At 34.1% G+C, this 72,089-nt stretch overlaps 6 protein-coding genes and 2 long non-coding RNA genes across 8 annotated transcripts; 4 read left to right on the top strand and 4 right to left on the bottom strand.

The window, feature by feature from the left end:
* The first annotated feature begins 7,662 nt into the window (after positions 1-7,662).
* On the top strand, positions 7,663-8,532 carry LOC120119262 (uncharacterized mitochondrial protein AtMg00310-like). The gene has a single exon (XM_039139098.1). It carries the CDS (start codon positions 7,663-7,665, stop codon positions 8,530-8,532), a length of 870 nt encoding a protein of 289 aa, XP_038995029.1.
* A 7,545-nt stretch (positions 8,533-16,077) lies between these two features.
* LOC120119301 (CBL-interacting serine/threonine-protein kinase 12-like) lies at positions 16,078-17,738 on the bottom strand. The gene has a single exon (XM_039139121.1). The coding sequence runs from the start codon at positions 17,678-17,680 to the stop codon at positions 16,250-16,252; it is 1,431 nt and encodes a 476-aa protein (XP_038995052.1). The 5' UTR covers positions 17,681-17,738; the 3' UTR covers positions 16,078-16,249.
* A 3,313-nt stretch (positions 17,739-21,051) lies between these two features.
* LOC120119835 lies at positions 21,052-21,576 on the top strand. The gene is made up of 2 exons (XR_005515865.1): positions 21,052-21,269; positions 21,541-21,576. It is a non-coding gene; the product is annotated as an uncharacterized LOC120119835 (long non-coding RNA).
* A 19,496-nt stretch (positions 21,577-41,072) lies between these two features.
* LOC120119910 (calmodulin-binding receptor kinase CaMRLK-like) lies at positions 41,073-43,464 on the top strand. The gene is made up of 2 exons (XM_039139701.1): positions 41,073-42,519; positions 42,712-43,464. The coding sequence occupies exons 1-2, from the start codon at positions 41,166-41,168 to the stop codon at positions 43,338-43,340; spliced, it is 1,983 nt and encodes a 660-aa protein (XP_038995632.1). The 5' UTR covers positions 41,073-41,165; the 3' UTR covers positions 43,341-43,464.
* Positions 43,465-51,066: 7,602 nt separating this feature from the next.
* On the bottom strand, positions 51,067-66,059 carry LOC120119415. The gene is made up of 3 exons (XR_005515828.1): positions 66,049-66,059; positions 61,849-61,859; positions 51,067-51,271 (listed from the first exon to the last, which is right to left on the bottom strand). It is a non-coding gene; the product is annotated as an uncharacterized LOC120119415 (long non-coding RNA).
* LOC120119413 (ras-related protein RABA1c-like) lies at positions 51,196-53,751 on the bottom strand. The gene is made up of 2 exons (XM_039139225.1): positions 53,437-53,751; positions 51,196-51,744 (listed from the first exon to the last, which is right to left on the bottom strand). The coding sequence occupies exons 1-2, from the start codon at positions 53,655-53,657 to the stop codon at positions 51,309-51,311; spliced, it is 657 nt and encodes a 218-aa protein (XP_038995156.1). The 5' UTR covers positions 53,658-53,751; the 3' UTR covers positions 51,196-51,308.
* Positions 66,055-66,721, top strand: LOC120119414. The gene is made up of 2 exons (XM_039139227.1): positions 66,055-66,573; positions 66,682-66,721. Exons 1-2 carry the CDS (start codon positions 66,274-66,276, stop codon positions 66,697-66,699), a joined length of 318 nt encoding a protein of 105 aa, XP_038995158.1. The 5' UTR covers positions 66,055-66,273; the 3' UTR covers positions 66,700-66,721.
* Positions 66,722-68,038: 1,317 nt separating this feature from the next.
* Positions 68,039-69,843, bottom strand: LOC120119260. The gene is made up of 6 exons (XM_039139096.1): positions 69,686-69,843; positions 69,477-69,592; positions 69,258-69,381; positions 68,829-68,942; positions 68,486-68,566; positions 68,039-68,113 (listed from the first exon to the last, which is right to left on the bottom strand). The coding sequence occupies exons 2-6, from the start codon at positions 69,587-69,589 to the stop codon at positions 68,039-68,041; spliced, it is 507 nt and encodes a 168-aa protein (XP_038995027.1). The 5' UTR covers positions 69,590-69,592; positions 69,686-69,843.
* Between the last annotated feature and the right edge of the window lie 2,246 nt (positions 69,844-72,089).

Genomic DNA, 72,089 nt, shown 5'->3' with positions numbered 1-72,089 from the left:
AATACGACAGTCAAATGAAGACGAACTTGGAAATAATCGAGTATACCCTAAATAAAAATGGAAGAATTACTTTCCTTTTTTAACCAAGTATTTATTTATTCATAATATATTGCTTTTATTTTCATTTTTATTATATTCATGCCTAACTCGAGATTCGAAATAAAATAACGGGGAAATATTCTTTTATAGGGAAGAGGGAGATGGGAAAGCCTTCCCGTTGAAGGACATATAAATCCCGTGACCTCTTCTCAAAATAGCGAATTAATTAATGAGAAATAAAATAAGTCGTGAAATAATGTTTGGATTTAGTATTTTAATTCCACCACCAAGATGATGTATAAGCGATTAGGTACCAATTTTAGGGGTTGTGGGGTGCTTACATTGTGTAACCGACTTTCAATCCCTTAAAAATGAATTCTTGGTAAACGCGTATAAATTTTGTTTGAAAAATGATTTTTTAAAAATGATTTTTAAGATGTTTCATTTACTCGACCTACCTAACCCAAAGGTCGATGACGACTCCGATTTTAAAATTGATTTGATTTCTCAAAAATATAATTTATTTTTTTACTTTTAAAAATAAAAATCATTTTCGTTTTTGAAAAAAAAAACGTTACGACACATGGCATTAAAAAATTCATAGAAGTACTAACTTGACTTTTTTAATTTTTTCAATGATGATACGGTATTACCTTATGTTAACATGTCAACATCACCATTAATTTTTTTAACGATGAATGATCAAAATGAAAATAAAACATAACATTGGTGATGATTTTAAAAATAGTTGAATGGCCAAAATCGAACCACACAAATAATTAAATGACTAAATATGTAGTCTATCCATATTTCCATTACTATTCAAAAGATATATTCGTGTATAAAAGCTAAAAACTTCATCCATCTAGACTTATTGGTTTTTTATTCTTGAGTTCATTTCATTGTTCTCTTTTATAGTTAGATTATATAAATTCAAAGAAAACTAACCATTGCTAAAGAGAGTTGGGGGGGGGGGGGAAATGGAATTCCGTCACTAATTACATGAATTGATAGGTCAAGTTAAGAACTTGGTTCCTTTAAAGAATTTTTCTTTTTTACTTTATTTTGTTTCACTATGAGTTGGCTACGGGCTACCATTGTGCTAAAGTTCGATTCTAAGAAAATAATGGTAATTACAATTTTCCCCTTTAACAAACGTTTATAATTTTTGTAAACTTATTAATAAATTCAGCGATCCTTTTTATCCACCAACATTACGATTTTCAATTAAAAAAACCTTTATATTTTAGTGATATTAAAAACATGAAAAAGGAAAGCTACTTTTAGTTGCTTTATTAAAATAATTACTCTCATATACAATCAGATTCCACCGGTGTCATTAAAATAAAATTTATTTATCTTTTTGGTATATGAATTATATCTAATTCCTCAATGTCATACAATTACCATTTTCTATTCTTATTTGCATACATAAATTTCTTCATTGTTGACGAAATTATCCATTTTTGTTACAAAATTTGATATGGACTTTTGATCCAGTCATAAGTCGGCACGTAATATTATTTTCTTAAAAGAAATTTATTTATTTAAGGTATAATAACTAGATTAATCCTCATTGATTCATTATTTTTCAATTCCACTTACCTCTCTTATTTTCATTTTTATTTAGGGTTATTTTTTGAATAGTCTGAGGTAATTTTAACATAGTATCCATTCGGAATTTTTCTTAATCTATTAATAATACATACACACCTTACAGGCAGTGGTGGATGCACTAAGCCCCCTAGGGGGTCAAGTGCATCCCCATATTTTTAAAAAATTGGAAAAAATAGTCTAATATGCTAAGGGAAGGAGAAAAAAATAAGAAAGTTTGCATACTCAATTTTGTTTTAAAATAAGTGTATTAAAATTTTGGACCCCGCTTTTTAACTTTTAGATTTAACACTATCAACAGACGTAGTTGCTCAAACTCAAATCATATAGGGAAAATAACATTCCTTATAACTACTACGGTAACTCAAAATAATTTGAGTTTAGTTTGATTTAATTCAATGCTTCTATTCTTTTTACATTTCCTTTTTCTTTTAATTAAAATTGTATATGCTTTCTCATGACCAAGACCCAATGAAGCGGACAACCGAAATTCAAATATATTTTAATATGAAAAAAATGTAAGAGTGAAATTGAAAAATCAATGAAATATTGAGGAACAATTATGTTATTATATCTGAAGTAAATATGTTTTTAAAAAATAAAATATTTTTAACACGTGTCATTCACTTATTGGTTTATTTATGTTAAATGAAAAAAAATTTATTTTTAAAAAAATCATGTTTGTGATTCTTCACAAACAACAACATTAGTTTGACATGAAAGTCAATTTTGTAAAAGGATAAAATAGAGAATATAAAGAATAATAAGGGTTTATTTGAAAAGTTTTGAAATAATATGGCTGAGATTGTTTAACAAGTTAAGGGTGAATTAAAAATAGAAAATCTTAAGGACTAATTTTGTTATTAAATGTTAAGTAAATGGATAATTTTTTAATATTGAATTACGTGTCAATAATTGATTGGTTTGAATAATATGTATATTTAAAATAAATATTTATTTAAAAAATTAAGGATGGAATTAAAAATAGTAAATCTTTGAGGATTAATCTTACTATTATGTATTAAGTAAATATTTTGTTTAAATACCATGTGTCAAATTCTGACTGATCTAAGAGGTACACGTAAGATTTCGTATGAAATAGACGAACTTGTTAACAATTAAAAAATTAATTTATAAAACTGAATAAAAAAAATTCGATATAATTCATATATCGAAGGGTATTTAACCTTCAAATAAATTAAGAAAACTTCACAGAAAGACGGAAGGGTTGATTATTAGAATTTATTTCATATCAGGAATGCGTTTCTCGTATTAATTTTTAAAATATTATTATTTTATACTTTAAAATAAAATTAAAAAATAGGTTAATTAAATAATAGATTGGAATTCCTTTTTGCTTTTCATGGAGGCTATTATTTTTTTAGGTTCCAATGGATTTTGATGATACAATTTATTTTCTCATGAATATTTGACGATATGGTTTATTTATTTATTTGATAAAGGAATCTTTAGTTAAATTAAAATAATGTAAAAGCTGCTGCCTCATTTATGTCGCCTTCTGGAATAAATAATTTAGACAAAAAAGTCTTTCGTTCCCTTTTAGCTGGAAAAAGGTTCACTTTTCCTTTTAGATGTTTGGAACTTTCTTTTCAAATAAAAATAAAGAAATCATAAACATTAAAGAGAAACGATATATTTGTGTGGTATCATTCATGATCTCATTGCTTCTTTTTTTTTTTTTTATCATTGTTTGATTTGAGTTAATCCAAAAGAGAGATGCCCAGTTAAGTTTCCTAAGATTATCTATAGGGGAAAAGAGAGGAAGTATTCAAAGGGAAGGAAGAGGATGCATCTAGTAGATCTACTAGCCATGACTAATAGAGATCGTTAAAAAGCCCAAATCTGATGGGTCTCGACCCGACCTAATTTTATAAGAATTTTTTTTAAAATTTTGAGGTTAAGGGTGTGTTATATGATAAATAATTTTGGGGCGGGGTAGGGTTAGGTGGAAAAAAATCGACCTTATCCTACTCGGTTTAAATTATTAAATTTCTTTATTTTTATTAAATATATTTAATATTTTAAGGATTTTTATTTTTATATTATTAAAATATATTATTTAATTATAAAAATATAAAAATCATTATATAATATATTATTTTAATAATTTAAAATATAATAAATAATTATAAATATATTATTATAAAATATAGTATTTTAAAATATTAATATATTCAAAGAAATAATAGAGTAATTAGTTAAAACAAAAAAGCAAAAACAACCCTAAAAAAAGTCTAACCTCTATGCTCCCGTCACCCGAAAATTTAGATGAGTCGCCGGGTATGGAAATTAACAACAACCATGTAGGCCGACAGCCGGATCCGACACCATCGGTTCCGATGGTCCCATCTAGAGAACGTTCGGCTTCTCCTGTTTTGCCAGATGATATGAGGGAGTCCAAAAAAAGGGAGAAACGCTAATCCCGATGGTGAAAACGAGTGGACCATGCGATGGACACTGAAGAAGTGAATATAGCTAACGTGACGTGCTTGGAAGGAGACAAGCAAGGCCACGTAATCCAAGAGAATGGGAGTATCAATCCACCAATGGTGGAAAAAGCCTCTTATGCCGGTAAGGTGGCTGCGACTGTGGATATGACTAACGAAGCAAATAGGGTCCCTGATTTTTTTATTGAGGATGTGACGATTAAGGTCGAGGATATCATTTTGGACCGGTCTATAACTATTCCATCCGTTTAGATCTTGGATAGGATCCACGACTAAATCGATGATAACTTTCGGAATGCAATCACCGTGAGACTTCTTGGAAGAACAATAGGGTACAAGGCCATTACCAATCGCTCTTAAGCCTTATGGAAACTTGTTGGCCAATTGCACTTCATAGATCTCGATAACAATTATTTCCTGGTTCGATTCTCGAACGCCACTGACTATACAAGAGTCTTGACGGAAAGGTCGTGCACGATATACGAAAATTATTTGACTGTGTAACCCTGGAGTAGGGGCTTTACAACGTCGGAAAAACACCCGTCCCAGGTAATTGTTTGGGTAAGATTGTCGGAGCTCCCGTACAGGTATTAAACGAAGTCTGTCTTCAGGCACATAGCTGCTTTTATTGGTAGAATTATTAGCATCGATTACAATACGATTATTCTGTATCCGAAATGATGACTTGTTGCAAAAGCTTTAGTATGAAGGTTTGCAACAAGTTTGCTTTGGATGTGGTGTTTACGACCATGAAAAGAGTTCACGTGAGTGTGGGAAAAAGAAAACTGCTATTGGGAATGATTCTGTTGAAAACCAAGTTAAAAACAACACGCAGTCGAAGCCCAAGGATGACACATCAAAATCGAACTTGTTTGGTCCGTGGATGGTCGTGTCGGATAAACGGTGTCGAGGTGGAACGAGTAATTCTAATGGAAAACAACTACTAAGTCGAGAAATCACCTGGCCGTTATTATCAAGGAACAGGAAATGACGAGGTCATCTAGCAAGGGTAAGGGAATTGGTGGACAACATACTAAGCTGGAGTTGAGCCAAGGAAAAGGATCAGTGGGGGAAAATAAAAATGTAATCCAGCTCAAACCCGACAATCGGGTTAATATTAATATATCACCTGCAGAAGTTGCTCGACAAATCTCGGATAGTCTGGACCAACAATTGTTGGGAGTGAAAAAGGCTCGAATGGTACAGCACTCGGGTACTAGTGGGGAAGCTCCTATGATTCATGCATCGGATGACGAGTGTGACTACCTATCGGAACATCCTAGTGGGGAGGATACTGTGGTCGAACTATAAGGTTCATTTTTCCGTTTATTTTTTTCAATGAAGATAATGCTTTGGAATTGTCAAGGTGCAGCGAGTAGTGCGTTCCGAGGCTATTTTTGTTCCTTTGTGGGAGAGCATAGGTCGTCGATTGTTGTGTTGTTAGAGTCGCGGATCAGTTGGTTTCATGTTGATGGGATTATTTCGAGAATAGGGTACTCAAATTTGTTTCGGGTTGAAGCTCATGGGTTTAGCAGTGGCATTTGGTTGCTTTGGAAGGATAGTTTAGGAATTGATATACGACACATAGTGAATCAATTTATCAACGTCATGGTTTGTTCAGAGGATGGTAAGCTTAATTTTTAGCTAACTACGGTGTATGCCATCCTTTCAAAAGCTGGTAGAAGGAACCTTTGGCATCAGCTTACAGCTGTTAATCTTGGAAATAAATATCCCGTGGTTAATTGGAGGCGATTTGAATGTCATGCTCTATGCTGAAGAGAGAAGTGGGTGGGGGGGTTTCTTCTAATAATCGTGGGAATCAACAGTTTTCTGATTTTCTCTTTGATAATGAACTCTCGGATCTTAGCTTTCGTGGTCCACCATTCACGTGGGCAAGGGACAATTTGTACCAAAGATTAGACAGATGTGTTGTCAATTCAGTGTGGACAACTTTCTTTGTTGATTCGCATGTCCTTCATTTGGATAGAGTGGGTTCGGATCATCGGTCCTTATTGATTAGTCTCGGAGAGAAGAGTGTTTGTCCGCATAATAGACCTTTCAGATTTATCGAAGCATGATAAACACACCCGCATTTTTCCTATTTTCTGAAGTCTGCCTGGAAATCGGATTATCCTATGATGGAGAACATTAATTTTGAGAAAATGTGACTAATTGGAATAGGGATACCTTTGGTCATATCGGAAAAACGGAACGAAGACTTCAGGCAAGGATTCGAGGAATTGACAGGTGTCTTGCGATACGTAATTCGGCTTCTTTGACTTCGTTGTTGAATAAACTCAAGTGTGATTTGGACTTAGTGATAGATTAAAAGAAGTTCTTTCGGCGGCAAAAAGCGTGTGCGCAGTGGATTCTTCAAGGAGATAGTAATAGAAAGTTTTTCCATACTCCGGTTATTACTCGTAGACGGGCTAATCACATCACGGCACTGAAAAAAATAAGATGGTAGTTGGTGTACGAACAGTGTGGAATTAGTTGATTTGGTTTCCAACTTTTACAAAAGCTTATTCACAAGTACTCCCGTGGTTTGGATGAATTCTCTTATTTGTGGCCAATTTAAAGCACTTTTGAGTAGTATCCGAGAGAGAATAGTCTTTCCTGTGTTGAATGATGAAGTTCATACGGCTTTGTTTGACATGGGGGCATCTAAAGCTACGAGTATTGATGGATTAAATGCGAGTTTTTTTTCCAAAATAATTGGCGTGTTGTGGGTTCATCGACTTGTGATTTTGTGAAGCGAATATTTGAATCTAGAACTATTCCTGAACACATTAATCAGACACTGATTGTTCTTTTACCGAAGTTGCCTATGCCAGATTTAATGAGTCAATTTAGGCCCATCAGTTTGTGTACGATTGTTTACAAAATTATTTTAAAGATTGTGGTTAACTGCTTAAAATCGTACCTTCCTTCTTGGGTCTTGGAGAATCAGTCTAGTTTTGTGCCTGACAAATCTACTATTGCCAACATTATAATTACGTAAGAAATAATTCACTCGATGAGCAGGAAAACAGGGAAGAAGGGGTGGATGACCCTTAAAATCGACCTGGAAAAAGCGTATGACAGACTCGAGTAGGGTTTCATCTATGATACTCTAGTGGATATTGGCCTTCTGGGTTTTTAAAGGAATTTAATAATGCAATGTGTTTCTACGGTTTCGTCGAGTATTCTTTGGAATGGGGATATAACGGAGTCCTTTAAACCTTCGTGGGGCATCCGCCAAAGATATCCGTTGTCCCCATATCTCTTTGTTCTGTGTATGGAGCTTCTTTCCCAATCAATTCAGGAGGCTACAAGGTAAAGGAGATGGAAACCTTTCCGTACATTGACTCGTGGGCGTGAGATATCCCATTTACTATTTACGGATGATATGATCCTTTCTGCTGAAGCTTCGGTTGATCAACTTCATGTTATCTAAGAGGTATTGGAATTTTTATTTTTATTTTTGTATCTGGACATAAAGTTAGTGCTGAGAAAACAACGATTTACTTTTCCAAAAAATGTGTCGAATGATACTTGTATGATGATTAGTAATGGTTTTGGTTTTGTGGAGGTATCTGATCTTGGCAAGTATCTTGGGGTTCCTGTTTTACATCGTTGGGTCACCACGGCCTCGTACCAATATCTTATTCGGAGTGTAGAACAGAAATTAAGCGGATGGAAAGCAAGAACACCTTTGTTAGCTGGTAGAATTGTTCTGGCTAAAAGTGCACTTGCAGCGATTCCCACTTACACCCTTCAAACTGCTGTTCTTTTGGAATCAACATGTCTAGCTATTGAGAGAATCATTCACCGTTTTATTTGGGGGAGTACATCTAGCCGTGGAGGAATTCATTTAGTTAAATGGCAAGATGTGTGTAAACCTATTTCGGATGGAGGATTAGGCTTCCGTAAGATTGACAAGCTTAACAATATTTTTCTCATTAAATTAGCGTTTCATATTATTACTAAGAGGGAGTCCCTTTGGGTTCGCTTCATTAGAACGAAATATAAATGCGATCAAGGAGTGCCTCTAGAGTTGTGTAATTTTACCTGCTCGAGGTTGTGGAAGGGTTTGAGCATAGTCTGGAACGATGTTCGATCAACGTTGATTTATTCTATTGGGTCGAGCACGGATACGGATTTTTGGTTTGATCTATGGATAGTTGACATAGGACCGCTGGTTGAGCACGTGAATACTGAGTATATATCGTCGATACAACATATGTCAGTGGCGTCGATGGCTGCTTCTAATGGAGATTGGCGATGGCAGGAGTTTGATCACCTTCTACCCCTGGATGTTATCCTTCGAATTGCAAGAATTAAAACTCTGGATAACAGACTGTCGTCTGACACAATTGGATGGAGAGGTGACAAAAATATAATATTTTCAGTTAAATTCGCTTACAACTGAATGTAGGAAGTGAGTCAGAGATTCGCAATCCTCTGTGAAATGCTATTCAACGGTTCAGAGGTATTCGCAATCCTCTCTGATTGAACCACTTACGATGGTCGAAGCACACTAACTACCCGAAAACGCTCGTCTATCCAAACCAAACCTAGATCCACCAACCAAACGACCTAAAAACCTCCCCCACGGCGTAGATTTGCGCCAAGAACCCCACGGGTTTTTACCTTTCCGACGGTGATGAAGGTGACTTCTAGGTGTCTCGACGGTCTCTCCTTCCCTCTCTCCCTTCTCGATTTTTAGTACTTGAATGCTTGGTTCCTGATCCTTTCCCTTTTGATTTTATAGGGTTTATATAGGGACATTTAGGAATATTCGTTTCCTCGTTCGGTCCTGAAATCATTGGGATTCGATTGGCATGAAATATGATTGTTTTTTTATCCTTTCGAGTTGGCAGAAGGACTTGTTCCCTTTCGTGTTTTGATTCCGATTTATGTTTCCTTGTTACTTGGATATGTTTCATTTATATTTGAATGACATTTTCTTGGTGTTGATGATTGTTGTGGTTTCCTTTGGTTCGGTTAATGCCTTTGGAAATAAAAGATTTCCATGTTTTTTCTTTTTCAAAATTGTTCGAAAGGAATCTGTAAACACTCTTTGGTCCGTGGCGTTTGGGGTTATTTTCGCTGACGTGTGAAGGCCACACATTGGTCATTGGACAATTGTGACTTATTGGTACCCAGGGTATAATTGTGGTCGTTGGATCACGAGACTTGATCCAACGGTTGAGGATGGGTTACGCCCTTGATACACCTTCTAAGGTTTCCTAACCCTATCTTGTCACTCATCGTGGGCCATTGATATATTATCTGATCCCACGATTGTGATGACGCAACGTTAGAAACCCTAACTCCTAATAACATGGGCCTTTATGTCATTAGGCCTAGCAGATCGGCTTGCTAGATCAAGCATGTTTGTCTGCTGGGTTACCCGATTTGGATCTTCGGCCTTCCACCTTTGCTGAATCAGGCAAATAAGTGCTTCTGTTTTGGACCCTAACCGGGCCTTCTTGCTGGGTCAGACCTACAGGCTCGGATGGGCTTGGACTTGGACCTTTGTTGTGTTGTGACTTAGACTTGGACCCTAAACTCAGACCTGAACTTGGACATGACATGGACTGAACCTACAAATTAAAACAACAATAATATTAATAATAACAATAATAACATATAACATATATACTATACATTTTTTAAAAGTTATATATATATATATTCAAAAATTATATATTTTTTCAAATATATATATTAATATACTATATTATAATATTATAAAATGATTAAAACTTGAAATAAAATCCTAGACGAAATCAGGTGACTACATTTTTTTATTACACCAGACAAGATGAATTCAGTTCTAAAGTAATCGATTATTACGACGCAGCAACATCTTCTACTTATTTTTTTTTTATTTTGTACTTTATCAATGTTAATTTATCTATTTTATAGTACTTATTTGTTATACATAATATGCTAACATGCTTATTTTTATGAAATTTATAAAATAAGTATAGTAAATGTGTGTGACTACGCTTTATTAGCTCACCATTTGAATTTTTCTTTTCACAAGTTTCATGTTTCACAACAATATTACTAGAGAAGTCTTGTTAGAGTATTAAAGTACATTTATGAAGATTTGATTGTTGAAAGTATTGTTAATTTTAAAGTTTGGTAACCAACTTTGAAAAAATGATTTTCAAAGTTTGGTAAATGTTTTTTTGAAAATGGTTTTCAAAGTTTGGTAAATGTTTCTTTAAAAAATAGTTTTTCAAAGTTTGGTAGATGTTTGTTGAAAAATGATAATGGGATAATCATAATTAATCCTTAGACTTTAGGGTATTTACAAGATTAAGTCCTTAAGCTTCAACTATAAATAACCTAGCTCATTTAGCTTCAAAATCATCCCAAAATCATTTTCTTTCTCCCAATACTAGAGAGTTTTCTTGTGAGTAGTGAGTGTTTTGTAAACACCTGTAAATTTTCTCTTTAGTAAAAGATCTGCAGCAGTCCGGAGAGGTAAGTAAAATTGGCTGAACTCCGTTATCAATTTCGGGTATTATTTTTCCGCTTTTATTTTGCATTCTCACTAATCTGGTTATAGGGAAATTACTCGTACGCTGTTTATTTCCCAACAACTGGTAATCAGAGCTTTTGGTTGTGAATTTTTTCAATTTTTGAGAGGTTACTATTCATTACTATTTACGTGAATAATGAATTTTGTGAATAGTGAAATTTTGTCGGCGATGCGAATTTGTCGACGGAGGTGTTCCAATACACGACAGTTCGCGAAAATTGTCAGAACAATCCAAAGAAGCCAGATTCGAGTGGGAGCGCTAGTTGCAGAAGAAGGGAATGTGAAAATTGAAAAGTTTGATGGTGTAGACTTTGGCTTTTGGAAGATGCAGATTGAAGATTTTTTGTACCAAAAAAATCTATATCAACCTCTCTCAGGAAAGCAACCAGAGGGCATGAAGAATGAAGATTGGGTTCTTCTCGACAGACAAGCCCTCGGAGTTATTCGACTGACGTTATCCCGCAATATTGCTTTCAACATAGCAAAGGAAAAGACCACTGCGGGTCTTATGGCAGCTCTCTCCAGTATGTATGAGAAGTCATCGACCTCAAACAAAGTTCATTTGATGAGGCGATTGTTCAATTTGCGGATGGCGGAGGGGGCATCAGTGGTTCAACACCTAAATGAACTCAACACAATCACAACCCAGTTGAGTTCCGTGGAAATTGAATTCGATGATGAAGTTCGAACTTTAATTCTCTTATCATTTCTACCAGATAGTTGGAATGCTACTGTTACACCAGTTAGCAGCTCGTTGGGAAATAGTAAATTAAAATTCGACGATGTTCAGGATCTGATACTAAGCGAAGAAATTCGACGGAGAGAATCGGGTGAAGCATCAACCTCCTCAGCCTTGAATACGGAGTCTAGAGGGAGAACTTCAGAAAGAAATTCAAATCGTGACAGATCCAAATCCAAAATGGGAAAATCAAGAACAGGAAATAAAGATTTTTAAAAAAGATTATCGAGCACCGAAGAAAAATATCGGCGCATAGGAATCTGCCAACGTGACAGATTATACAGGTGATGCCATGATTCTAAGCGTCAACAGTCCGATTGAATCATGGATCTTGGATTTATGAGCATCTTTCCACTCCACCCCTTGCCGAGAAATCATAGAGAACTATGTCAGTGGTGATTTTGGGAAGGTTCATCTAGCTGATGATGAAACCTTGAAGATCGTCAGAAAATGAGACATCCGATTAAAGTTGTCAAACCAGACCACCTGGACGCTAAAAGGAGTAAGACATATTCCTGACCTCAAAAGAAATTTGATTTCTGTATGATAGCTTGATGGAGAATGATATAACACAACTTTTTCAGGTTGTGAATGGAAGATTACCAAAGGATCACTCGTCATTGCTCGTGGTAAGAAGACTGGTACTCTCTATGTAACCTCAAATTTAGAGAATATCATTGCAGTAGCATATGCTGATGGAAAAGCAAACCTATGACACCAAAGGCTTGGTCATATGAGCGAGAAAGGGATGAAGATACTTTTGTCAAAAGGGAAGTTGTCGGATCTAAAGAGTGTAGATGTCGGACTATGCGAGGATTGCATCTTTGGAAAACAAAAGAAAGTCAGTTTTGCAAAGATTGGCAAGACACCCAAGGCACAAAAGTTAGAGTTGGTTCATACTGATGTATGAGACCATCTCCAGTTCCATCTCTTGCAGACTCATTATATTATGTCACCTTCATCGATGATTCTACAAGGAATGTGTGGGTTTATTTTCTGAAGAAGAAATCAGAAGTCTTTGATACCTTCAGAAAATGGAAGGCCATGGTGGAAAATGAGACTGCTTTGAAAGTTAAGCGGTTGAGGTCTGACAATGGAGGAGAGTATAAAAATAGAAGATTTAGAGATTTCTGCGCAAATAATGAGATCAAGATGGAGACAACAGTTCCCATGACACCGCAACAGAATGGTGTAGCAGAGCGCATGAATAGAACTCTGAATGAATGTGCCAGAAGCATGAGGATACATGTCGGATTACCCAAATTTCTATGGGCTTAAGCTATCAACACTGCAGCTTACCTAATCAACTGTGGGCCCTCAGTTCCCTTGGATGGTGGAATACCAGAGGATGTTTGGAGCAAGAAAGAAATAAACCTTTCATACTTAAGAGTGTTTGGTTGTATTTCTTATGTACACATAGACTCTGCTGAAAGAAGTATACTTGATGCTAAGTCCAACAAATGTGCCTTTGTTGGTTATGGTGGTGATGAGTTCGGTTACCGATTTTGGGACTACGAAAATCGGAAGATCATCAGAAGTAGAGATGTCATTTTCAATGAGAATGTGATATACAAAGACAGGTCAACCATAGAATCAAGTAGCTCAAATATCGAAGCTGAAACAAAGAAATTTGCTGAGTTCGAGGAGATTTCTGGAAATGATGTTCAGATCAGTCCTGAAGCAGTTCAAGAATAACCAGGCACACCAGAACTAAGACGCTCCTCCAGAATTCCTAAACCAACCCAGCGTTATTCGCCTTCTTTGCACTACTTTTTGCTGACTGACAATGGTGAACTAGAGTGTTATGATGAAGCAATGCAGGTAGAGGATTTAGTCAAGTGGGAGTCTTCCATGAAAGATGAGATGGACTCGTTTATGTCAAATCAGACGTGGGAATTAGCTGAATTGCCACCAGGCAAGAAAACGCTGAATAACAAGTGGATTTACAGGATCAAAGAAGAGCACGATGGGAGTAAACGCTACAAAGCAAGATTGGTTGTCAAAGGCTTTCAGCAAAAAGAAGGTATTGACTACAATGAAATTTTCTCTTCAGTCGTAAAATTGTCTACAATCAGACTGGTGTTGAAAATTGTAGCTGCAGAGAATTTACATCTTGAGCTGTTAGATGTAAAGACAACTTTCCTTCATGGTGATTTGGAGGAAGAAATCTATATGAGGCAGCCAGAAGGCTTCATAGAGGCAGGCAAGAAAAACCTGGTATGTAGGTTGAAGAATAGCTTGTATGGTTTAAAACAAGCTCCTAGACAGTGGTACAAGAAGTTCGATAACTTCATGAGTAGCAGTGGTTTTACCAGATGCCAAGCAGATCGTTGTTGCTACATCAAGAGGTTCGATAACAACTTCATTATTTTATTGTTGTATGTTGATGACATGCTCGTTGTAGGCTCACACATGCAAGAGATTATAAACTTGAAGCAAAAATTATCGAAGCAGTTTGCTATGAAAGATATGGGTGCTGCAAAGCAGATTCTTGGGATGAGGATCAAGAGAGACGCAAAGTCGGGGACTTTGATGTTATCACAGGATGAGTACATCAACAAAGTACTCTTCAGGTTCAACATGCAAGATGCTAAACCAGTAAGTACAACTTTAGGTGTTCATTTTAGACTCTCCAAAGAACAATCACCAAAGACGGAGGAAGAACGTGCACAAATGGTGAAGGTGCCATATGCCTCAGCAATTGGAAGTCTGATGTATGTCATGGTTTGTACCAGACCATATATTGCTCAAGCAGTGGGAGCTGTTAACAAGTACATGAATAATCCGGGAAAAGTACAATAGGAAGCTGTCAAATGGATCCTTAGATATCTGCGGGGTACTACAAACAAAGCACTTTGTTTCAAAGGTGGAGATACAATACTGACAGGCTTTGTAGATGCTGACTTAGCTAGAAATGTTGACATCAGAAGGTACTGCAGTGAGTTGAGTTTCTCAACTACAGAAGATAGTTTCTCTCTCCACAATTGAAGTAGAATATGTCGCTGTTACGGAAGCCAACAAAGAGATGGTTTGGCTCAAAAGTTTCTTGGAAGAGTTAGGCAAGAAACAAGAAACCAATGTCTTGTATTGCGACTGTCAAAGTACTATTCATCTAGCAAAGAATCTGTCTTTTCATTCCATGACAAAGCACATACAATTGAGATATCATTTTATTCGATCTCTTCTGGAAGATGGGATTTTGAAGCTTGAAAAGATTAGTGGAGTTCAAAATCCGGCAGACATGTTGACAAAGACGGTGACCACTGACAAATTGAAGTTGTGTTCAACTTCAGTTGGCATGCTAGAATAACAGGACCAGAAATGATGTTGCATTGATCGAGGTATGAAGACAGATTAAAATCAGTCTTCAAGTGGGAGATTGTTGAAAGTATTGTTAAGTTCAAAGTTTGACAACCAACTTTGAAAAAATGATTTTCAAAGTTTAGTAAATGTTTTTTTTGAAAATGGTTTTCAAAGTTTGGTAAATGTTTCTTTGAAAAATAGTTTTTCAAAGTTTGGTAGATGTTTGTTGAAAAATGATAATGGGATAATCATAATTAATCCCTAGACTTTAGGGTATTTACAAGATTAAGTCCTTAAACTTCAACTATAAATACCCTAGCTCATTTAGCTTCAAAACCATCCAAAAATCATTTTCTTTCTCCTAATACTAGAGAGCTTTCTTGTGAGTAGTGAGTGTTTTGTAAATACCTGTAAATTTTATCTCTAAGTAAAAGATCTGCAGCAGTCCGGAGACGTAAGTAAAATTGGCTGAACTCCATTATCAATTTCAGGTATTATTTTTCCGCTTTTATTTTGCATTTTCACTAATCTGGTTATAAGGAAATTACTCGTACTCTGTTTATTTCCCAACATTGATTAGACATATAAACTTGTAAAAGTTATGATTTTATTGAGTAATTTTGTACCTATTTTATTTATGAATTGGTTTTCGAATAAAAGAGATTTACATTTGTATTTTTTATATTCTAATATCTTGTACGATTTGTTTTAAAAATTTTAAGTCATTTTTCAAGTCGTAAAGTAGGAAATCTCTTTCGTTGTATGTAAAGATGGAGTTTTAGAGTGTTACAACGACAATAACAAGAGTTGCATGAAATAGGACATGGACAACATCACAACAATAACAACCTCTGCCATAACACCTTAATATTGTTAGAAATATTGCACCGAATCAACGAATCAAGATATGGGATAACTTGAGACACGCACAACAACGAATCATATGACAGTCAGTAGGTTAACGTTTAGTTGAGAATAATATCAATTTTTTAATAGAAAAAGACGAGTTTAAAACATAATAAATAATCGGTGACCATTTTATAAATTTTAATAGTCGAGGTACTCAACAAAGCAACACTCTATAGTCGAAGAATCATTTTGTAACTTTTAATAGTTAAATGACTTAATAAAATAATACCTTATAGTTAGGGACCAGTTTTGTAATTAACCCTTAATTTTATTCGATTCTTTCAAAAATTATAAGACTACATATACGGACTTTTTATGTCAAATTCTTGTGCATGAGAATCTAACAATTCAACTTTGGGCTTACAAATCCGATTTATCTAAGTTTTTACAATAATATTGGACAGTCAAAATTTTAAATTTAATTAATTCATTTATGAATAAAGATGGAGGAATATACAAGAAACCCAGAAATCAAAAAGCCAAAGATCAATAGAGATTTGTATTCAAATTGTGGTAATGGAATCTATCCTTCTCCATGCAAGAATAGATCATACACATACATCCAGTTATCTAAACAAAACAAAAAGAATACTGACCTTTTTTTATGATACAAACAGAGACAAAAGTTTACCCTTATCTCTATTTCGAATCCGGAGGTAAACTTGAACCACCCGTAGCGGCGGCGGCGGTTGAAGCTGATAGTGCTTCCTCCGCCATCAAATTCTCTAACGCTGGTTTTAGTTCCCTGGTGTAAAACTCCTCGAACTCGCCTCGATCGCCTCCTTTCTTCTTTATTTCCACGACAACCAATGATGGCGTTAGCTCGAATATCTCAGCCGCGATCGTCAATGGCCCTTTAACACCTTCCCTTGAACCCTCCAAACTCAATCTACAATCCTTCTTCCTCACCGTAAAACAAACCACCTTCGCTATCTCTTCCAGTTTCGATATAATCTTCGATACCTTCACCTCGGTCACGAACCTAGAACCTTCACCTCCTTCCTCGAACAACCCGGATAAATTGAAACCCGGGGAGAATGAAATGATATCAAATGCGTTTAAACTCGCCGGCCTCGGCAATGGACCGACTCTCGGCCTGGTTTCGACCTCGGTTTCGGACTCGGACATCGATGACTGATCCGTTGAATATGCTCCGATGTCTTCGTCGGTTTCTTCAACGCTGCAAAATTTATCATCTTCAATGTAGAATTTGATGTGTTTGAAACCCTTTCTAAACCAACGATTCTCCATGATTTCTGGGATTGTTATACGGGTTTCCGGGTTAGTATCGAGTAGCTTCATGAGTAGCCGGACTAACTCAGATGAAAACCATCTCGGACACCTGAACTCACCTCTGTAAATTTTCTTATACATGGCCATGACGTTTTGATCGTTGAATGGTAAATAACCCGCCATCAAAACAAATAGAATTACTCCACAGGACCAGATATCGACTTTGACCGCATCGTATCCTTTCCGGCCTAAAACTTCCGGCGCCACGTAAGCTGGGGTACCGCAAAACGTGTGGAACAAACCATCGGGTCGGATCTGATCCGATACGGCGCTCAACCCGAAATCGGAGACTTTCAAATCTCCGTTATCGTCGAGGAGGAGATTCTCGGGCTTCAAGTCGCGGTGGTAAACGCCGCGGGCGTGGCAAAAATTGACGGCGGAGATTAATTGCTGGAAGTATTTTCTGGCGACGGATTCTTTTAACCGGCCTTTGGAAACTTTGTTGAAAAGCTCACCGCCACGTACGTATTCCATGACGAAGTAAATCTTGGTTTTGGTGGCCATTACTTCAAAGAGTTGCACGATGTTAGGGTGGCGGACACGTCGGAGGATGGCGATTTCGCGCTTGATGTGAGCAATCATGCCGCCTTTGAGGATCTTCTCCTTGTCGAGCACTTTGATGGCGACGCTTTGGCTTGTTTTAACGTTGCAGGCTTGGTAAACTTTAGCGAATGCGCCATGGCCGAGGAGTCTTCCGACCTCGTAGCGTCCTAAGATGAGACCTTGGCCACCGTTGGAGTCGTTCTTGCTGACGGGGGCGACGGAGGTGAATGCCATTACGGTGGTCGTGGTTGGAAACTGGAAATCGAATGGTTAATTATTCGCCATTTGAAGGTGGAACTTTTTTGGTTGAGACTAAATTTGTAGTTTAAAGAAAGGAGAAGCTTTTAAATAGGAAGGCAATTCTCCAACTATTTCTTCTTTTTTTAATTATTTATTTTCATATTATTATTAGACTTGTAAGGCTGTTTTCAATAACTTTCTCAACAACCTAAATTTTATTATATAAAAACTAGGATAAAGTATATCAATGGTTGCTCCATTACAGGGAATTGCTTTATTGAGTCCCCCAATATAAAAAGTTACAAAATGATTCCCACTTATAGTATGTTCCTTTGTCGAGTCATCGACTAATAAAAGTTACAAAATGATCATCGATTATTCATTATGTTTTAAATTTGCCTTTTTTCGTTAAAAAATATCGACAATCTGAGTTGAATGTTAATTTATTGTCTAATATATAATAAAATATAATCATGAAATCTCAAACAACTATAATATCTTAGACAACAAACAAACATCCAACTTAGACTGTCATTAATTTTTTAATAGAAAATGACAAGTTTGGAACATAATGAATAATTGAGTGATCATTTTGTAACTTCTAATGATAAAAGGAATCAACAAAGCAACATCTTATAGTTAGAGGACCATTTTGTAACATTTTATAGTCGAGAGACTCAATAAAATAGTGTCTTGTAGTTGAAGGATCATTTGTGTACTTACCCTCTAAACTAAACAGACTTATTACATCTCTCTTAAATATAAAATTATATAAATTGACCCTTCAAAAATTAAAATATTTTAATCATTATTAATTATAAAAATAAACAATTAAAGGTAATTAATCATGGTGTTAATATTTTTTATTAAGTATATATAATTTTGGTTGATAAAATAAATTCAGTGTTCAATATAAGCATAATGTATAAATATATTAAATCTTATAAATTAATATAATAATTTGGTTCATTGACCATTCCTAATAATGGTTTTTATAAATTAAGACTAAGTTTGGGAAGTGATTTTGCATGTAATTTTAAGGCTTAAATCTTATTCTATTTTGAGTTAAATTAACAAAGGTTAATAAATAGAAAAGAAGAGGAAGGAGGGGAAAGAAAAGCAAGGAACAGCCAAAAACCTGTTGGTCACAATGTAGAAGTTCTTATGTTCCATATAGGGATGGGCATGATTCGGGTCAAATTTTCGGTTCATCCGATTCAACCCGAAAATTTTAAATTCTTTATCGACCCAAAAACTATAACTCTTTCATCCGCCTCGAATCTAATCTAATTTTTAGATAAAATCTAAACCCGATCCAACCTGAAATAATATATTTATTAAAAAATATTATTTTTTATTCAATAAAAATAAGAATTTAATTGAAAGAAAATAATATATAGAGGGTATTATTGTAATTATTCTCAAATATATAAGGTTAAATTATAATTTTTTCAGGTCGGGTTGGGTATTTTTCACCCTAAACTTGAACCCGACCCGACTTGAACATAACTTTAAAAAACCCGACTCGATCTGAACCCGATTTTTTTTAAAAAAAAATCTAACTCGATCAAATCAAAACCATACAGATTCAAATCTCATACCCATCTCTAATTCCATGTGATGCATATCAAGACATGACAAGGACAAACAAACACTGCATGTTTCATATCAGCTTTGTTCTTGTGATCTTGGGGAATCCAAATTTGGCCACTTTTCAAATTTTCTTCTCTCCACATTCCAACAGCCAAGAAAACTTCTATAATTCTTTTAGGGTAAGTCACACTCTTAGTCACTGAACTAATGACAGCTAATGTGATAAACCCACATTTTAAAATATAATATAATGCATACAAGATCTAATTATATGAAATTTAACGATCAATATTATGTGAAAGGATCTCATTAGTATAGACGGACAACTCCACCATCTAAGTAACAAAAATAAAAGAGTCAGAAGTAGGCATATTTGTATAAAATCACAATTTAATAATAGCATAACATTATAGATATTTATTTATGTAAATATCTATTATGAGTATAGTTTTATGTATAAAATAAAATTTTGGTGTACTTTATTAGTTGATCTTTAATATTTATTAGTATTAAAATCATATTCACATTGTATTTTCTACTTATATAAAGATTAAAGAAATCTCTCAACATACTTCATATTGAAAAAACATTACAAAATTGTCTCTTTTACATACATTTTGTTGTTATTTTTTATTTACTTTCTTTATTTTACAATATTATCAACAGGGATTTAATTAGATAATTTTACTTAAAAGATCAGATTTTATTTTTATTTAATTTAAGTCATTCATCTCTCGTTGATCCTTTTTCTTTTTAAATTATTCTTTCATTGAAATATAAAAATAATGAATATATATAATATATACATATAGAAATCTATTGCACTTTATTTCAATTGAGAGAAAGGGGAATTAGGTTTTCGTTCTTGCTAAAGCTGATTGATTGGGCTTAACCAGAAAGATTTTTGCCTTGCCCTTGGGTGCCTTTTCTCAGCCCATTTTCATTAGTTTTAGACCTTTGGAAATTGAATAGTAATCAATAATCATTTCGGGCAGAATGGTGAAAGCAGGTAAAAGTCTGACTAAATATGATCAAAATACTTGAATATAACGGTAAATTCTACGAGATAATGTTCTCAAAATAATTAATTCTCGAGATAATGCTATGGTTGGATTAATTATTGATATAGGGTGAATTCTACTAAGAACATAGGTCGACGTAGGAGGTCGTCAAGGCATCCCTAACCTCTTGGTCGCCATGCAAGCCCCGCGACCAAGCAGGTTAGGTCGCCATGGAGAAGGTCACCATGCGTTCTTCACGGCAGAAGTTGTTGTCATGTGTGTGCTGGCCCCCTCACGTCACTCACTATAAAGGGCAGCTTGTTGTTTACTTCCCTGAGTGCTGGCCCCCTCACTTTGTCACTTTGTCACAATCCCATGCATGCATGCATGATTTGCGCTTTAATAGCTGCATTGTCACAATTCCTACGTGACGAATAGTTCCGGTCCAAGATGTCATTGACGCTTCTTTTAAACAGCCTGAGATAAGAGCACAAATATTTGTTTTCCCAAGTGTAAACTACCCTATTAGTTACCCACTTATTATTATTGTTTATTTTGATCACCATCCTTTTGGAAAAATCCTCATTAAGTAATTTTTTTATTTTTTCACCAAAGAAAATAATGTGGAAATTAAAAAATGAGAAAAAATTATATCATAATTATCATTAATTTTTAAACATCGGATGATCAAAATAAAAAAAAAAGCATAATATTAGTGATGATCTTTTTAAAAAAAGTTTGATGACCAAAATAGTTTTTTAAATGTCATAATAATTAATTTTTTGTTTGATAATTTATTTTAAATATATATAAATAAGTGACAATGAAAACTATTATATGTTTATATAAAATTATAGTTTATTAATTTAAAATTTTAATTTAATTTACAGGTCAGAGCAAATCCTTATTACTACAAAGGACGTCCTCGTTTGAACACTGCCAATGAACTTCTAAACACTAGCTTGGAGCTTGAGCAAAGACTTCATGAGGTTCGTTTATTCTTACCCTTTTCGGGTTAATTTCGCAAAACATCCCCAAACTCATCTTTAATTGCAATTCAATCTCTAAACTACTGATATAGTATCAATCTAGCCTTTCTATTATCGGGTTACTTTGGTCATAATTTGAGTATGTACGATGAATTAATACTTCCTTTTTTTCTTAATTAAATAAAAAAAGATGTTTGATAAAACTTTAAGATGTTAATTCAATGGGTTGGAGATTCAAATCTTAAAATTTTTGGTTGCTAATTTAGAATAGGTTTCATTACCATTTATGGTACTACACGGAGGAGATTACAGAGTAACAGATAAAGCAGTGAGCCAACTATTGTATGATGTTGCAGCAAGCTCGGACAAGAGTTTCAAGTTGTATCCCGAGATGTGGCACGAATTGTTGTAAGGTGAGATGCCGGAAAATATCGAGATTGTATTTACGAATATCATCAACTGGTTGAATCGAAGAACCAAATTTGGAAATTCGAGGTTGGAGAGGGAATTGAAGCTTTAAAATGATGAGATTTTGATCTCAAAACATATGTGAACTTTCGGGTGATTAGGGTTTCTTAACAAACAAAAATTAACTGGGTGATATTGAGAAAATTATAGAAGAAAATTATCAAAAAGTTGTAACAAATTATATTATTTATGTGAGGACATGTGTATCAATTTGCATTTTCAATTTAATTTTTGAGTAGTACATTTTCAATTTATATGAGTTAACTGCACCATGTCCCTAAACTATTATCTTTACTTTAAATTGATCCTTATACTTTTGAACATTCTAATTTCATCCCCAAACTATGACACTCTTATTCTATATTAGTCCTTAAACTTGTGAATATTATAGTTTCATCCTCAAACTATGACTATCTTTCTAAATTGATCCCTAAACTTTGGATGAAGAGTCTATTGGGGTCGATTGAAGATCATGAACATGGTCCTATCCTCTCTTTTGTCTCTATCTCAACCTAATTCACTTATATTCTTTGACCATCATAATCCCTTAAAAAATAACATTTAGGTGTAAATAAGATATAGTATACACAAATTGTTTGAGTTTGATTAAAAAAAATCGATTCAATTCATTAATAAAAGTATCAAATTCGAGCACCATAATATCCAATTCAAACAACTCATGTATCTTATCGAGTTTTTCATTAACGCATGTTTTAAATTTTTTTATATTATTAGATACCCTAATTTTACATAAAAAAAGATAATTCAAGTTTGAACTTCAACTTATACAAACAAGTTATCCACAGCCCATTGATTTGTACATCTAACCGAATGGATTGTAACCTAATTTGAATTGTTACATCTAACCGAATGGATTACGTGACGTAGCATGTTCATGGCACGTTTCTTTGTGAAACCTAATTATTAGGTTACAATTCCATGGTGAAGAAGACGAAGTGTCAGTCCCACAAGTTAGCAAACAACTTTTCAAGGTAGCTTCAACCGCAGACAAGTCCAGCAAATGTGGCACGCTTTGACGAGCCCTCGGAAAACATTGAAACTGTGTTTGCCGACATTATCAAGTGGTTAGACGAACGAACAAAATACAGAAATCCGAGGCCAGAGATGATGAAGAACGTCGAAACTGATCATTTGTCTTTGAACAAGAAGAAATGAAAATAAAAACACCAAAGCTCTGGTTTGCTTATGAGAAAACACAACCTGGAAATTCGACTCAGTAGTTCGTTCGTGATTGTTTACTCGAAAGAGCAATGTTTGAATCCATTCTAGAAAAAATAGCGGGTGATACACATGATTACCTATTTTCAAGGAAAATCCAATCCGGAAAGAAGGCAAAAACCGAAACATAAAACCCTAATCGAACAAAACTTATCGAACCCTAATAGAACGTTGGATGGGATGCATGCATGGGATTGAGACAAAGTGAAAAAGTGAGGGGCCAGCACGCAGGGAAGTAAACAACAAGCTGCCCTTTTTGGTGAGTGAAGTGGAGGGGCCAGCACACGCATGCCAACAGCTTCTGGCGTGAAGAACGCATGGCGACCTTCATGGCGACCTGCTTGGTTGCGGGGCTTGCATGGCGACCAAGAGGTTGCTGCCCACCAGCTCGCAGGGATGCCTTGGCGACCTTTTACGTCGCTCGCGACCTACGTTAATTCACCTTATATCAGCAATTAATCCGGCCATATCATTATCTCGTTAATTAATTATTTTGAGAACATTATCACGTGGAATTTGCCTGAATCTAACGGCTTCTGACTTGACTTTATAAGGATAGTTTTTATTTTTAATTTCAGAAATTGGAGCGGGGTAGGAGTGGATTTAAGATGAAAAAATTCGACTCGTCTTGATTTGGTATAAATTATTATTATTATTATTTAAAAATATAGTGATTTTTATATTATTAAAATATATTTTTAATTATTAAAAATATAAAATATTTTATTTTAATAATTTAAAATATAATAAATAATTATAAATATATTAGTATAAAACATATTATTTTAATTATTTTAAAATATTAATATATTTGAATTATATCATAATTTTAATCTAAAATTCGAAATGAAATTAAAACGAAAAATCTAAAATTTATTTGAACGAGACAATCAAATTTAGAAAATATATTTTCGAGTCAAAGTTAGGTGGCAAAAGGAACCGGTCCGTCCTACCGCACCAGTGCCCATCCCTAAGCACGACCATGTTCGTAGCAATAGCAATTGCAAAGTGTGTCCCAAAATTGATTCTTGTGTTGTACTGCCAAGTAATGATTAATTTAATTATTGCTATCTTTTTGGTCAAATTATTAATATTTTTTCTTGAATTAAATTTTATACTTCACTTTTCGTACTAATAATAATGTATGTAAATACAATATCATGAAAATAATTTTAAAAAATATCATTAATCAATATCCTATTTTTTGTGGCCGAAAAGCTAATGAATTAATAATAAAAAACTTATCATGATTATGGTAATAAATGTGATTATAGTCATAGTCTCGATCGGAGGTGGTCATTTGAAAAAAACTTACACCCATTAGAAGTGACTCTCCTTTATCGTATCTTTTCTTTACCGAAGATCTGATTCTGTTTGCCAAAGTCAATATGCAACAAGCTAAATGTATTTAGGACTTCAAGTGCTTGGCAACTTCTCTGGTCACTGGGTTAATAAACGAAAAACTCATATTTATTTTTCGCTGAATACTAATGACCTTTTTAAGCACGCTATTGGCGCCTTTTTTGGATTTCAAATTGTGAGTACTCTTGGAAAATATTTGGGGGTTCCGATTTTTCATGGTCAAACTCAAATGCTCCGACTATAAATTCTTTCTTGACAAAATGCGAAACCGTCTTTTTGGAGGGGCTGCTAGATCTCTTTCTTGTTGCTATTCTGGTCTATTTTATGCAGACCTGAATCTTACCCCGTAGTGCTTGTAATAAAATTGAACGATTGTTAGGCAATTTATTTGGGGTTCTTTTGCTGCCTCTTCTAAAGTCTCCCTTATCAACTGAGAAGCCCTTTGCCAACCGATTGAAAACAGGGGTCTTGGGATTCGTCGAGTGTACGATTTCAATGTTGCCTTTGATTTGAAATTAGGATTCTCTATTGTCACTAAGAAAGACGTCTTATTGGTTCGGATGCTGAGACAAAAATACAAAAATGGTTCCTCTACTACGGCAAAATGGGGGGTATCACGGCATATTTAGCGGAGTTTTGAAAGCAAACGCCACAAAGTTTGAACATAACATGGCGTTTATTATTAAAACGCCACAAAATAAAAAATTAGCGGCATTTACAGGTTAGTCCCGTGACAGTTATGTACCTTTCGTGGCGTTTCTAGGGAAAATGCCGCTATTGACGAATATAAGGCGGCATTTATTAGTAAAACGCCACAAAACAGTACAAGTTAAGTATTTAATGGTGTTTTCGGTAGAGCGCCGCAATAAACATTTACTTTTTATGGCGTTGTTGGTAAAAACGTCGTTATAGAATGATAAAAGGTGGCATTTTTCTAAAAACGTTGCAATAGACTCATAAATTTGTGACCTTTTATAATAAAACATTGCCATAGGGTCATATATCCCCAAGCTTCCTTTTGCCTCGAACCCTAATTACTTTTGAACATCTTCTATTTTCTAAAGTTCCTCCATCCTGATTTCTTTTGTGGCGAGGAAGTGAGCGGTGACGTCTTAAAGGGAGATGGGTTGCTGCTAGGTTTTTTAAATAAAAGGGGAGAGCTGTGCAGAGTTATAAATAGGGAGGGGAGAGTTTGATATCGAATAAAAATTGGTATAATTGCAAGGTAAGCCATTGAACTTTCTAGTGCTTTGCGAAAATGGCTCATATTGTCCAATTTTGCAATTTAGTCACTAATTTCAAATTAGGAGTTCAGGTTAAAATTTCCCAATTTCTAGGGTTTCAAGATTGGGGGAAAATTGGGGTGTTAGAAATTATCCACTCTTTAACGAAAATTTCATCCTTAAAATTTAACAAATAGAAATAAAATGACTTAAGAAAATTCCTTCAATATTGTCTGGCTTATTTCGATCCTCATACCTTCGAGTAGCATATACTAACTCAAGTTATCTTACTACAAATCTATTAGAACCTCTACTCTGAACCGATCTAATTTTACTAGTCGAACCAGAATTAGTCTATCTAGCTTGATTCCTAACTCGAGTAGATGCTTGAACTGAAGCCTGAGACTGAGTAGGAGCATAAGAACCATTAGGTGAAAGAGGACACTCGTTGAAATGGTGCTCTAGAGACCCACAATGAAAAGATCCCTCAGTCTTCCTCCAACACTCTCTGGAATGTCATTTCTTATAGTAAGGGCATAAAAGTGACCTAGGAGTACCATTTGAACCACCAACACTCCCAATTGAAGCAATAGATGTCACTGATTTCATTATAGAATAACCCTAAGAATCCACATAATCCCTCGATCTCTTCCCAAACTGATTTACATAACCGCAATGAATGTGCACCTAAACACCTTACACTATCTGAACTCTTACTCTTTAAAAGTAGGAGAAAGGAAAGAAAAGAAAAATAACTTTATTTCATAAATCTTGATTTTACCCGAAAATATTAATATGTATCTAAAAATCATTTTTGATTAAAAATTTTGTGATCATGCTCCACAGTCTGAGGGTTAAACTGGGCTCTAATACAATTAAATATAATCTCCTAAATCCAATCTAAAAGAAATTAGGTCAAATCTAGAGAGTCACGAAAAATGTGCTCGATTTAAAACTTAAAAATTAATACTATTGTAACCGAAATATTCCTCAAATTCAAACTTCAAAAATTTTATTAAAGCAAATATCCGTGAAAATCTGATAAAAACAATAATTATTTAGAAACATGCATAAATAGTTCCAAAATTAATTGTAATGTCTAAGTCCAATTACAAATAATAAAAATAAATCTGAAAATAAATTAATATCGGATAAACTAAAAGTAGAATAAAAAATCATACTGAAATAATAATTTATCTGAAAATAAATATGATTCTCCAAGTACCAAATCTCCTAAGTCCAAGTATATGAAATAGAGAAACTAAGGGGGTGTACGCTAATAAGCTTAGCGTGCCTTTAAAAAGCAAACAAACACAAGTTATAGCATAATCCGATTTAACCACAATTAATCATAGTCCGAATCAATAATGATAATCATATATTTGAATGATATGCAAATGCTAATGCACCCACCCATATTCTAACACTCCATCCGAAGAGTAGGTTCCCTAGAACCACTCTAACTACTAACACCATCCGAAGTAGGATCCGCCACAAAAGAAGAAGCCACTAAATCCGAAATGAAATTCACCCCGTTGGGTGAAAAACATTGAAGTTCCCCTATCAAAATTCATCCCAATATGTTATACAAATGGCACACATATCCGATATCCAATCCAATCTGAATAACTCATATCTGAATAACACATACTCGAATATCATATATCCAAATTTTGATCTGAACGAAATATAATAGTTACATATACAAATAATCTGAGTCCTATAAATAACACATATCAGATATCATACTTTTCTGAATTTCAACCGATACATCAATGTCACATAACCATCATACTCGAAAACAACTTTCAATAAACATACTATTCGAAATATAATCAATAATAATCATGCTTTCACTCAAATTCCGACAATCAAATAATTATCACAAGCAAGATTTAGCACCAGATAGAAATACATATCAACAAAAATAGTTAATGATGATAACTACAACTTCCACTGTCAACTCGAGCAGGAGGTCGATTTGAATCAATACCTACGACAAATAATTTAATCAACTAACTTATTCTAAAATTTAGCCACTATTGACAAGAGATAAACGGTTCGGTTCGAAGTTCGTGGGTAACGGTAGCGGAGGCGGCAACTCGATTCCCAGCTCAGAGTTTTTTGCAACATTACAAGTCTGAATCAATATCTAATTAACCTAAATATTTTAGATTGAATTTAACAACGACAACGACGATCTCCAATTCAAAATAAAATTTAGTAGCGGTATTTGGTTTGAATAACGCAATATGCCAGAACGAAAATAAGGGCTGAAGACGACAAGGGTGCGCCTATGGTAGTCCCATAGGCCAGCGAATTCACGGCCACGCTAGCCGTGAGCTTAAATGATAGGGAAGTGGTGGCGGATTGATGAACGTTGCTCTTGTTGAAGAATCAAACCTAAAAAAGATCTAGACTCGATGAAGAACAATAATGGATGAATGGGGAAGGTGACGATAATAGATAGGGTTATTTAGGGTTTCTTTTTGGTGCTGGAAACAAGATAAAAAATAAGATTAAAACAAGATAAAGAAAAGATAAAGGAATTGCAAATAAAATGAGATAACCAAGAAATCAAAAGAGCTCCCTTATGAAGGTGAACGGTAAAGATGATTGATGACGTGGATGGATATGTGGAAAATCGATGGATAATGTCCTATCGAGCCCTCCTAGTCGCAATGAAAAGGCAAACACGATAATATGGCTCTAACCAACCCTCCTAGTCGCGATGAAAAGGCAAATTGGAGTGTGAAGATTAATCTCCCTCACAAGAACTTGAAAGAACTCAAGGATAAGAAGCTTCGAAGGCACAAGGCAATTAACACTTGCAAAAACGAACTCTCGTTGTATTATTAATCAAAGAAATCTTGAATTACAAAGTTTAATGAAGCCTCCTTTATATAGGGGCTGAGTTCTAAAGGTCCTAAATTACTAATGAATAAAATAATAATAAACTAAACATATCTTAACTCTAATTCCTAATAAAATAATAATAACTAAAGATAATATTTTTAACCTAACCTTAATTCCTAATAAAATAATAAATCTAATCCTAAAAGATAATACATCATCCTATATTAAGTTATATTACAAATAATCAATAAAAATATTGAAAATTCGTAATATTTACAAAATCTCGTATAGGATTTTCTGCATGCACCGTTTTCAGTAAAATAGCCATATCTTGAGTTCCCGATATCGGATTGATGCGATTCAAGAACCGTTGGAAAGATAAGAGACAGAAGGTTGTATCTCCAAAAGACATCTTGACTAAATAAGATCATGATCCCATTCAAAAAGTCGTTGTAAGTATGCTTCTGTTCTGATCTTCTTTTCCAATGCTTGGACGAGTGGATCATTTGGAAGAGTTATTACTTCTTCCTTTGATGTGAGCCTTGTGATGCATGTATCATCCTCCCTTTCTTAAAAAAGATTCGACCTCGAATCTGAAACATTAAAGGGAGCAACATTAGAATCGTTTAATGATTCATTCACATTATACTTACCGAATAGATATGCTTTGAATCTTCGAGACTTTGTTCTTCTTATAGGTTCGAGTAGAAACATTAGTCCAAAGAAGCATGTATTATGGACTCTGGTGCATGTATCATTCCCCCACTCCTCAAAAGGATTCGTCCTCGAATCTGAAAATCCAAGAGAAAGAGACTTAGATGTGTTGAAAGGAAAACTTGTGAAATATTTACCAGGATCAATATGATGTGTCTTTATGCGTTTCAGTCGAGGTTTGTTCTTTGTAGGAACTGATTTCTTGTAGTCTTGAAATCCTCATTTGCATACAAGTCTTGTAATCTGATGTTTAGGTTGAAATTCAACATGGTGTCGACCACTGTTTGCTTTCTGTATGATTTCTTCAGATAATTTCTCCATGGTTTTATTCGTGTGTGGTGAGAATGAGTGTTTAAAAACCATGTCAACTGGTTTGTTAAAGTAATCCCTTAAGCCTCCTAAGTGTGGTTCATGAATTAATAATTCTCAGCAGGAGATTTGTGGATTGTAGAACCTGTTTAGTTTGCAAGGAAACTCATATACAAGATAAAACTCATTAAAAGTACTTTTAAAAGTATGGGTAGAAATATCAGAAATATCCAAGTTATCGTGATATACATCTTTTATATGTTCAATTCTTGGAATAGTAGCATGCTTAAGAGTATACCTTCGTGGTAGTGCATCGTCTAATGTGTTTTGCTTACCTCGGTCAGCTACGCACTTAAAGGAGTTGTGTTTAGTATGGATGAAAACTTCACGAGCCTTACCTTGTAAGAAGGAGAATAAGTATATTACAATGTCATTAAAATGAGTAATAAAATACTTACCTTTGGACTCCCGTAAATCATGACTCTTCATTGATATGGCATAGTGATTAGGGCTTTCAGGTGGTAACCCGTCAGGAGGGTCACCTAATATTATTCGACAACTCTTGGCTATGGAAGATGGTATGGGCCAGTCTCGTGTTGCTTTTACTATTTCATCATTTACATGGATTTCCTGTGCACGAACTATAAAGCCTGTAGAGTTGTTCAAATCATGTTTCGTCATTAAGATGGCGTCACGACTAAGGCTTTCCTGGATGTAGCCTTTTTATAACAAATCCAACTCTTTGGTTTCTTCGAGATTGTATGTTTGACGAGGTATGATGGAACCTTGAATTAGATTGGTTTGGCATTATTTTCCTCTTTTTAGTGGTAGTTCGTTAGGTAGATCACCTAACACTTCTCGAAAATCCTGTAAAAGATATGAAAACACATTAGGTAAATCCTTGTTAATGTTAGAAATCGAAATAATTGATTCCCTAAAGCGAACAATGATGCAAGGTTGTTTGTAAAGAAGGTTCTGTCTTAATTCTTTTGTGCTCACACATAGATTTTGAGTCACTCTTTTCTTCTCACATTTAGGTTCACTCACCTCCCATGGGTCATTATTCTTTTGGCTTTTATAACTAGTGATCTCTTTTGCTTTTGCCTCTTTCTCAACTTTTTCATTTTTTACTTTCCGTACCTCCTCACAAATTATCATTTGATCTTTAGGGATTGGAAGTATGTCATTCTTTGTTGGTCGTTCTTTCTCCTTGTCAGGTTTGTCATCTCTTGTCTTTTTTAGCGAAGATAGAGTAGAATATGAGGAAGGATTTGAAGGATTACCTTGGTAAGAGGATGAAGTACCTTGGTAATGTTCACTGAATCGAGATCTCCTTTGGATTTGTGCTTCGATTGTCATTGTTTTCTTTAGTGCGTCTTCAAGGTTTTCGTACCCTTGTAGATCAAGAAGATCAATGATGTTTGAGTTTAAGCCGACGATGAATCTTGACACGGTGACCTCTTCTTTTTCGGTTATGTTAGCCCTATTGAGTAAGGACTGCATCTCCTTATAGTACTCTTCAACTGAACTTCTACCTTGTCAAAGTCGGTCTAGTCGTAGTTTAACTTCTCGTGTATAATGTGTCGGTAGGAATCGCTTCCTCATGGTTTGTTTGAGGTCGGTCTAAGAAGTGATTGTTGGAATTTGGAAGTTCTGGATCTTTTTCCTTGTTTGCATCCACCAAGTTCGAGCATATCCTTCGAATTGTGTGGTGATGAGGTAAACTTCTTTAGCTTGGGGGCAGTCATGGTATGCGAACATGAGATCAACTTTTCCTTCCCATTCAATGTACCTATCTGGATCATTGTCTCCTTTGAAAGACGGTATCGTGAACTTTGGTTTTGCAAAGAGTTCGGGTGCTTGAAAACGTGTTTGTTCTCACCCAGGTACCAAAAGTTCAGCATTGTTTGGTCTTGGATTCTGGTTTGGTAGATCCAGTTGTGGTTTTTGTCGTTCTCTCACGATTTCATCAAATCTTTCAACTTGAGTCGTGAGTCGGGTAAGTGTGGCTAAGATAGCCATAAGTGTCTTGTTGTTATTGTTTCCCATCCTGAAATCATAACACTCAAAAGAAAATTTTAAAGTAAAATAAAAATAAAAGGAAGAAAATTCAACAAAGCAAGAAGCCTCACAAGTCACTCCAAGAAAGTAACACAACGAGAGGCAAGTAAGCCGATCTTGTACTCTTTAAAACTCACTTTACCAAGTAGTCTTCCACAGTTCGTATCGGAGTTTGATTACTAGCAAAGACGATAAGAAAAAACTTAAAAGTTCTAAGAGGCCAAACAAGGGTTAGACTCCAAGAGAACGAGAATGCAAAGAAGGAAGAAGTATGTAAAATCTTTAGTCCTACTAACACAAGAAAGATAATGTGTTAGATAATTCACAAGAACAATAAAAAGAAAAAAGAAAAGAACTTAAAGCACTAAGAGTCAAAGAAAAAAAAAGAACCAACCCAGAAACCTGGAAAACGCTGGATCAACTTAAGCAACGTTTTTGAGGGGGTTATCGGTGTCCAAAAATTTTGGGAAAATTCTTGAATGTCTTTAGATGCGTCAAGAAACCACCTGTAAAATTTCAGAACTAAATACCTTCAGTAGTATCCAGTGGACTCTGTTGAACGGTGAGTCCTCAAACAATCTGTTTTTCTTGATCACTTTGTTCGAAGGTGTTATTGATCTCTAAATATTCTGATTTTTTTGTGTAAATGATCTTAAATATATGAAGTTGCAATCTGGAAATTTTCACCATGAAATTCCTCCTGTAGAATTTTCAAGAAATTCGACAAGATCCTAGATCGAATCTGCCGATGAAACTTGAAGAATGTATTTGAAGGCTCTAATGAACTTCTATTTGGGTGAATTTCGGACTAGAGATTTGTATTAGAATAAATATGACATCTGGAGAAAATCAGCCCTAAATACCTTTGTTTGCAAATTTTGTTTTGATATTTTGGCTTTTTTTGTTTTTGTTTTTTTTGCCTTTTTTGTTTGTTTTTTTTTTTGAAAAAAATAGCAAACTAACAAGAATGACTTGAATCTAAATTAAAATTAAATAAAAAGAACCTGAAAAAATTAATCTTCTCTGGACTAGCTCTGTTGGGATACCTTGACAGTTTTGTGTGCAAGAACAAGTAAGATTGCTTGCTTCTTTCCAAGAATCGGCCCAAATCTGATACCAATTGATAGGGAAGCGGTGGCAGATTGATGAAAGTTTCTCTTGTTGAAGAATCAAACCTAGAAAAGATCTAGACTCGATGAAGAATAATAAGGGATGAATGGGGAAGGTGGCGGCAATAGATAGGGTTCTTAGGGTTTTTTTTTGTGCTGGAAACAAGATAAAAAATAAGATTAAAACAAGATAAAGAAAAGATAAAGGAATTGCAAATAAAATAAGATAACCAATAAATCAAAAGATCTCCCTTATGAAGGTGAACGGTAAAGATGATTGATGACGTGGATGGATATGTGGAAAATCGATGGATAATGTCCTATCGAGTCCTCCTAGTCGCGATGAAAAGGCAAATTGGAGTGTGAAGATTAATCTCCCTCACAAGAACTTGAAAGAACTCAAGGAGAAGAAGCTTCAAAGGCACAAGACAATCAGCACTTGCAAAAACGAACTCTCGTTGTATTATTAATCAAAGAAATCTTGAATTACAAAGTTTAATGAAGCATCCTTTATATAAGGGTTGAGTTCTAAAGGTCCTAAATAACTAATGAATAAAATAATAATAAACTAAACATATCTTAACTCTAATTCCTAATAAAATAATAATAACTAAAGATAATATTTTTAACCCAACCTTAATTCCTAATAAAATAATAAATCTAATCCTAAAAGATAATGCATCATCCTATATTAAGTTATATTACAAATAATCAATAAAAATATTAAAAATTCGTAATATTTACAAAATCCCGTATAGTATTTTCTGCATGCACCGTCTTCAGTAAAATAGCCATATCTTGAGTTTCCGATATCGGATTGATGAGATTCAAGAATCGTTGGAAAGATAAGAGACAGACGGTTATATCTCCAGAAGACATCTTGACTAAATAAGATCAGGATCCCATTCAAAGAGTCGTCGTAAGTCTGCTTCTGTTCTGATCTTCTTTTCCAATGCTTGGACGAGTGGAACATTTGGAAGAGTTATTACTTCTTCCTTTGATGTGAGCCTTGTGATGCATGTATCATTAAACGGCCGGCCACCAAAGACCCTTTACATCCAAATGGCGATAGCATTAAAACAAGGCCGACGAGGGTCTGCCCGGCAAATTTCTGGCCAGTTAGGCCTTCCCCTCGCCACTTCTGGCCACGCCATGGCCACAAACGATTAAAGCAGGCCACGGCGATAGCGCATTCGCAAGAAAAGCTTGCTGGTTTATTACGAACACGACTTCAGGTCGACGACAGTAAGAACAGGGTTAAAGAAGACGGTCGACGAGCTTACCTAACCGGTCGGATAGCGTGAACGACGGCGAGGAAGTGAGCGACAGTGTCTTAAAGAGAGATGGGCTACTGCTAGGATTTTTTTTAAAATAAAAGGGGAGAGCTGATCAGAGTTATAAAAGGGGCAGGGGAGAGTTTGATATCAAATAAAAAGTTGGTATAATTAGAAGGTGGTCCACTAAACTTTCTAGGCCTTTGCGAAAATGGCTCCTAAATGTATAATTTTTCAATTTACTCACTAATTTCAAATTAGGAGTTTAGGTTAAATTTTCCCAAATTCTAGGTTTCAAGATTGGGGAAAAATTGGGGTGTTAGATGCAATGAGTCTTCTTGGTGACCCGAAATTAGGGGATTTATTTGGTGAAATGAATGAAGAGATTCTCCATTTACAATTTACACGAGGAAAAACTTAACGACGATTCATCAAACAAGGAAAACTATTTTTTACTTCCTTTCCTTGTGAATGAGCAATGAAGACTCACATACTATACATGGAACATAGGTTCAACATGTGAGAGTTGAGAGGAATTTGGTTACAGAAGTTGCCACTTTGTAAACTTGAATGTTTGTAAACTTTGATTTATTTATGTCAACTATTTTTACTTAATTCAAGTCGTAATTACATTTTAAGGTTATTATTATTGGATATTGCTATATGATATTAAATTTGGGTAATAAGTAGCAGAAAATGAAATTTGCAAAAATAAGTTTCATTTGCGATGTTTTAAGATAAAAAGATGTCACTAATGGACCACACAATTGTTTCGTTTACAGTTAAAAATGCCACTAAATTACCTACCTATTGCGGCGTTTGTAAGAAAAATGTCGCTAAATGTTTGAACCTATTGCTAACGTTTGTAGGAAAAACGTCGCTAAATGTCTTAACCTATTGCGGCGTTTGTGAGAAAAACGCCGCTAAATGTTTAAACCTAGAGACATTTTTTATTTACAAAAACCGCCAATGTTTGCGGAGTTAGTTTTAACGACTTTTCTAGCGGCGCTTTTTTACTTACTGGGAAGGTTTTTTGCGGCGCTTAAAAACGCCGCTATATCCCCATTTTGCTTAGTGCTCTTTGACCCGTCACTATTAACGGATATAGTTGTTCCCCCTGTGAAAAGCTATTTCGACTTCTTGGACAGATCTTCGCGTGAGTATAGCTTGATCAATAGTTAACGAAACTATTACAGCTTTTGGAAGCTGTCTGGATCCCTCATCTTGGCCGTTTGAAGGAGTATCTTCTCACTTCAAATAATGATGCATGTGAAATTTCTTTCTCGGATCTAGTTGACAGCTCTTGATGCTGGGATATTCCTAAGCTCTCGTCAATGTTTCCATGTGAAGTCGTATCCCACATTCTTAGCATCAAAAGCCCGGACCCCCTAGATAGGGACGATCAACTCTTTTGGGCGCTCAGTTGTAACCCAAGGTTTGAAACCAAATCGGCTTATGCTCATCTTACCTTGACAAATTAGGATGAGAGGAATCCACTATGAAAGTTAATTTGGTCCATGCCAGTTCCCCAGCATTTGAGGCTCTTCCTTTGGTTATCTTTTAAACAAAAGCTAATTACTAATTATGAGAGATGCAAACGATCCTTAAGCAATCAACCTTTTTGTCCTATTTGCCATACTAGACAAGAAACAACAATCCACGCTCTTTGTCATTGTCATGCAGCTAAAATAGTTTGGGAAAGCTTAATTCCAACTTCTTGACCAATTCGTTCTTTCAAGTAAACATGCAGGATTGACTCCCCTTTACTCTCTGTTTACAACTAGCCTCTACCTGTTGGAATCTCCCCTGTCACACTCTTTTGCTTCCACCCCCTGGCAACTGTGGAAAAATCGTAATGACAAGGTTTTTAACGTGGATGGTCATTCATCAGAAGTGATTCGAAGCAAAAGCATCACTTGGGCTCATTATTATTCTGGAAGTAAGGCTACTCCAGCTCCCAGGCGTCCCATTCTTCCGGCACAGGTTAGCTGGAATGCTCCTGATTCAGGCTGGATTTGAATGAATGTCGATGGCACAGTCTCCTCCACCACAGGGTTTGGTTCTATTGGAGGAGTTTTCGGAGACCATGAAGGCTGGTTTTGCACTTTTACAGGTTCAAACACTCACTCGAGGCAACCAAACTTCTTGAAAATCCTGGAGCAACCAATAGTTCCATCACCTTAGTCTGGGCATTGACAAACTCCGGAGACAGGCTTGGGTCACTTTTATCTCATGGACTTCTCGGCATGGAAACAAACTTGCTGATGCCTTAGCCAAGGCTGCTGACATCAACTATATATTCACTGTCGTCTTCGATGAACCACCTCAGGACCTTCTTCATATTTTCAATAAGGATAAGTTAGGCATTAGCCTCCTGTAAAACTTACATATTGTTAGTTTTTCTCTTCTCCGATTCAAAAAAAAATAAAAGAAAATAAAAAAGAAAAAGAAAAAATATAATAAAAATCTAATTAAGAAAGTAAAATCTTTATATTATCGATGTAAATGTACATATTATTGGGCTCATACCTATTGTGCATCAAAATATTTTGTGAATCTTTATCAACAACTATTAAATGATAAAAAAAAATAGAATTTTATCAATAATAAATAATAGATCAATAACAATTTTTATTGAATAAAAAATTATTGAATAAAATTTTATTTATACTTTTAGATATTGAAAATTTTATTAAATAAATTTATTAGTAAAAAATACTTGGTAAATGATTGGTATTATATAAATATATATTGTGATTTATAATTTTAAAGTTGTAACTACAATTAAAGTGTAAATTATAGGTGTTTAAAATTGTTGGTTAAACGTGTGTTTCAGTCCCTGTATTTGGATAAAGTTTATGATTTAGTCCATGATATATAATGATCAATTCAAGGTTTTTATGTTCTATTGTTATTCATGTTCTCTTGGTTTCTTATAACATGCATATTTGATAAATAGATTACTTTTCTTTATTATCTCGAAGACTGGAACTATGAAACACAGGTCTCCAGTTACAAGGCTGTCACCCACTAATCACGAGTAAACAAGGTACAAATAAAAAAAATGTATTTTGCATTTCAAGGCGTACTAGGTGGACAGATAGCTATAGTTGCATTACCAATACCATAACCTAATTTTTAATAAAATAGAAAGCGTATAATAAGGATTATTAACATTCCGTCCCTTAACTTTTAGGTAGGAACATCTGAGGGCATAAAAATATTTTAATTGGTTTCTCAAACTTAGTTGTCATTCCTTTTGGAATGTTGGGTTGGAATTTTGTGGATTAGGTGAATCCAAATCCAACCATCAAACTAACCCTCAAACAATTCAAACATGTCTGCATACAATTCAAACATATATATAAATATACGGTGCTACTTGCAGTGAGAGAAGTAGGAATATGTTGTATTTATAAACGATGGAGTAATTCAGCCAAATATCATGTGCCGAGGCAGGTGAGATATGATTGAATATTCTAGGGTAAAGCACACTAATTGCTCCTTAACTTTTTGGGTGCTTTTACATTAGTTATCAAAATCGAAATGTCTTTTATTGTAGTTGCTGTCATTAAGATTTTTTATTATTTCAGTCTCTGAATCATTAAACAATTAACAGAAGCTAACATGGTAGTTTAAAACCTATTAGCTATCGCTCCTCTTCTCAATGTTGTTTGGTGGTAGAAAAATTGTCGAATTACTTATATTCTTCTTCTATTTCTTTCTTTTTCTTCATTCAAACTCATTAAAAAAACGTTTAATCTCTTCAAATATCAATCGAAAATAAAAGCTAAAACATTCTATCTATCACTCTCAACCGTTAAATCAGTTTAAAATTAAACTATGCTAATTTTTTTATCAAACGAAGTCTTCACACCATTGAGATTTACCAATAAATACTTTATTTGTCGAAAATTCAGCCTTTGTGCCGACTATCAATTTAGAATCACAAGAGTTTGTAGAAGAAGATGACTTTAACATATCATATCAACTTTTCTTGATGACAATGATCGTAATGAAGGAAAATTAACAATTTAATGATTGTAATGTAAGTTTTAAAAATTCAATAATTAAAGTAAAATTATCCCAAAAGTTCAATGATTATCAGTATAATACCCATAAAATTAATGTAAAATGGAAGTTGGTTTAAGTAAAGTTGAGTGAGAAATAGATTGTATTAATGCCGAAATTAAACAAAAATGATAAGGTGGATTATGTGCTTTGGGAAAAAATTCAGTCAAAGCCTGAATAAATAGTAGATTATAAAGTCTCTCTCATTTGATTGATAAAGTTGATTAGCTTTTATTCGTCAAAGAGTTAGAGAATAATGGTAGTGGAGCCGCTGCCATATATGTATAATATGGGATAATTCCATATTACTACGCAAATTGATGTGGTTGAGGTTCGTTAAGAGAGTGAATACAGCTGCTTTTTTTAATACCTTTCGCCTCTAAAGAACAACTATTCGTCATCATTAGTTTTCACACACATTCCTTCAGTTAGGGTTTTAATTATTGGTATTGAAGTTGTAATTCCAATAAGCACGATTGCTGAAACCAGGCATTAACAAATATATCACAGTGGTATGTTCGGTTCAGAAAGAATTGATAATGGTCTAATGGATTGGCTATGCAAAGAGAAACAAAAAACCCATTAATTTACTGACAATGATACGCTAATCGAAATAATAATTTGGTTTGGTTTATTATCTCGGTTAATGAATTTAACAACAATAATTATTGAATTGGGTTTAGGTACAATTTTAATAAATGTTTACTTTTTTAATTTAAAATTATAATTACATATTCTTAAATTTAAAACTTTATTGATATTAAAGATTAAGATAAATTACAGGATTGATAACTTTTGTTTATGTTTTTTTTTATTTTTTCATTGAATTAAAGAAATATAATATTTAGTTATTTTCATTTTTTAAGTGTGACCACATTCGTTTTTATTTAATTAAGATGTAATCATTTAACTTATCGATTTTTAAATGTTTAATCACTGAAATTTTGATTGTCATTAGTGAATAAATTAAATAAGTGTGACCACACCTTATTTAAGTAAAAACGAAGTGATTAAATATTATGTTTTTAAATTCAGTGAAAAAATATACAAAATTAAGATAAAAGTCATCAAAGTTGTAGTTTACCCTAAAAATTAATAAAATAACAATTAAAATTTTAAACAATTGATGCTCTTAAGCCTACTATATGAAGTAAAGAAGACAATGAGTCATTATATTAGCACCTCATTATATTTAATGAAAATAAATATGTTGGAAAAAAATAAATATTTGTTAACGAAATGAGTGACATAAAATCAATTTTAAGAAAATTCTTAAAAAAAATCATTATTTTTATAAAAAGAAAAAGATATTAAAATAAAAAAATAATCTGTAAAATAAATTGACTACTTGGAGTTTCCTAGAAGAGAAAATAAGCTTGAGTATGGTTGGAATGAGACCCCTTGTTTTGGTTAAAAAGGGAAGACAGAAGAAGTGGTGATCTAAGTAAACATGTCCAAAATGGAACACTGAAACAGACCCCATACGCGTGAGGCTTCCATCTGAAGCACCAAAAGTGTTGCCGTATTGACTATAAATTTCAACTTTATTTTGCGAAGAACCAAAGACCCCCACTCAAAATAGGCACCGTTCGTTGACAATACGCTAAGTCATTTACAAACACGTAAATCGTGGAGCATGTTTTGCACAAAACATGATACTTCAATTGAGTTCAGAAAACATCATTATTTAAGTTGATAATTACCATTTTTAATTATATATACATATTTGATTTATTCTTATTTTCATCAAATGAAAACAAATTTTTTATTGTACTGTTTTCTATATCAAGATTTCAAGAATTTTATTCTTATCTATCTCTTAATTATTTATCGATTTATGTCATTTTAGATAAAATTATTCTTAAAATTACTGATAGATATATTTGTAATCCAGGGTGAATAATGAAACTTAAATTTTTTCATACGAAAAAAATATGTTGTTGATATATATATATATATATATATATATATATATATATATATATATATATATATATATATATATATTAATTTAAAAATATTTTTAGATTCACCACTTCTTTGATCACTAACGGATGCAAGCGTATTTAAGGGTGAACATAATTTTTATATTAATCAATTTGATGCATAATTTTTATTAGATAGTTAATCATTTATTTTGAGTAATTTGGGTGATTACAATTTGATATCTCTTAAAAAAGCTCTCGAACATTTTAACAATGAATGTTCATTAACTCTTGTAGACTTCGTGCTCAAAATTGAGACTTCAAGGGTACTAATTATCCTTTTAACAACTAATATTGTTTGGTTCATGTGATAGTTAATTATTTGAGTGTAAATTTATTAAATATTTTTATTTAATATTACTTTATTATTTAAATTTTGTTACATATATTTAATGGGTAAGAACAAAAAATGGTCATCAATTATGGGGTGTTATTTTGTTGAGTTTTTCGGTTATTAAAAGTTACAAAATAGTCACCTAACTATTCATATATTTCAAACAAATCCTTTTCTATTAAAAAATCGACGATCGTCTTAGCTGAACGTTAACTTGTTGACTAAGATATGGTAAAATCTAATCTAAGAACCATTTGAGTTATATTTTGTGGATCGACTATCTGTTTACATTATGTTATCAAGCCAATTCTTGAACATTGAGTTATTGTTTGAAAGCAACAATGATGTGAGTAAACATCATTAAAATATGATTTTATCATACAAATTAACATCCAACTAGATGACCACCAATTTTTTTATGAGAAATGATGAGTTTAAAACATATAAATAGTCAGATGACTATTCTTTAATTTTTAATAGTAGGGGGATTCAACAAAATAACGTCTTATAATTGAAGGATTATCTTGTAAATTTTAATAGTTAGGAGACTCAATAAAATAATGTCTTACTATCGAAGGATCATATGTGTACTTTACCCATTGTTTTATCAGGAGTGAGTCAATCACTATGGCAAAATAAAATGCACAGTAAACCAAACCTCCATTAACAGTAGAACACAATTTACACCGTTAACTGATCCATCATTTTTATACCCAAACAATACCACTTCACTACCTTTTCAGGGTCCCCCACCTCTAGACCATAAAAGATAAAGACCCTCTTTCCATATATTTCTTCACTCTTCCTTCACTCTTCCTTCGTTTTCTATATCTGCTTCAGCGTAGAAATGCCCAAACCTGCAGAAAAGCTAGGCGCTTGAACTGAAAAGAAATGGAACTAGTCACAAAATTTTCACTTCTCTTTTCCCTGCTGGTAGCGGCACAATCTACATGCACCACTAAAGACCACGCACTGCTTTCCAAAGCTTTCAAATCAGTCTCTGGGTTCAACGCCTCTTTGTTGAACTGCTCGTATCCTCAAATAAAGGTATTGAATCTCTCTTCGAAGGGTTTAACCGGTACAGTTTCATGGAAATTTCTCAGCAACGTTTCACACTTGAACACCATTGATCTATCCAACAATTCCCTTCAAGGTTCTGTTCCCGGTTGGTTCTGGTCCATGCCTTCACTCCTCGATGTCAATCTGTCGAGGAACAAGTTCGGAGGGAGCATCAGGTTCGAACCCACCTCAGGAAATATCTCGTTTTCGCCGGTTCGGGTGCTGAACCTCTCGGCTAACAGGTTCACCAATTTGGTTAAACTCTCTGGTTTTCCCGGCCTTGAAGTTCTTGATCTTTCCCACAATGATCTTGGTGTTCTTCCTTACGGATTCGTTAATATTAACAAGCTCAGGCACTTGGATGTTTCGAGTTGCAAGATTGCAGGCAGTGTAAAGCCTATTTCAGCTCTTCGTTCATTGAATTACTTGGATGTATCGGAAAACTCCATGGATGGTACTTTCCCTTCCGATTTCCCATTAGTCAATAGCTTGAAGTTTCTCAACGTTTCGTTCAACCACTTCAACGGTTCAGTTGGGTTTGACAAGTTCCAAAGATTTGGGAAATCTGCTTTTATTCATGCTGGAAATTTCGTCTTCAATACTTCAAGAAAAGCATCGAGCAATCACATCAAACCCCATTTCTTGAAAAAACAGTTACCCATAAAAAGCCAGAAGAAAAAACATAAACCCAAAGCTTTGGTCATTGGTTTATCGTGTTCATCTGGGTTTCTACTTGCTTCCCTTGCGTTCTGTATCTTCTTCACATACAGGAGAAAGAAATTTTCAAGGATAAAAAACAAATGGGCTATCTCCAACCCGGTTCAACCAAATTTCAAGATGGAAAAATCAGGGCCGTTCTCTTTCGAGACGGAATCCGGTTCATCTTGGGTCGCGGACATCAAAGAACCGACGTCGGCACTTGTCAACATGTCATCGAAGCCGTTGATGAACTTCTCCTTCAAGGACTTGATCGCCGCCACGTCTCGTTTCGGGAAGGAGTCGCTAATGGCGGAAGGCCGGTGTGGGCCACTTTACAGAGCCATCCTCCCCGGGGACCTACACGTGGTGATCAAAGTTCTAGAACACGCCAGAGACGTCGATCATGATGAAGCCGTAGCCATGTTTGAAGATCTTTCTAGGCTTAAACACCCTAACCTATTACCTCTCTCCGGCTACTGCATTGCAGGTAACTCTAATGATTACTTCATCTCCGATAAGATTTACTGCATTAAATAGGCTGACGGGTTTGTTTCTATGTGTAAAAATAGTCCATCATTATTTGTTTCGACATTCGTGAATTTTTGGCGCTTCTTTTCAATTTCATCCATGCATATACATTTTCAACTTTCACGTTAATTATAATTTCTGGGTTTTAAAGGTAAGGAGAAGCTGGTGTTATATGAATTCATGGCGAACGGGGATTTACACCGGTGGTTACACGAGCTGCCGACGGGGGAGCCCAACGTGGAGGATTGGACCACCGACACTTGGGATGTTATAGGGTCCCATTCTTCTTCGCCGGAGAAAACAAACTGGCTGACTCGCCACCGTATCGCGGTTGGAGTTGCTCGTGGGCTGGCTTATCTGCATCATGTGGGGTCCAGCCATGGCCATCTGGTGGCTTCTAATGTTCTGCTCTCCGACAATCTGGAACCTCGAATATCCGATTTCGGGATAAGAAACATCGGCTCTAAAAAAGAGAGGGATAAGAAGGGCGAATGCGATGTGGAATTCGATGTTTATTGCTTTGGTGTTGTTTTGTTGGAGCTTTTGACGGGGAAGCAAGGGACAGAGGAGAATGTGAAGCGGGTGAGGAGGTTAGTGAAGGAGAGAAATGGGGTGGTGGCGCTTGACTCGAGGTTGAGACTCGGTGGTGACTCGGAGGCTGAGATGGTGGAGAGCCTCCGTGTTGGGTACTTGTGTACAGCAGAATCGGCTGAGAAGAGGCCCACGATGCAGCAAGTGTTGGGTTTGCTCAAAGACATACATCCGGCGGTAACGGTGTAAAGGTAAAACCCACGCTAAGACAACTCTTTTGGGGGTGATTTTCACGCGCTGTTAACCAAGACCATGCCTTGTTGTCTCTCGAATTTTAGATTTTTTTCTTGCTTTTGTGATGCGTATAAGGACAAAGATTTTAGGCTAAACTACACATTTATTACCTAAGTTATTACTTTTGTTCAATTTCAGTATATTTTTTTAAATCATACAACGTCATCATTGAAGAAAAGTAAGAAAAATCATATCATTAGTTCTATTAGTTTTTAATAATGAGGTATTAAATTGAAATTTAAATTAAACTTTTTGATATGATTTTAAAAAAATATAAACTTGAGGTACCAAAATGAGTACTTTATCCAAGATTTTATAGGTTAAAAAATAAAGGGGAAAATGGGGGAAATGTGGGGAAATTTAATTAAGCAGATGTGGTGTTAGTGGTTGGCAAAGAAGGCAGAGAATCCCACTTATTGCTTCCGTCTTTTACTAGCATCGTATGGGGACTGACTACCATCATCAACCCTTCATTTTTTTTTCTCTATTTCTTTTTATTTCATCACGATTTCCCTTTCAACTTGATGTAATATTAAATAAGTAGCAAATCACCTAAAGTTGTAAACAAGAATGCAATCACTTAGAAGATGAATGATTGTAAGTGTATGCAAAGCTCTTGGTTGATAAAGAAGATGGATAATGGAATATTATTGAAATGTAGCCGTCTTAAGATAAGAGTTATTAACTAAACATCAACACGCACAAGTTCAACTATTTAACTGAAAAATCGGAGAAGTATTGAAGCTAAAAGAAAGGAGAAAAACTTCATTACTTTTATATCTAATATTTCAACATATATGGATCTTGACATATGTACAAGTTTCCATGACCAATCATATAATGCCATCTGTAACTTCCAAGATATTTAATCTGATACTATAAATTTGTGGTGTTATATCTAATATTCATTCATTTGATTGATACTTTGTTGAAGGCTAGCAACCACTTACCACTTCTTTTATTGCCTAAGTTTTTTTTTTTTTTGCGAAATGTAGGGAAAATGTTGACTGATAAAAATTTAGTCTGCAAGTTGTAGTTTAATTGATATATAACAACAATTTGTCAAGGACTTTGTCGGTAGTCAAGATAATTGTTCTTGTGTTGTCACCCTAAATATTTGGAACTTTATTTTATAATAATGTCAAAATCATCTAACAGAAATTTTAATCACATTATTTCACAATATTCAGCTTCTCCCATGGATCGATAGATAATTTTTTACATTTTAGAAGTTGAGGAGATAATTTTTTTAGGTAAGAAAATTGTATAATTTAAATATTGATCGATGATCATCGCAATCACTATCCCAGTTAGTATCACAATAAGTAGTAAGATTCATCGTTGTATTAGGAATAAATATCAATTCATAGTCTAATGTAGCTTTCATATATCTTGGGATACATTTAACTATAATCTAATGGCTCATACAAGGAGAATTCATATATTGTAACATCCCAAATTTCGGACTAGTAGTTTTGAGTTTACCTTAGAGGTATGTGGACCTCGAAGACTTAGTAACTAAAGAGGTTGGGCCGAGTGTGAGCTTGATTGGACGTGAATGGAGCCCAAATGGTTATAAAATTGAGTTTGTTTTGCATATAAGGTAAAATATGAGGGACTAATAGTGTAGTTATACCATTGATGAAAATAAGGTTGATATATAGGGTTTCAAATAAAATTTGGGCGTGGGGTTATTTTTTAGGAAAAGGGAGGAGCACTTTCCTCATTTTTTATTACATCTTCTTCTTGCTTTATGGATCAAAGATGGTGGTGATAAAGACTTATTCCATGTTCCATTTAGCTTTAAATCGATCTTTAAGTCTTCTAACAACATTGTTTAAGGATTTAGAGCCTTTCTTTTTCTTGTTGGCTAGAGGAAGTGGATATATAGTGCTCAAAGGAAAGTGGAGAAGAGAAAACAAATGTAGATGAAGAAAGAAACTTCATTTCAAATTCATAAGATAAGGTAGTGTATTTCTAATACTTTGTTGTATTATGAATTTCCTAAATGTGATGCTTTGTTGGAGATTTATGTATTTGAGCATATTTGAGGGTTTTACTTGATTCATGCTTAGATGACGTTTTGGTGTAAATATAGTGTTTTTATAATGCTAAATAACCCTAAATACACTCTTCAAGCTTTAAAATTTGATTTGGGACCAAACTAGGGTGTTTGGGAGGATTCTTGAGTGTTTTCCAAGCATATTTATGGATTTTCTAGGTTAAGATATCGATAATAGATGATCAGTATCGATACTAGATGATTTGGGATGATTTCTATGCATTTTAAGCAAGGAGTATCGATATTGCAGTTCTGGTATTGATATATAGGGTAACAATATCAATACTAGGAGGAATTTTGGTAAAAAAATTGTTTTCTTGGTATTTTTACTCAAAGAAGTACCAATACTTGACCTAATAGTATCGATACTGCATGTAAGGTATCGATACTACTTATTTTGAATGGTTAGATTTGACTTTGTTAAGATCTGTAAGAGTTAAGGATGACCTGTAATAGTGGGACTTAGTCCGTGAGGCACTTAAATGGCAAAATGTACCTAAAAACGCTCTTAGAAGTGAGTTACAATCAAAGTAACCATTTTAGATGTAATACTTCTAAGTATCTTCAATTGAGCACATGTCGAGTACTCATGAACAAAGGACCATTGCGAAAGATATGTGAGCGAGTGAGACGATGAACAACGTGAATAACACGATAGAGAAAAATGAGTACCACGTGAACACCTACGAATTAAAAGTGAGTAAGTTGCTCTTCAATTCAAGGGTGAGCCGATGGAAGTGTGATGAGAATGATTGAGAAGTCGCATCACTAAAATATTCTCGAGTGTTGGGCTAGTTATAATATACCAAGTAGGTAGCAATGAATATGAATTGCCTTAAGGGCATAAAACACTAAAATATTATTAATCTCTTACATAACATTATAGGAGAGAAAACATACGAAATAGTAGTAAGTGAGGGAGCGATCTCACTTACTTATGTAGTAATTGATAATAATAATAAGATAACCACGCGATAATAATGATATATGTATATGTGTGACTATCGTCTAATTGTTTGGGAAGTATCTAGATATATCAAAGTCAGTGGGAGAGAAATTTAAATGCTAGTTGGATGATTTTATGATGTTAGGTGACCTAGACACATCCCGTGTACTCAAAGGAGTATACTAGCCAGGCAAGGTGATGATGTTGTGTGACCCAGACCTAGCTTATGGTATGTTAGAGAATCCGATACTGTGTGACCCATACCTCACCTATGATACTTGGGAGATGCTGATGTTGATGCTGAGTGACCCTGGTCTTACCCAAGGTACCTCTAGTAAGCAAATAGGGATGTGATTTTCGTGATATTATGTGACCCCAAGCTACACCATGACACTTACTTATTGTTGTGTGATTGTACCCAACATCTTTGTGATACTAAATATTATCATTGTGTGATGTATGATGATGCATTATAGTGTGATACGAAAGTTAGATACCTAGTATTCATTTACTCATGGTGAGGCCCTTAGTAGAGACTAAGGGAAGTGTGAGACTTACACTATAGCGATAAAACTGTTGAACATTAAGTAGGTAGCACTTGATTATGATCATGCATGTATTTACTATTTATTATAAAGTCTTCTAGCATACTTAAGTTTATGAGATTCATATACTACTTTAGATTAGTGATTATATCATTGGGCTTTGTAAGCTTAGTGTTCGAATGTTTTTCGTTTGTAGGTTAGTAGTTGAGCCATTCATGAAGCACCGTCACACTAGGATTTCCAGAACCTATCTCAGAGTATTGTACAGTAGCTTAGTGGGCATGTTTATTCATAGGACCATTTTACATTTTGATTTCCAAACTTTGACAAACTTATAAACTAACCCCAAATCAACATTTCAACATTAAATCAACATTTTAATATTCGATTCCAATATAGTACTTAATTTTTTTTTAATAATTAACATTTTTCGTTTAAGTTCTCAAACTTTTTCCATTTTTTACAATTTAGTTCTTATACTCCAATAACCTTCCAAATTCAATTCCAAATCTGTAAATTTTAGTCATAGAATAAATTCTTTTAGAATTTTATCTCAACCTTTTTATTTTATACAATATAATCTTCTTCTTATTTGTCATTTAATCGTAAATTCAAGCATCATAAAACACATTCGAATATTCCAACAACATATTAAAATTTTACTATTCAACTTTATACTAAATTTCCATTTCAGACCACAGCTTATACAAATTTACAATTTAATCCTTAATCTTAACAAATTTTATAAATAAACTTCAACTCAAGCTTCGATTAATATAACCAAAATCTTCAGCATTTAATTAAAACATATTACCTCAACAATTTTAAAATTTTAACTTCAGTCCCTATCTTTTCCATGTTTAAGATTTGGTCCTCAAACATTACCAACTTTCCAAATTAGTCCAATTTCACATTTTTAACATCTAATTCAACATTCTAACATCTAATTATAGCATATTACTTCAACTAATAAACATTTACACTTTAATCATCATATTTATCAAATTGCACAAATTAGTCCTATTACTTTAATTAATTTCCAATTTGATCCAAATCAATATTCTAATATCAAATTCATTGTTCCAACATTCAATTTTAACAGAACACATCAACAATTAAACAAATGCACATCAATCCTTATTTTTTTCAAATTATGTGAATAGGTCCCTATACTTTCACAAATTTCCAAACTGGTTCAAATCAACATTCAAAGCATGTAGAATTACTCATACATCATTTATAAACCTGGTAAAATTTTCCCCACAATTTTCCCCTATTTTCTTCCTTTAGACCGAATTGATTAAAGTGTCTTAACTTGATTTTCAACTTGGTTCAAGCATGAATTCATTATTAACCTATCATTTCCCTCCAATCTTAATCAATTCCATATCAAAAGTACTCAACCCTAACATTTTATCATAAATTCCCCTAATGATAGAATGCTTAATGAGTATTTCTAATAATCTTCAATTGATTTTCATGCTTGTTTATGACCCTACTACACACTTAACATCATAATTTAATATTTTTTAATAAATTCCAACTTGTTCATCATCCACTCAAACAAAAAAACCATTGATTCAAGCATGAAAAACATGTAATATACAAGTCAAATGATAAATAATTTGATATAAATAAATTTTCTATTTCATACCTAATCCAAAAATCAAAGGAAATGGCATGACATATATAGGAAGAATAAAAAAGTTTTCTAGATAGTTCTCATGAATTTGTTAAAAAATCATTAAATGAATATAAAAATTCATATCATTTTGTTCATATCATCTTCCTTTTATCATTTTCAAAGTCAAACATAAACAAACTATTTCATACTTTCCCAATTTACCCTTGTAATTTTTAAAGATTACAAATTAGTCACCATAAGTAACAATTTCGATTTAATATAGAAAATCGATCTAATTTCTAAGAATCCATGTCAAATTTCAATATTATAAAATATAGAAATAATATTTCTAGCCTTTTTCCATCATCCTTCAATTTTTCCTAATTTCCCAATTCAATCCGGTTATTTGAATATTTTACCGAATTTATCTCTTCATAGTTTTTTACACATTCTTTGTATCAAAATATGAATTCCATATAGAATTCATTCTTAAGGATGAACTATTCATTTCTAGGATAAAAATTATTTTTGGGAAAATTACTGCTTTGATCCTTGAATTTTTCCCAAATTTCTATTTTGACACAAACTTTCAAAAAATTACATTTTAATCACTATTCAAATTTTAGGGTATTACATAAAATGGAACCACAATATATTTTAAATGTATGTAAAAAATATAATACTTGGTAGTTTGTTTTGTTTAAATTCTTCTACCCAACATGTAAACTGTATGTATTCGAATATGCTTCAATCTCTTGGTCTCTATGAGGCCGAATGAATAGAGGATTACATAGAACAAACATAATTCTTAATGGACTTCCTAAAATCAACTAACACAAAACATAAGGGTAAGCATTAGATAATATATTTAAATTATTAATATTATAGGTACAATAATATAATATCAATAAAAACATATTAAATATCAAAATAGTATTAAATATTTAAATGTATGAACATAATTTAAATATTAAATTAATTTAAAACAAAATATTTAATAAATTTATATCGTAAATAATTACTCATCTAATTAAAAATTATGATATAAATGATTCAAATAAGAAAAACTCAATACATAAGGGACAATATTATCTAAGTTGATGGGAATTAACAAATACCTAAGCAAATAGAGAGAATCACATTCCCATCATTTTAACCCAAAAATATTACTATTGATAATAGTCTTTTTCATCCCAACGAGAATCACTTCAAACCAAACATGAGAATAAGATTCCGAAAAATATCATTACACGTTTTCTTTGAACCAAACACCCTTTAAGATATAAGATACTCCTTTTAGTTTTAAGCGATTTTCAAATAAACCGACTTCAAATAGGATATAAAATGCATGAATCAAATTATCTCAATGATTAAAAGAATAATTATTATTTTTAGAGGTCTTAGATTCGAGCACCAATAACTACATTAAGAGTAATTAAATGTTTATTATTAAATAATTAAAAATATTTAGAGTAAATATTATTTTATAATCACCATGATTTAATAAAAAAAATAGGAAATAAAATCCATAATTATCTGATGAGACTTTTCATGTTTCTACAGCTTTCTCCCAAGGGTTTTTTCCTCCCTAGTACTGAGTGTCAATCGATAATTTATCGTAGATTAGCTGTCAGTGAGCTATATGACTGATGACATATGCTCCAGTGCTTCATCTCTAGTCGACCAGTGCTTTCGTTTCAATTATCACCGTCGCTATTGTGGAGCGTGGGCTGTGGGAAGTTTCAGCTTGTTAAAAGTTTTATCTTCGCCGCTCACCATTGCACCAACTCAAGTAAGAGGTTTATAATTTCATTTTATTCAATTCTGAAAATTTCTATAATTTTCTAAGCATCGGTAGTTGTCGCACACATCGCTTGCGTCGTCTGTGCTGCCGCATGAAAACCCGTCTTTATTCGACTTGTGCCCGATTCGATTTAGCCCAGGCTATTATTCAGGCCCCAAATAACTGAATCTTGTTGGGTCTGTATGCTCGACCCAATTGAGCTGTGAGCCCAGTCTACATTGCCCCAACCAAACCGATTCAAAAGCCCATCGAATTGAAACCCAATCCAAATCGAATCCAGCTAATTCAGACTGAGTCAATCAAGCTGCGTCGAGCCCAATTAAAAAAAGGATTAATTTTGTAGTTAAAAATGATAAGTGAAGTTATATCGGTATTCTGTAGTGGTAGAAGAGGATGTGATATAAATTTGATCCCAATAGACTTAGAATGAATGATGAATCGAAGAAATGAGAAAATCACGTAAAGTTGGTGGACTAAATCAAAAGAATAGAGAATTAAATGGAGGAATTGAATGAATTAGAGTATCATAACTCTTGTTCATGAGAAAATCTTCCATGTTGGAAAAATCATATAAAAATTCCGTTTCTTGAGACTAGAAGAAAACCCATCATAAAGCTCATGAAATTACAGACTTTTGGTACGATTAAATCATGCAAACTCACCATTAAAATTATTCATTCATTTTGGATCTGCCTGAGAACGAAAGAAAAAACACACACTAAATAGTATTTCCAACAATAGAGTTTAGCACAATTGGTTCAATAAACAGATACTCTAACAATAGTGTAAGAACCTGTTCTTCTTCATAAGCCTCCTCTACTAAAAATACCAGTCATCAAGAAGGGAAAAGAATTATTTTCTTAATGAAGAATTAAATCAATCTCTGCTCATCTCCTACTTTAGGCCTTTTAAACAATCGGGCTTCCGATTTGTGTCATCGTCCTAGCTAGAGCAGCAACCTCCCTTCTTCATAGCCGACACGTCTTTACTGACATCAATTTTCTCTCCCTTGGAGGGCACGGCTGAACCGTTCCCTTCGTCACCGGTCTCCATAGCTTTCTTGCTCACGATATGGTAGATCTGTGTAAGAACTTCAGCAAATGCGTTTTCGACATTAGTAGCTTCCAGGGCAGAAGTTTCCATGAAGTAGAGGGATTCTTTCTCGGCGAAGGATTTCCCATCTTCGGTTGAGACGGCCACAAGGTGACGGAGATCTGATTTATTACCGATGAGCATGACTACGATGTTAGGATCCGTGTGATCCCTCAACTCTCGTAGCCACCTCTCGACATTTTCGAACGTGGAGTGTCGTGTAACATCGTACACAAGAAGTGCACCAACAGCCCCTCGGTAATAGGCACTTGTGATGGCACGGTACCTGTCAATGCAACGATAAGAGAATGAAACATATACTTTGCACACATAGGAATGCCATGGATCTGGGATTAAAACAAATTTATCTGCAGCTCCCATTTTGAGTACAAAAGAAATATGTTTTAAACACAGGGCAATAGTATGATCATAAACTATCCGGAAACTTATCAACCTCATCGACCCTAATTATAATTATTACCCATTGTTCCCAAACAATATAAGGGTTGAAATCCAGGGCTAAATCATGCATCTGTTTACTATGATACTAAATAGAGCAGGTATTAATCTCTTTCTTTCATTCCACGGATGTGAGGATGGTGCTTTACATTCTGTATTTCAAATCAATGAAACACCGTTGAAAACATATGAGAACTTAGTAACCTTACATCATATTAGATCAGGGAAATCAAACCATATGGAGGCCGTGACACAAGCAACCACTAACAGCTGTACCGACATTATAGATACAAGACATCTCTACACAGATTGGAAATAACTTGAAATGGAGCAATAGCGCCAATGCTTAATTAGCTATGGCTTAAGCATCTCAGCCATAGAAACAATTTGTTATTTCTGGATGTTCACATTAACCCTTCTGATAGTCTAGAATGTAAAGTCTAAGGCTACTGTTTTCTAGTAGTCTAAGGTTACTGTTTTCTAATACTTTAGGATGTCTAAGGTTATTTTTCTCATACTTCAATTTGACGCCTATTCAAACAAGTCAATGCCTCGTCACTGTTTCAAAGCACATGGATGAAATCCCAAGTATATTTGGCCTGAAAACGAATGACCGTGCCTCAAAAGAATCATATCATTTGTCAACCAAGATTCTGTACCTACATCGGCAATAGGGGAATTTATCTGTCATTCTGGAGGCAGATGCAAATTTTAGATATACGATGGAAGAAAATATGCTCTCTGCACAATGAGTCTAACGGTCCCTCTAACAAACTACCAATTTACGACACGGTAGCTATAAGATCGCTGCAGGAACCTGAAATAGCTATAAGATGACACAATGAGTCAAACGGTCTCTCTAACACTAAACTAACTAATTATATACACAAATATGGGAGACTGGCATCATATGCAGATCAGTTTCTTTTCGAGCAACTTGTTACTGAACTTGAACACTAAGAGGCGTCAACTAAATTACTATGGTGCAATCTAAGCCCTAACATGAAGCTGAAACCATATACCTTATATCTAGCAGGAAGCAAACGTTTCAACACAAAGCATGAATATTTGTTACTGATTGTCAAGCCACTTAAACTCCAGTAGAACACCCACAACTCATATAACAAGATCACAAGATTAAGAAAATCAAGATCTACTAACCCGCACTTTCAAATCTATGATGGACCTATCAGCAACACAAGCCTATTTGGAAAAGAAACTAGATCTTAACAACATATCACCATTTACTCGCATGCTGTTCATGGATCTAGATATGCAAGACCATTTTTTTCTCATATATAGGCAAAAGAAGGATTTACTAAAAATCCCATTTTAGATCAAACCAAACTCTCCCAGAATCAAAGTAGCTTTCTTTTCCCAAGCAAACCAAGAACTTCAAGAAGACAGAAAACACAATTCTCTTTTAATATTTGTTCATCTCTGTAAGAAAAATCAGAAGAGAAGTAAAAATACCCAGATCAAGAAGCATGAAAGGAAGACAAGGATAAAAAGGAAAGACCTTTCTTGACCAGCAGTGTCCCAAATCTGAGCCTTGATGACCTTTCCATCAACATTCAAGCTACGAGTAGCGAACTCAACGCCGATAGTGGACTTGGACTCGAGGCTAAACTCGTTCCTGGTGAACCTGGAAAGCAGATTCGACTTTCCCACACCTGAATCACCGATCAGAACCACCTTGAAAAGGTAGTCATAGTCATCCTCTGCTCTGTAACCCGCCATCCTCTCACAACACAGCTGTTGAACTCCTCAAACGCCTTTTACCCTCTTTTTTTTGCGTCAAGTAATAATAAACGAGTGTGTGAAAGAACAATGGCCCGTTTGTTCAACTATATTGAAGCTTTTTCTTTTAAAGATCAAAAATAAAAATCTAGTTTTTTTTTAAAAAAAAATTGGAAGTGTAAAAGGCAGATGGAATGCTAGGTTGGACTCCAGAAATTGTGGGAAATTGTCCTTTGGAGATTTTCACTATTACAGTGTTGTTTTTGGTGTTAGAAAATGAGGGTTTATGGGTCAATTTAACCAATGTCATATAGTGGGATGCTGTCTTACAAGACATTACTTGTTGTTTTCGGTTGTTTTGACAAAAGGTTGCTTCAGCTTGAATGTGTTCAGATGAGGCATTGCTGGTGTGAACATCTTTGTTGTGTTTTGTTTTAGTTGGGATTTTAAATAGGGTTTGTTGATTGGGTTATTGTTGGAAAAAAATACAAACTAATAGGGTAAAATATAAGAATGATCCTCGAATTTAAGGTATTATTTTATTAAATTTTTCGATTATTAAAAATTACAAAAGATCTTTTAACTATAAGGTATTGTTTTGTTAAAGTCCTAACTATTAAAAATTATACAATAATCACTCGGCTATTTGATTTATTTTTAACGCAACAAGTTTAGGGAAAACATTTCTTAATTATTAATACAAAAAATAAAACAATTTATTCGGTGGTACGGGCTGCAATAAGGGTTCGGTGTCATTATGTTGATAAAAAATGGGATTTTATACTTGAAGAAGCTCAAGTGTCTTCATTTTCATAAAAAGGCACAGCAGACAAGTTTATTAAGCCTGAAAATACAACAATCTATATTAAAGGCCTAACAAAAGCCCTAAAACCACACTCACAATCGCAATGTATGCTTGAATTGAGACCATGTCGTTGCAGACTTTAAAAATTGATGTCAAAATCACCATGGAATCGATTGAAAAGTCGACAGAGGAGCCATTGGAGACCAGGGCTCTGGTGCATTGATTCCAGATAACCTCAATAATCTGATCCACAAAAGTTCAAGCTGCACTTGGCATCATACCAAACATGAGACCTAGTTACTTTTTGTTGGTCTTGAACGTGACAAATAAAAAATATGTAGAGGGATTTTAAAAATTCTCTTGGAAATTGATCAGTATAATAAATTACATTTTAATATGATGTCTTATGCGGCAGTAATTATAAGATTTATGTAAGATTATTACGAAAAGATCTCCGAATTCTTTGAGGGACCAAAATCTACTTAAAGTTGTGCACTTCCAACCAAATGATATGTAATGCTATTCTCATATTCACATACGTTAGAATTAAGGGTTATTTAAGTGGTAAATATTTTGGTATCGTTTAAGTAAAATTTTGAATTTAAAATTTTAGGTATGTAAAAAGTTCTCGTTAGAAGATTCACTCACTAAAATTAGGTATACGACATCGATTGATCCAGAATAATTCATATAAAATTATGAAAACCAAAAGGATAATAAAAAAATTCACACATGTTAGAAGTGTGAGTTTGAACTAATAATCATCAACATATGAAAATTTCGAAGGAATTTTAACCACCTTTCTCCGTTTTATTAAAGGATTATTTGGATGGTAGAAAAGATGATTATTGGAGGGAACTTTTTTTTCTTCTAAAATTTAATAGTCATGTTTTGGATTGCAAGGATTCCTGATAGGAAGTGATAAACTATTTCCAACCATAGAATTTTATGAGTGTTTTATTGGAAATATCAATCCCGGGCGTTTTTCTCGAAAAATTACCGATGATTGGTATATTTATCGATCTAATATCGGTCAGATTATATTTCCTGATCTAACACCCGTAGCAGTAAAGCGCGCTCCATGTCTCGCGCTATATGCTGACTTGGCGCCACGTGGGGTATAGTGCGCCCCCTGTACCGCGCTATATGCTGACATGGCTTACACGTGGGTATAGCGCGCCCCTTGATCCGCGTTATACGGTATAGCACTGCCCCTGCTCAACGTTATACCTGGGTATGAATTATACTAGGGTCCACGCTATACCTTTTATCTGAATAATTACATATAGCGCGGTGCAGATACCACGCCTTATATGGTTATAAATACCCTTCACCTCCGGTTAAGTTTCTCACATCTCCTCACATATCTCCTCTCAACTTATAAATTAATACAACAATTCCGTCAACGAGTAATAATTCCGGTAATTTTCTCATATTTGATTTAGAAGTTCGTGCGATTTTTCGTTATAAATTTCGTTATAAATTTTTTATTATACTTATTGTTTATTATGATTATTTGAAAAAAATATTATACTAATTATTTTCAATTAATTTTTGTGTTTGTAAAATTGAAAAGTAGGAGCATACGTCAAAATAGTTTTGCGGTACAGGTAATAATATAAAATTATATTATTTAAATTATTTACGTTGATGTGTAAAAATTTTATTTTGTTATATTTTCGTTCATATATAATTTATTTAATCAGGTTTGTTTCAGTTATTTTTTTTTGCAGATATAATATTGCCGCACTTTTAAACTCAAAGAATGACGCGACTTTCAGCTATTGTTTATTATGATGGTGAAATTCGAGAAGATGAAACCGGCGTTGTTTTCGTATCAAATGAGCGTGTTAAAATATCATTAAAGAGAAACATAACTCTTGAGAACCTGATAACGAAGATTTAAAGGAAGATTCATGTTGGAAGTAGTAGAAGAATGTCGTCGTTGCAGTACAGATTTCCAACATCATTGTTGCCATTAACTTATACAGCGTTCGAACTTTCGAACAATGATGATGTTCAAATGATGGTTGAAGCTCAAAGTAATTATTCAGACGCCGCTATTGAGATGTATGCATATTTTGTTCAAGTGCGTGTTGTTCGGGGTCAATATTTAAGCTCCCACTATGGGCTGGCTGAACAAGTTGATCAAGTTGACAGCCCGACTACAGTAATGTGTAATGATTTTAATGTCATAATGGGGAGACATTCATCCGCAACTCCTTACAATATGTACCGAGGTGGGTCCACGAACAATCCGTATGGCAACACCGCGTCCAGTTCAAGGGGAAGGCATTCATCTGCAAATTTCTTTGACCATATGGAGATGTCATCGACGTAACCATTTGTGCAGTTTCCATTTGACACGATGGCTTCAAGCTACAGGGGGAGGCATTCGACTACGAGCTTTTTCGATCTCAATGTCGATATGCCTTCCAGTTCAAGGGGAAGATGTGCAAGTAGTAGGTTCTTCGACCTAAATGTGGAGAGCATGGAGGAACCATCATCTCCACCAGAAGAACCGCTTCGTGAGCCTGGTGCGGATGGTGCTGAGACTGGACTATTCATTCACCTAGAATCACCGCAATTCAACTTCAATGATGATGAAGTTCTAGGAAATGAGGCACAAACTGACCCTCCTGTACACATGTATGAAGTTGATTATGGTGCAATATACGGGCCAGAATTTGCGGATATGCCTCATCTCGGTGACTATGGATATTACTCATCAATAAATAATGGTGAGTTATATTTAGGCATGGAGTTTTCAAGCAAAGAAGAAGCGGTGATGGCTATAAAAAATTACAATATCCGTAATTTTGTTCAGTCCAGAGTCAATCGATCGACGACCGAAAAATATGTATGTTATTGTGCCCGACGTGAAAACGGATGTAATTGGATAGTTCGCGTATCGAAAATGAAGAGGAAAAACAACATATGGAACTAACAGTATACAACGATCCTCACATATGTTGTGTTAGAGGGGTCAATCAAGATCATCCCAACTTGGACTCTGAAATGATATGCCAAGCCATTATACCCATGGTAAAAAAAGCTCTCATATAGCTGTTGCAGTGTTGATTTCAGCTATACAATCGCAGTATGAGTACACTGTCTCCTATAAAAAAGCTTGGTTGGCAAAACAAAATACTATTGTCAAACTTCATGGCGAATGGGATGCATCTTACAACAAACTTCCAGGTTGGTTTAGGCTGGTGCGGACGTTGAATCTTGGGACAATTGTGGACTTCGAAACCTCCTATGCATACCATAATGATCGAGTTCTTCGCGATTAAAGCCAATTCTACCGGGTTTTTTGGAGTTACCCACAGTGCGTTAATGCTGCCAAATACTGCAAGCCTATGGTCCAGATCGATGAGACTTTCTTGTATGGAAAATACAAGCAAGTTTTATTATTGGCAGTTATCCAAGATGACAATCGCAACATTCTTCCAATTGCTTTTTCTCTTGTCGAATGAGAAGATACAAATTCTTGGGCTTTTTTCCTCCGAAATTTACGTGCACATGTTATCACGAGGGAAAACATATGTGTCATTTCAGATCGCGGAGCTGGGATCAAAGCAGTAATGGAGTCTTTGGGTCCAATGTGGCAACCACCCTTTGTCCAACATAGGTATTGTCTCCGACACATTGTTGCGAACTATCATGAAAGGTACAAGAAGAATGATGAGCGTCAATTAATTGTGCGCATGGGTAAGTGAAACTTATGTAGTTTGTTTTCTTTCAATCGTTCTAATTTTGCAAAGAAAGCAAGTTAGTAAGTTATACATTTTTTGATCAGGTTACGAACTACTTCCTCGAACGTTTGAATCAATGCTTCAAGATTTGCGGGTGAAGAACGAGGAAGGATACGATTACATCAGTCTCATCGATAAAGAAATGTGGACGAACGCATATGATGGTGGATATCGATATGGACACATGACAACCAACTTGGCAGAGGCAATCAATTCAACTTTAAAGGGTGCACGTCACTTACCAGTAGCGGCTTTGGTAAAGACTACATATTTTCGTTTGGGGGCGCTTTTTGCGAAGCTCGGGGGACAAGCTCAAACCTGGATGCAAGGAGGTCATGTCTATCACCTTAGATTAGTTGCAGATCTACAAAAAAAATTACTGCATCAAATGGAATGTCTGTAATAAGCTTCTCTAGAAGGTATAAAATGTTTCGTGTCACAGAGGTGTCGCGACCTCTTCAAGGGATTGAAGTTGTGTCGTTAAGAGTAAATCTAAGGGACAGAACGTGCGACTGCTGGTTTTTTCAAGCTCTGAAGTATCTATGCTCTCATATGATAGCAGCTTGCTCGCATACACGTCAAGACTATAACCATTTTATGGATCTCGTATACCTACTATATGAAGTTTTTAAAGTATACAAATTTGAGTTTCCCCCCATAGGTAATGACAAAGACCCTGATAAGGTTCAAGATTGGCTTCCGATTGTATCAAATCCGAGTTTATTGAGGGAGCGTGGTCGTCCAAAATCCAATCGAATTCATTGCGATATGGATATTCGAGAAAGATTTAGACAAGACAGAAGATGTGGGCATTGTAGAAACCCCAGGACACACTAGAAAAATATGTCCACTTCTGTTGCCATCAAGTAACAATTGATAAGGAAATGATGTATTTGTTTATCAAATAATAATTCTTGTACTTTGATTTGCATTTACTTCAAGTTAATGTCATTCGATAATCGCTGATAAAGATTAGAAAAATGAACACAATCATTAAATTTTATCAAACTAATAACAATTTGGTATTTGAATATAATTTTAAATACAACAAACTTACAATAAGAATTAAATGGTAAATGATAACCAAATTACAATAACTGATATTAAATGGTAATAAACAAAATTAACTGAAATATATTAAAAAAATCCAACAAATTTAACAAAATAAAGTAAGTATTAAATGAGAAATAATAAAAAATTACAATTTAACAAAATAAAGTAAATACAAATATAATAAAAAAAATCTATCGATGCCTGCGACGCGAATGTGTTCCACAGGGCGGTGGCTGTCGGTCTCGAGGAGGATTTCTTCGTATCACTGGTTCTGACTCCTCGCTGTCATCATCATCACCATCGTCGTCGTCGTCGTCATGAGCAGGTATATTAGGTTGATGAGGAGCTGATGATGATGAAGCACCTCCATAGAATAAGGACCCTGGAGGTGTATGACTGACTATCCCACTGGCCTGTGAAAACTGGGAAAACTCATAAAACCCAGACATCGCTGAGTGTGAAAATTGTACAGGAGGTGTTTGTGCTGCGGCCATGGGTGATGAGGCTAAACTCGCCAGATATCCAGCATATGAACCACAAGTCAGATCTACAAACATAGACCCATAATAGCCTTCAGGAGGAGTCATCTATGACAGTGGCGGCGGCGGGGTCATAAAACCAGGTGAAGGCGGCGACGCCATCTGGTAATGGAAAGGCGGCAGCATCATATATGGCTGCGACATCATAAATGACTGCGGTGGCTATTGTGTCAGTGAACGTCTCTGTCGACGTCGCGAAAAGGTATGCCCTCGTGCATCCTCGGGAAGCAGAAACGGTTTCCCGTTACTGTTGAACCACTCATAATAACCTTCAGCAACACTCAAGAGGTCAAGTAAAATGGGCTCTCTACGGGGAAGGCGCCGATGTCGATCATCTCACAACACGACCCACTCATGATGTCTCACCAACCAATTTGTATCTGTCTTGCCGCGTCTATCTAAGCTATGTAACTCGTTCATATTGCGAGGTGCTTCCGGAATTGGTTGAAAACAACCAAACTGCCGAAGCACACGATCAGTAGAGTGCCACTCGACGGTCGCATAACATATCAGAGGGACCATCGCCATCCAAACATCTGATGGGCCCCTTAACTCAAGTGGGATCACCGCCCTCACATCATTAGTACAATATGACACCCATTCAAACTAAAACAAATATTATATAATTTTTTTTTATCAAAATAATAATCTAATTATATAACTATAATCTAAAATCGATTTTTAAACATTAAAATTCATACCTGTGTGCAAGCCTTCTGATCGATTAGCACCCTAATTTTTTCTAAATCATCAGGTAGCTCCTGATGATTTTTCCTATCAGTAGACCACCTATTCAAGGAAAAAAATTATTATACGTTGTATAAAATTATTAATATACAAAATCAGTTTTATAATTACCTCAGAAGTAGTGGAAATACGAATGGGTTCTTCACAACGGGACATAAAAAGGGCAATCGATACCATGCCCAAGATTACAGCAGGAGGAGACATCTGCCGATAGCATTACGCCTGTAGTCAGTGGATCCACACATCTCCCTGTACAGCAAAGTCAAAACTGCCGAGCCCCAACTAAATAATCCGGCCAGACGAAAGTCGCTAAGATGTCGCAACCACATACAGTGAACTAGGTTGCGCGATTTATCCGACATCAGCAATCGTCCTATCAACTGCAGTATGCATGCCCGTGCATACATCTTAACTTCATCCTCAGAGGCGTCTGCGTTCAACTCCCGAAAATTGGCATCTAACCAATTTAACGGTATCCTACCTCCGATAAAACTTTCTGGGACACGTCTTATATTATCTCGGCACAAAATAGTCCAGGAACCCTGCGAGATCCCTGATATCACATCTCCATCCACCGGAAGCCCTAGGTGCATAGCAACATCCTCAAGTGTAATCGTGCACTCTCCGCACGGAAGATGGAATGTGTAGGTCTCCGGCCTCCACCGCTCTACTAAGGCATAAATAAGGTTTGGTTCTATCTTAGAGTGACCCTGATATCTACCTATGTAACTAAATCCAGCCTATACTAAATACGGCAAGACACGGCTAGGTATCACTAACTTAAGATTTCTAATAAAAGGATCTAATACACGGTCCTTCTCCTAAAATTAAATAATTACACAAATTAATTCTTAATCTAATAATCATGCATTAAATAAATCAACAAATTATTACAAATAATTTAAATTAAATTAAAACGTTAAAATGTTACCGTATCATCAAAGTGTCGACATATATGATTTCCATCCAAGCGAAGTAGACCGCCTTCCATTATATATCTGTAAAAAAATTATATTAGTAAAATATTAAATAAAGAAAAATACTTAAATAAATTAAATACATAATATTAAAAATATTATAAAATATACCTTAAATAGAGAGAGAATTTGAGAGAATTTGAGAGAACTTGAGAGAATTTGAGAGAATATGGTGTGATGAAAGTAATAGAGGATCGGGATATTTATAGGGAGGATTGGGGGGTAATTAAAGGTATAGTGTGCCCCCTGTACCGCGCTATACCCCACGTGTCAGATAAACAGCTATAGCGCAGATCAGGTGCTGCGCTATACACACGTGTAAGCTATGTCAGCGTATAGCGCGGTACAGGGGTGCGCTATACCCCATGTGGCGCCAAATTAGCATATAGCGCGGGACAAGGAGCGCGCTTTACTGTTACGGGTGTTAGATCGAAAAATATAATCTGACAGGTGTTAGATCGATAAATATACCGGTCACCGGTGATTTTTCGAGAAAAACGCCTCAATCCCCACCCATTGTTTAGGTATTTGTTATTTTCTATTGAATTAAACTAAAATACCCTTAAAACAAAAGACTTATTTCAAAAATATTTTTTACTTTATTTCAAAAGTTATAATATCTTTACCTTCCCATCCCAAACCTGTTAAAATTTTCCCAAACCACATCTATATTTTTCTTTGTTTTGCTATCCAAACCTATTATATATTCTATTTATTTATTATCATCACTTTTAATCTACTCATTTATCTTTTAAATTTTATAAAAAAATTATGAATTTAAATTTAACAAAAATATATAAATTAAAAATAATACAATAATATAATTTTATGAAATTTTATATAAATATTTTATTTGAATATTCATAATTCAACTTGTTAAAAAATATTACAAGGATAATTTGATAAAATATATATTTTAACAATTTTTTCTTCCTTTAACCAAACAATGTAATTTTACATTCCTGTCAAACAAACCAATAATAATAATGTAACATTCCCAGTAATGTGTCAGATAATATTACATTCCGATGATTTTATTTTCGAAGATAATGTTACATTTCATGAACCAAACGCCCCTAAAGATATATGCCAATTACTTTGTGGGATTATTGTGTTCATACTCAATAATCAAGTATATTTATTTATATGAGACATAAAAAGAATTTAGATTTAATTAGGAGTAGAAATCCAATCAAAACACAACTCCTCCCTGTAGGAGAACGCCATCCGTTGGCTAGAACTCTAAGTACCTATGTTTCATGTAGAAATCTGTCCTTGTTGAAATCTAAGTATACTTTTGGGATAAATATATGATTACCGAGATTTAATCTTAGCGTTTAAGTCAGGTCTAGGAGACTAAATGTAGTGGCATCAGAGTTTTTCACATGTTTTAAAGAACAAATAGGGTTTCTAATAGTATGTTTACTGTTACAAAATCTGAGATTCACTAGCTATTGAGATAATGACCTTTGAAAGTATCATTTGAGGACTCTTCGATTGATTTGAAGTTGATTAGAAGATATTGAGAGGATCATGGGTGAAGTAGACTTTCAAGCTGAGCTTAAATTAGGGGAGCAATGCCGATTTTTAAGAAAGAAGGTCGTAGATACTGGCAATCAATTCCGTGGTATGCTCGTTAATATTCGATATAGAAAATCAAATAAGAACATATGTTTTATTGTTACTCATATACAATGCTTATTTTCCTGAAAATATGCTCAAGGAATAGTAGTAGGCTCATTCCGATGAGAGTAGGGATAAAACTAGAAAATTTGTTTTGAGTGTCAAATTTAAAATTTTATATAAAGAATTTTTTTGAGCGGAAAAATTGAGTATTACATTTTAGGCTTGTAAATGAACCGAATGAACACGAATGATTGTATGTTTATGTTTGTTCGTTTAACTTGAATCGGACAAATGAACGAACACGAACAACTAAACGAACGAAAATGTAGCTTGTCCGTGTTCCTTCGTTAAAATGATAAACGAACAAAACGAAAACAAAAAAAGAGCGTAAATGAACAAAAAAAACGAACATAAAATTTATTGGGTTTATATTTGAGAAGAATTTTTTTCTTTCCAAATAATTTTAGGATTTATATTTTCTTTAAGTGATTTAAGTACTTTCTATTTGGTTTATAATTAATTGGATTTTAAAATACTAATGAGTTTAAGGTTAAAATTTATTAGGTATTAATATTTCAAACGGATGTGGAGATTGAATTGAATATAAACAATGAACATAAATGAATGAATATAAATAAACAGATTAATGAACGTTCATAAACGTAAATGAATGAACAAGTCCTTTATTCGTGTTCGTTCGTTTAATTAAACGAACATAAAATCTCTTTAATGTTCATTTATTTAATAAATAAACAAACATAAATAACTTTCCACCGAATATTTAATGAATAGTTCGCTCAACATTCGATTCATTTACGCACATATTAAATTTTTTATTGTAAAATATATTTTAAAATGTGTGATCAATTTTCTTTTTTAAAGAGTGTCAATTTTTTTAAAAGTGGTGTCATTTCTTTAATTATATTATATATATATATATATATATATATATATATAATTTATATGGGAAATTTTCTTTTTAAAAAATTGGGGGTGTCCATTGACATCCCTCAATGTATACTGGCTTCGCCAGTGAATGAGAAACAATAAAAAAAGGTTTGTAATAGAAGTGTTGATATTTTTATGATTTACAAATATTTATAAATTTTTAATAATTTCTTAAATTCTTATTTTCTTTTTAAAGATTAAATTACTCTCTACAATTTTTATTAAAATCAATTATGCGACTCAACTAAAAAAATTAATTAAATATCTCTTTCAAATCATTACTTACATTTGAATATCACGTCAGTAGAGTGATTGTCAATTTAACATTAGACTATCATATTTTTATTATAACAGTTAACATTGATCAAAAGATAAAATTAACAAAATTAAACTAAATCGAGAATAAAATTAATGTAATTAAAGATAATAGAACAAAAGTATTGATTGGATTTATTACAAGGCATAAGGACCCCTGAACAAAAAATTTAAAATGCTAAAAGTAGTCCTATAGTGATGTTTTGTATAAAAGAGATGGTAAATGGCTAAAAAATAAATTAAGTGATTTGATTTTAAAAAAAAATTAGAATCGTGTCTAAAAGTGATCTGGTTCTATATGTATTGAAATATGTAGGCCAATTTTATCTCATTTTCCATCTATCATTTTTATATCTTTTCTATTGCGTCTCCTCCTCCTAATATACTCTCGTCATTTCTTTTTTTAGTATTATTTTTTATTTCTCTTTTCATTTTTGCAAAATTTGTGTTCATTATTCACTACCGTCGCCCTCAACAGTTGTCTCTTTAACCCCCATTTTCTAGCTATGAACCTTTCTAAATATTAGGATAATTTGTAACACGAATTTAAATAGTTGTTATAATCGCATTTTCAATTGTACTTATTACGGATAATTGTTATGGTCATTATTGATATCACGATAATAAAATAGTGATTTTAAATAATATTTTTATTGTTATATAATAATCATTATTTTGATAATGAACCGTTATTTAAATCGGTCTCTCGATTTGAGATTTTCATCCGCCTCACCCAACCCTTTAGCCATCCCTAGTCTTAATCAAGGCCGGTCTTACACTTCCTTTGATACTTTGATCGTCTTTTTAGGTCAAATCCCTTGCATTGTAATCATGTTTTAGAACTGGCCCATGCTTTTTAAATGCAAAATTTTGAACAAACAAATTGCAATCAGACAACCATATTAAAAAAAAAAAAACTTTATTCGGTCTCCCGTTTGTTTTTATATATTTAGATAATCAGCTGCAAAATCAATGATAATGATATGTAGACATGTCATTATAAGATAATGTCATATCATTATTGAAAAATAAATAAAAATATTATATCAGCAGTATGTTTATTTTTTAATGGCAATTGATCAAATGGAACCACATGTAACTTAAGGTATGATTTTGAAAACAAAATAGTTAAGTGACCAAAACAAAACCAAAGTGATTGTTGAATGACTAAATATGTAATTTACCCTTAAATTTAAGTAATTTATTTCATCTCACTTGGTAATCAAAGTCTATAAATCAGAAGTTAAGTGAAGGAAAATACAGTTGGGGTCTGAGCCGAGTTTAATTTTTGCCGGTGCAATCTGCCCCACAAATTTAAGGGGAATGACGCATTAATTACTTGAAAAAGATTATCCTCAACAAGTTCAGCATCCAATGAGAGTTGGAATTACAGCACCCCCAAACATGTCCAAGAGGCATACAGCTTCCAGCTTTATGTGTTACTATGGTTTTTTAACCGAAATGTAATTTGGGTTACAAAAAGTAAATGAAGTGAAATTATGCTTCTTAGTATTCCCATTCAATCATAAACAATACCCAAAATTGGCATTTGGCAATGAATCAAGATGAGAGGGTCCACGAGAAAAGAAAGAATATATCCCCTTGATTGAACCCATACCAAACAAAATTTTGCAGTTATACAAAATAAGCTTTCCATTCCTCAAATCATTGCTTACCCAAATGCAGGCCTTCCTCTAAATTTCAACTCCCCAATAGTTTCTTTTTTAAACCCTTTTAGTTATTGCCTCCCACGACCTCTCCATGATTGCAAACTTCCATATGTGTCTTTTTCAATAAGGTTCTTCTAAGCACCTTCACCATTGCCATTCTCTCTTATGATTTTTATCAATGTCAAACTCTGAATCTGAAGTTTTTTCGTCTCCGTCTTCTGATTCGGCTTCCGAGCCATCCCCGGTTAAGGTTCAACTGGTTTCTAAATTGGTATCGGACCGACTTCTTGATAAGTTCTTCGATGTGTCGGAATTCAACTTCGATTACTCCAAGAGTGGGATTTGGTCTCCCCCTGTTCAAAGAAGTGTCTTCATAAGCTCCCCTGGGAGAATATTCAATGAACAAGAGATGCTCGAAAGGCTCAAAGTTGTAATGGAAAGACGTCGTAGTAGTAGAAGATTCAATGCTTGTTTCAACGTATGATCACTATTTCATTCATTTCGAGAAGTGGGATTCGGCTCGAACTTGGATTAGATTCGAGAGCTTTCGATGAATCTGTTGAACTTGTTCTTGTTGTTTTTGCAGGCATCTTGCTGTTCTTGAAGCAACAGTGAAGGTTTTCTTATTACTCTGTAAGTTCATTTCAACAACAAAAGGCAAAAAAAAAAAAAAACAGAGAAAATTAAGCAATTCCTTTATGTAAATGTTATAATATTTAGTGAGAAATAGTAGTATACATTTGCTTACTAGCTCATCTGCAATTCATCCTTTTCTTCTTCTGGTAATTTTCTTGGGAGTGTTTGTTTTCTTGGAAAATAGCAAAAACCCAACATTGCAATCTGAACAACAGCTTCTGATTGTTCATCCAATGTCCGAAAACACCTTTTCTCTTTGTTGAGCATCATTCTGCGGTGTCTTTCTTTATTTAAAACTGTAATGAATTTCTACTTTTAATGTTACATATAAAAGGAACTTCTGATTCAAGCTATGTGCATGAACTTTTAATATTTAAAAAAAAAGGTTGAATCTCATATGGTACCTCTGATTCTGTCTGGTTAATGGAAGAAAATAAAAAGATGCCAATTTGGAATCACATGGAAATCACATGCTGATCATGTGCTTCATGTAAGCAATCCCTAAAATTACAACTCATTCAATTTCAGGCCAAAAAAACTTTGGTGGGGTCCTATGAAAAATCTGGATGCAATTTACAATGAGAAAATCAAATTTGATAGGAAAGCCAAGGGAAAATCTTGTTTTTTTATTACAGAGCCAAACTGGTCCCCTCTTTTGATTCTTCATTCTAAGAAACCATTTTTTTATTTTGCAGAAAAAAGATGTACCCTTCTTCAAATACTTAATTTGGGTATAAAGGTAAAAAATATAGAAAAGGGCATCAAGAAAATTCACAGGAAAGAGCTTTCAGAGTTTCAAAATTTGTACTTTTACTGTTCTCTTCAAGCAGTGAACTTTCATCAAGTCCTATGAAGCAATGGAAGTACCTGTCAAAGGTTGAAAAAAGTAATGTATTAATGATCTATGGGGGAACAATGGAGCCCCTGATGATGTGCACCAATATGTACATGCTCTTTTTGTAATAATAGTTCATGGAATCATCACCTTCCAACTTGCAAAATGTTCAACAGAGATTCTCCCTCCCCTACTTTTAGTACTATTTCCATACATTCCCTACACTTCTCTAACATGTACCAAAGTATTTGTAAGAGTTTAGGTCTAGGCAGTGTTTTGAGGTATGTAAACAACAATAAGATCTTTGATGAGATGAACATCAAGCATAGAGCGACCTTTTCTAATAGATCATCCACCACATTCATGTGTAATTGTTTAGAGGTATTTCAAAAGCCACGTTCACTGCGATCTGCTGTCGATTTTCAGGCAACGGCACTTTGTCCCAAACTTTCTTTGCCTCTCATGCCATCTTTCAACGTTTGGAAATAAATGCTGTCTGTAGTCCTTCTCTGGGGGTGGGCTCACTAAATGGAACCACACTTTTGACCTGTAAAAGACCAAACATTATACATGAACAAAATCGAAAAAACAAAATGCCGGGCAGCTTACGTTCAACCGAGGTATATGTTGAGCCCAGGATATAGTAGACAACAGCATAAACACAATGCGAATATTGCTAAACAATATAGTCAATTCCTTAAGCTTTGCTTTGTGTTCTTTTTAATGTTCATACAAGATCAGGATTAGTGACTTCTGATGAATTTTAACATTGAATTTTAATTCGTTCTCGGCAGTTTAGTTGAAGGGATTTAAGATTTTGAATGTCTTAACCAAATATGGTGCAATCTGATTCATCCCAATGGAAAGCTACAATCATCTGTAGTGAAAATATGATTTAGCATTGTAGCAATACACTAACCTCAAATGTCTTGTCACGTGCATATGGGGTTTCCAAGGCAGCAATACATATGAGAGCAATTTCTTCTCTCGACATCTTTCCCTGTATTGCCAGATAATGTAAACAGCTTTAGCAAGAAAACGGAGTTTCTGCCTCGTAAAAATGTCTATACTTGGGAAACAAGTTACGAGGTAGGACTGTATCCACCTTATTGGCGGTCAAATGTTAATGCTAGCGGAACCAGTTATGTAGTAGAACTATAAGAAAGAAAATCTTTCCTTGGATGTCCAACATTAAGCACTTGTTAAGAATATTAGACAAGCTTAAACACGGCTAAATATTCAGCATCCGTCCAATGACATACCGTTATATTGTCTCCTTGATCAAAAATGAGATCTGCTCCGGCAGGCTCTTCGGTTAATGCACAAGGCCTTACAATTGCGTAAGGAATTCCACTCTCACGTAATAAATCCTCCCCCTGCTCTGGGGAAAAGTAGAAGGTATAAAGAAAAACACTGATTCCCAGCTTCATATGAACTCTCAATCTATTTCTGACACTACTTTGAAAATGCATTATTTATAGGGAAAATTATACCTCAGATATCATACATTGAAGCATCTCTACTGTTCAATTGCGGAAACTTTCTAGTTTTGAAACCAATGCAAAGTTCATATACTCGGTATTTTGTTTCATAATGGAAAGCATTATGCAGCTGACATTTTGATCACTTCAACAAATAATTTAATGCTTATAGCATGATGCACAGATAGAATTGCATGCGTAGAAAATAACCTTCAACTTGAATGTTAGGACAAAATCCAATTCCTTATTCAAGCGCACAGCAGGAGGTTGTTTCCTCAGGTCAATGCCAGGCCTGTCGGGTCTAGTAACTCCTGCAGAGCTCACGTATACGAACCTACGAGTGAAGCAGCAGATAAATAATCAAAAACAAAAAAGTCTAGACCCGATAATGGAAAGAATCTGATAAAATGAGGAGAAAATAATATTAACCTGGGAGTGATAGGATCCTTCATGTATGCTTTTATGCTTGAGAGTTGAAGCTCAAAAGGACCTTCTACAAAAGTGGGATTCAGTTTCCCATCATATTCAAACTTGCTGAACATGAGCTGCAATGATTTTGCATTCCTCGTGAACAGTTTGGTGAAACGGAAAAATCTAGAAAGATCAGAAAACATAAACAGCTAGACACAGTGGCAAACCTGAAATGATACAACATTGCTTGGATCGAAGGGTGGGGCATCAGATACAGTCCGTGCTCGAAATATAGGCCTCAGTGTAGAGAATGACAAACGAATCTGTAAAGAATCAAAGAGTTACAAGCTGAATGGATAAGATAATTTGTTTGATAATGCTGATGTGTAGAATTAAAAGCTTTTTCCCATAGCCTGCCACCGCCGTCCACCCTTTTTCACCGTCAGCGGTGTGCACAATTGCCACCATCGTGATCACCACCGTCCTGCAACCAAAACCCAATCGACCACGCCCTGTGAAGCCCCTCCGTTTTTCGTGAAAGACGCTTTGAAGGTTCAACGAAAAACTATAGTTTCTCCACGATTTTTGGTTGATCCGTCGTCGTTCAACCATCGGCGAGCGACACTGTCATGACCATCGTTCTTTTCCACACACAATGAGCCTAGTGTAAGTGATTATGGATGTAGTTTTGGGAGTTGCATATTAAGTCATTAAACTTGAACAAAGCATCAATTAAACCCTTTAACCAACAAAAATTAGTGTTGATTGTTATTTTTTACTGTGATGACTTGTCAAGAATGTTGACATGTTAGTTAACAATATTGATGTGATAATTAACGATACTAATATGATTGTATACATATGGATGATGATTTGGCACCGAGACTTAATTTACATTTACAGGTTAATTTATCTTTTAAAAATATTAAAATTAAGATGATATTAAAAATATTAAAAATCATTTAAAAACTTAAATATTTTTAAAATATTATAATATTAAAAATACATAAATAAAAATATTATTAAAATTTTAAAAATTAAAATTAAAAAACAAAAAAAGCTATAATATAGTAAATTATTAAAATTTAAAAATATTTATTAAAAAAGTTAATAGTTTCATAAAAATATATTTAACTATCTCTTGTCAACTTGAGTCTTATGCTAACATTATTTTCGATAAAACGATTATACATTAAAGTAACATGACTTTTGGATTCCTTACTATAATTTTAAAATAATGAGATAAACCCAACTACTACTTGATCTAACGGAATGAGACACTAAGTTCCTTAAACAATGTTAATGGTTTAAATTATGTCGTTGTGAATGAAGAAAATTGAATTGGGATTATCGTTTCATAATGAACTTCTTTAGTATTTGATCTGAATTAATTTATCATGAATCATATATCGATCATTATAAAAAAAATAGTTGGGCAAAGTTTGTATCAAAGTGATATTCATGAGTCAATTTTAGGTCTTAAATTTTTAATTTTAGATATAATCGACATAATAAGATGGCATGGATCTGAGTTTCCATGTTAAAACACAATTTCTTAATAATATATTGCATAAAACAAAGAAAAAAATACAATGGACTAAGTAGCCACAGAGAAATTCAAGTATATATAAGTCTAAAAACTCAAATTTGAGGTATATTAGTAAGCATCAATTTGATGCAAACAACTCCATCTGTTTTAAATCATATGAGGGAATATGATAGGCTTTTGTTGTTCTGATACAATACTGAATTCATTGAATATATGTTTGAGAGATTGCCAAATATTTTGTCTAAGGAAAGAATTATTAACATTATTGTACTTTTTATTTTTTTATTTTAATTTCTTATGATTCTAATACTTTTTTTTTTGAATTTATTAATTATATTTTTTTATAATTTTATAATATATATAATTTTTAAATATTTTTTATATTTTCTTAAGGATCAAAGAAATCTTCAATTAAAAAAAATCATTAAATCCCTCCCCCACATCAGTAATCAATCATATGTAGACCACTACATCAATATTGTTACTTGTCACATTAATAAAATAATAATTAGTGATGATTTTGTTGATCAAATTACTTAATTGATGTGTTTTACAAGTTCAATGGCTCACTTAGATGCAATTTTCACGAATAGGCTCAATTGATATTCTTTAAAAAGGTTGAAGGGCTAAAAAAAAACCTTAACCCATTTATATTTGATTATTAATTTACATCTAAAGAATAAGAAATGTTTCTTTACTATTTATTTATTTATTAGTCATAAATAAAATTCTAATATTTATAAACATATTCAGTTATATATTTCTGTACAATTGTTATAATGTCCGTAAAAATTAAATGAATGAACACATGTGCACGAACCAACATATTTCAGTGATTAAAGGAATCATTATTGTTCTTAGAGGTCATGAGTTCGAGTACTAGTAGCTTTAAGAGGGGGATTGAGCGTTAATTGTCAAATTGTTAAGAGTATTTAAAATAAATATTACTTTGTAATCACCTAAACTTAATAAAAAAATGAACACGTGCATAAATAATTTTGAATAGACGAATACATTTTTTAAAATTTTTTAATAAACATGAACCAAACACGAATAATATAAAAAATAATCGAACTAATATA

Source organism: Hibiscus syriacus, unplaced genomic scaffold (assembly GCF_006381635.1).
Source record: "Hibiscus syriacus cultivar Baekdansim isolate YM2019G1 unplaced genomic scaffold, ASM638163v2 tig00110332_pilon, whole genome shotgun sequence".
In the NCBI taxonomy this organism is placed as follows: domain Eukaryota; kingdom Viridiplantae; phylum Streptophyta; class Magnoliopsida; order Malvales; family Malvaceae; genus Hibiscus; species Hibiscus syriacus.
This window is presented reverse-complemented; position numbering and strand designations above follow the sequence as displayed.

Coding starts and splice junctions, on each gene's coding strand:
- LOC120119910 (XM_039139701.1), top strand. CDS start 41,166: ATGGAACTAGTCACAAAATTTTCACTTCTCTTTTCCCTGCTGGTAGCG. Junction 42,520..42,711: donor CTCCGGCTACTGCATTGCAG/GTAACTCTAATG, acceptor TGGGTTTTAAAG/GTAAGGAGAAGCTGGTGTTA.
- LOC120119260 (XM_039139096.1), bottom strand. CDS start 69,589: ATGTTCAGCAAGTTTGAATATGATGGGAAACTGAATCCCACTTTTGTA. Junction 69,382..69,476: donor AAGGATCCTATCACTCCCAG/GTTAATATTATT, acceptor CTTCACTCGTAG/GTTCGTATACGTGAGCTCTG. Junction 68,114..68,485: donor CACGTGACAAGACATTTGAG/GTTAGTGTATTG, acceptor GGTCTTTTACAG/GTCAAAAGTGTGGTTCCATT.
- LOC120119413 (XM_039139225.1), bottom strand. CDS start 53,657: ATGGCGGGTTACAGAGCAGAGGATGACTATGACTACCTTTTCAAGGTG. Junction 51,745..53,436: donor GACACTGCTGGTCAAGAAAG/GTCTTTCCTTTT, acceptor TTGCATTGACAG/GTACCGTGCCATCACAAGTG.
- LOC120119262 (XM_039139098.1), top strand. CDS start 7,663: ATGATTAGTAATGGTTTTGGTTTTGTGGAGGTATCTGATCTTGGCAAG.
- LOC120119301 (XM_039139121.1), bottom strand. CDS start 17,680: ATGGCATTCACCTCCGTCGCCCCCGTCAGCAAGAACGACTCCAACGGT.
- LOC120119414 (XM_039139227.1), top strand. CDS start 66,274: ATGTCAAACTCTGAATCTGAAGTTTTTTCGTCTCCGTCTTCTGATTCG.